Consider the following 68,884-nt stretch of genomic DNA (forward strand, 5'->3'; position numbering starts at 1 on the left):
CTGAGTACCACCAGGAGTAACCCCTGTGCATTCCCCGTTGTGACCCAAAAAGGAAAAAAAAAAGAAACAGATGTTTCTCATGGTTTAGAAACAGTTGCATAAATGAAAGGTGAGAAGTAATGCCAACCGCTCCAACCCCCTCCCACACACACACACTTAATTTTTTCAGGATGCAATGGACTGGAAATCTTCTTATTTTGCATGTTTTTAAGCTATTAAACACTGATTTACAAAGTTGTTCATAGTATAATTGTTGGGGCATTCAGTGTGGAACTGGGAGTTGGGAAGCTAGGGTGAAGCTTGGCGGGGCGTTCCGAGGAGTGGGATGGGAAGTGCTCGGGGGTCGCAGCGGTCAACGTTTAAATACGTGTTTTTATTTAATTATTTTGGGTGTGGGGCCACGCTTGACAGTGCTCGGGCTTGTTCCTTAGTCTGTGCTGCCTGGTGGCGCCCCACGTGGAAGGCTGAGGGTAGGACCAGCCTGGCCCTGCTTGCTCACGCGCTGCTGAATGAAATGTGTCACCCAGGGGCTCCTGGCCGGCCACTGGCCAGACCACCCCCGTCCACTGTCCTGGCACTCCAGCCCTGGGCGTAGCTTCAGCCAGTGCCAGTGTTGAAACGGTCTCTTCGCCTCTCCAATGTGTTTCTCTACTTTCCCACATTTCAAGGCCTCGTGAATGATAAGGATTCCAAAGACTCGATGCCAGAAGGGGAGAACCTTGATGACGACGAGGAGGAAGAGGAGGGAGGCGCGGAAACGGAGGAGCAGTCTGGGAACGAGAGTGAAGTGAACGACCCGGAGGAAGAGGTGCTGCTCCCGTGCTCAGCGTAGTCCAGGCTGTGGCCCAGGCTGCGAGTCCGTGTGTCCTGTCTCCCTGGTCTGTGCGCGTGCAGTACTTGGCAGCCTTGGGGGCGGGCGAGCCCACCGCCACACTGGCTCTCTGCCCCTCGGATGCTTGCACCCCGACTCCTGTGGCTGAGAAGTGTCCAGGTTTGGGGGCTAGAGAGAGGATCGTGGGCAAGTGCTTGGCCCCAATGTGCCCGGCCTGGGCTCAGTCCCCTGTACCCCATGGTCCCCCTGAGTCTCCCGGGAGCAGACCCCTGCGCGCAGGGCCAGGAGTCAGCCCCCTCAGCACCACCAGATGTGGCTCAAACCCAGCCCCTCCCCCCAAAGAAGAAAAGAAATGTTAATGTATTTGTAGCTTAGCTCTTACCCTGTTTTTGAATCAGAAAAACCTTTTTAATGGTAAATGATTACATTTTCCAAAGACATAATTAGGTGTTTCTCTTTTGCAAATTTAATTTTGAATTACAGAACTAAGTTCCTACATTTTGGGGGAAGAATGCATTCATTTTTGTACTTTGCTAAAAATGTCTCTAATAAGTAAATTTTTGGGGTGGGGGTCACACCCAGAGGTGCTCCGGACTTCTGGCTCTGTGTTTAGGGCTCCCTCCTGGTGGGGCCTGGGGAACCGTATAGGATGCTGGGGATCGAACCCAGGTCAGCCACATGCAAAGCAAGCACCTTACCCTCTACTATCACTCGGGCCCCCAGTAATTAATTCTTAGTTCTAATTTTATGTGATCTGTAAATGTTCGATGATTAGCATTTGCTTCCTGGCGGAAATGATCTTCTGTTGGCTCAGGAGGAGAAGCTGGACTCTAGATATTTTGTGGATGCTGTGAAAGGGGGTGGCGCTGGGGGTAGCCGGGCAGACACTGAGCCTTCCCTGTGTGCTGCTGCCTTTCTTGCACCTTTTGGGACAGCACGAGGAGGCGTGTCCAGTCCTGTCTTACAGGACTCTCCTGGGGGCGGGCAGGGGCGCTGAGGGGTTTCTCCCCGTCACTGATAGCAGTGAGTCTTCACGTGCGTCGCCGCACTCTTCTGGGCCTTCCTTTGTCCTACTAAAGGGGGACGGGCCCAGGGATGGCGCCCGATTGAAGACTGTGTCCGTGAGGCTCTGGTTCATACCCTGCGCCACCAGGGGTGTGGGAACAGAGATGCCTCCTGGCAGACGGGGGCAGAGCCAAGCACAGCCAGGTGCCTGCGAGCTCCCTCTCTGGGTCCTCCAGGATGCAGGGCCACTGCTGTCACTCCAGGACGCAGGGCCACTGCTGTCACTCCAGGATGCAGGGCCACTGCTGTCACTCCAGGACGCAGGGCCACTGCTGTCACTCCAGGACGCAGGGCCACTGCTGTCACTCCAGGACGCAGGGCCACTGCTGACACTCCAGGACGCAGGGCCACTGCTGTCACTCCAGGACGCAGGGCCACTGCTGTCACTCCAGGACGCAGGGCCACTGCTGTCACTCCAGGACGCAGGGCCACTGCTGACACTCCAGGACGCAGGGCCACTGCTGTCACTCCAGGACGCAGGGCCACTGCTGTCACTCCAGGACGCAGGGCCACTGCTGTCACTCCAGGACGCAGGGCCACTGCTGTCACTCCAGGACGCAGGGCCACTGCTGTCACTCCAGGACGCAGGGCCACTGCTGTCGGCTGGTGCTGCCGTGAGCTTGGCGCCCGTCTCCGGGAAGTAAAGCAGGGCTGTGAGACACCCAGTCTCAAGTTAGTGTCAGGGGAGACGTCACAGAAGGCTCCGGAACCTCGGCTGTTCAGAGGAGCTTGTAGCAGGGTCTGGTGGGCCCCTCCCCTTGTAGGCAGATGGCATACAAGGCTGAAACATGAGCGCAGTAAACAGGCGCACACAAGTTCTAGAATCTTCCGGGGATCTCGCGCAGGTCTCCACCTGAGTTGGAGAGATGCAGGTGGACAGGAGCGGTGCCCGCCCTCGGGTCCCCAGCACACACTCCCCCGAGCAGCTCGCCCGGCCAGGACAAGCCAAAATGCCGTGACCTTCTCGGGGTGCCCTGTTAACCTGAGACTGTTTCAGGAGGGTTCCGATAACGACGATGATGAAGGTGAGGAGGAAGAGGAGGAGAACACAGATTACCTCACAGACTCCAATAAGGAGAATGAGACCGACGAAGAGAATACTGTGAGTATGGCGCCCTTAGCCACTGGCGTGTTGCTTTGGATGATGGGAAATAAATCTTTGGAAATTCATTTTCGACGAACTTTTTAATTTCGTGACTAATAGTGTTACAGTTTTTACTTACTCCGTGTTTTGTCTGAGTTATCATGAAACAAAGCCTTCTACAAAACAACTCTGGCATAATTTGTTTTTCAAAGGAGGTCATGATTAAAGGAGGTGGACTTAAACATGTGCCGTGCGTGGAAGATGAAGACTTCATTCAGGCCCTGGATAAGATGATGCTAGAGAATCTCCAGGTAGTAAATATCGCTCCTAAAAGACCCGCGTGCGACCCTGCAGCCCTCTCGGCCTTGCCTGCAGGAGCCCGTTGCCCTCTTTGCCCATCCTGCCTGCCTTCCGCGTGTGGGTTTGAGTGTCTCTGAGAGAGGGTAGCGTATGTGACCAGGAGACATAGAACTAAGCAAGTCCGCTGGCTGTGCCTTCGCCCAGCCTCTGTCCCTCCCCTGCCCTGGGCGGGTGGGCGCTCTGCATGGCCAGGAGAGGGGGGTGTAGGGGCTGGGGGTCCTTAGTTCCATCTGCACTCAGAAAGGTTGCTTTCGCTCCAGTGGCGGCAGTTCTTAGAAATAAAGAACTGTGAGTGAATTGTTTTGTGCTTTGTATGTACATAGAAGTTGTGTGTTTTGAAGTATTTATTGGTGTCTTTTTTTTTCCATTTCTATTTGTAAGCAACGGAGTGGTGAATCTGTTAAAGTGCACCAGCTTGATGTCGCTATTCCCCTGCACCTCAAAAGCCAGCTGAGGAAAGGGCCCCCCCTTGGCGGGGGGGAGGGAGAGGCGGAGTCTGCAGATACGATGCCGTTTGTCATGCTAACAAGAAAAGGCAATAAGCAGCAGGTGAGGAACTGTCTGCGTTCACCGCTGGGTTGCCGGTTGGCTGAGCGCTGGCTGTTTCCCGGGGCTCATTGTCGTCCCCTGCGGAGGGAGAGGGTTGGCCGTGAACCACCCGGTGGCAGAAGTCCTCGCCTGCCAGGCGCTGGGAGAAGCAGCAGGCGTCCCTGGGTCTCGGCCCAGGGTCAGTCCCTGGCACCGGGTGTCCCTCCAGGCACCACCAGGACCAGCTTCCAGCTGAGCACCACCGAGGCCCCGAGGCCGTCTCTGAAGTGTACGTGTTCTGGTAGCAGATACAGAACCCCCCAGGGGGAGGCATCCCCACGTTCAGGTTTGAAAGGAAAGCTGGATCCTGACAGACCTCAGACCAGGTGACCCTCGCCTCCCTTTCCTGGCCTTTTAGTTTCTGACTCAGGGATTCTTGCATTTGTCTTTCAAGTGGTCACTGAGTGTCTGCCAGGTGCCGGCCATGGTTCTGATGCTGAGGCTTTGGACAGCGGCTTTGCCCCGGGTCCGACACGCTGCAGAGGCAAGGTGGCAGCCGCACTGCCACTTCCTCATCAGATTCGGGGTAGATTGTTCATTGCCAGGTCCTTTTTTTTAAGTTCCTTTTGCTTTCTCATTTCTAAAATTAAGCTCCTCGTAAGAGTTGATGGAGGGGCCGGAGCCATAGCACAGCGGGGAGGGTGTTTGCCTTGTATGCGGCCAACCCGGGTTCAATCCCCAGCATCCCATATGGTTCCCCGAGCACTGCCAGGAGTAATTCCTGAGTGCAGAGCCAGGAGGAACCCCCTGAGTATCGCTGCGTGTGACCCAAAAAGGGAAAAAAAAGAGTCAATGGAATCTGTGGCAATTGGTATCCTTTAAAAAGATTATGTGGCATAAAAAATCACGGTCACTGTACCACTGTCACTGTCATCCCGTTGATCATTGATTTGCTCGAGCGGGCCCAGTAACGTCTCCATTCGTCCTAGTCCTGAGATTTTAGCAGCCTCTCTTTACTCGTCCTTCCCAACAGTGCCACATTGGAGGCTCTTCAGGGTCAGGGAATGAGACCCATCATTGTTATTGTATTTGGCATATGAATACGCCACGGGGAGCTTGCCATGCTCTCCCCCTTCTGGGCAATAAACTCTCGGCACCTTGCCAGGTTCTCCAAGAGGGAGAAGGCTGTCGGATATTAGATGTTAGGCTGCGATGTGGCCGCGCGTTTCTGGGAGCTTGGTTTTATAGTCTCTGGATGTTGGCCTTTGGTGGGATTACATGGTGCCAGGGGCAGTCCCTGGGTGTGACTGCTTAGCTACTGGAAAATGGGGGATCTGGGTGAAAGAGGCCCAGTCCCAATCCGAGCAGCCTTGGAGATCTCAGCCTCAGGTTCCGCTCACCTGGGTTCCTCTGCCGGTTCCTTCATGCATGAGGCTCGTCCGAACGTGTGGAGAGGGGCCTTGAGCATGGCTGTGGCTGGGCTCCGGGGGTCTTCATGGTACATCTGATAATTAATGTTTGGTTCTGTGAAATGTGGTGTCTGTCATGGCTCCGGTGGCCATTAACAGATGGTCACTGCTTGGGACGTGTTGGCACAGAAGCGCAGGCTCCTGAGCACCAGAGTGCTTGAGCAGCGAGGAAGGGTCCGAGCCAGAACCCGGAGTGGGAGGTTTGCCGGCCCCCTCCCACCCGCGTCGGAGTCACTCGCTCTGTCCCGCTCATAGTCTCCGGGCCTGTCTGCTGTGGCCCCCAGGACAGTGGCCGGGCCTGTCTGCTGTGGCCCCTGGGGACAGTGGCCGGGCTTGTATGCTGCGGCCCCGGGGACAGTGGCCGGGCCTGTCTGCTGTGGCCCCCGGGGACAGTGGCCGGGCCTGTCTGCTGTGGCCCCCGGGGACAGTGGCCCGACCCCGCCCTGCGCTGCCCTCTGTCCAGTGTGGTCTGCACTCCTGGCTAGCTGTGCGTGAGAGCCCCGTCTCCCCACGGGGCCTCTCGGCTGTCCCCAGCTGGCCCTGGCCCTCGGGTCTCCCGTCCTGGCCCCCAGGTGTGGTGTCCCCCTGCTGTCCTGCGTTTACTCGGGCACAGGGGAGGGAGTGAAGAGGAGTGAAGTCCCTGGCCTCTGCCCTGCTCAGCAGCCACCCCGGGACTCCACTGCAGTGGAGAGGGCGGCAGGGACGGAGGGAGCGAGAGCGGACGCCGAGGAGGTGGTGAGGCGGGAGGTCGGGATGCAGGGGGGGCCGCTGGCGAGCGTCCGTCTCTCCCTCCTCTCGGCCAGCACCATGCGGCGTCTCGCTGCCTTCCCCGCAGAGGAGCGTGTCTGAGAGCAGGATGGGGGCCCGGCAAGTGGCCCGGGGGGCCGCGCCCCTCATCCCACATCGGCTTCTGGCCTCCAGCCTCGAGGGCCCTCCGCAGCCCGGGCGGGGGTTGTCCCAGCTTCAGACGCGCTCTGCCCCCTCCCGCCCTCAGGGCGGGCGAGGGGCTGGCATTTCCCTACCCGTGCCGTTCAGCCCCTAGAAAAATCGAGAATAAGACTTTTGTTTGGTTGATTCTCCGGCGGTGGCCCGGGGCCCTCTGGCCTGTGCCCAGTCAGCCCAGTCTGTGGCCCCGACGGTTTGGTGTTCAGACCCAGCCGTGCCAGGGCTGGAAGCCTGGGCACTTCTTTTTTTCTTTCTGGGTCACACCTGGCTCTGCACTCAGGAATCACCCCTGGCGGTGCTCGGGGACCATATGGGATGCTGGGAATGGAACCCGGGTCGACCGCGTGCAAGGCAAACGCCCTCCCCGCTGTGCTGTTGCTCCAGCCCCAGCGTGGGCACTTTCTTTGCCCGTCTCCTGACCCGGGGGCGCCTCTGGACCACTGCCGGGGGCGGGGGGGGTCGCACTGCAACCCCTCGGCCCTGGGGCGCGGAGCTCTCTTAGCCCGACTTTGCCCTTTCAGGCATCACATTGGAGATCAGTTTCTTAGGGAAATAAATCGGCCCAGCCCTCCGCCAGCCTGCCTCGGCACGGAGAGGGGGGCGTGGGGCGGCCTGCGGAGCCGCCGTGCCCTTCCGAGCTGGGCTGGCCCTGTCTGCAGGGGCGTAGAATGACACCCTTGCCGTGGCGATGGAGCAGCCGAGTCGTGGGGCTGCTGTCCGCGCCCCAGCTCCCGGGGTGGCGCGGTGGGCTCTGCCTGCTGTCCCCAGCCCTTACGTGGGGCCTGGGAACCGGCGTGAACTGGTTCCACCAACAGTGGGGCTTTGAGCAGCTCTCGGCAGACTGACTTCTAAGTGTTCGTGCCAGCTGGGGCTGCGTGTCAGGAGTGTGTTTGTTTCTAGTGAACAGATCATGGACTGTGTGACCCGTGTCACCCTGTGCCCCACGATGGCAGAGAGTCTGTTTTTCTTAAAATATAGAATTCGGTCCTTAAATTTTCTAGAAATTACTGTTTTTTTTAAATATCATCAATTAGGAAGTGAAAGATGAGTGCTTAGTTCCAAGTCAGTTTTTAATTCCTGTGCTTTATTTGGAATTCTGGGACGCGTTGGGTTTTAGGAACATTGAAGAAATATCACCAGCGTTCTGTGGTCTGGAAAAGAAAGTGTATTTTGTTTTGATTTTTATTACTTTATTTGCCTTTCGGGTGTTGGCCCTTCTGGCGTGGCCGTCCTGCCAGAGCCGTGACCCGCGTCTCCTCCCGGGCCCTGCGGGGAAGGGCGGCTCGCGGGCGCCAGCGTGGTGCTCGGGCGGGCGGGCTTCGGCAGCAGTTCAGGAAACAACTGTACCTGTGGAATGAGTCGAAAAGAAAGGATAAAGCCGTCGTTTCTGTTTCTTCTTCTCTATTAGGGAATCACCATGAGGGCGCAGTTGCAGACTTGCATGTTTTCGTGTTTGTGTCTCAGTCAAACAGTGCTTGAGTGCCCATCCCTCCACCAGTGCCCATTCTCCACCGATGACCCCAGAACCCTCCCACCCCGCCTCTGGCAGGGCTCTTTCTCCCTCTTGTTCCCTCTCTCCTGTTGGGTGTTGTGGTTTGAGTAGAGGTACTGAGTGGGCATTGTGTTCCGTCTGGAGCCTACCTTCAGCATAAATACTGTTCCTTCTTTTCCAAGTTAAAAGATTGCTAATAACTAGAATAACAAGATGTTTTGGTCATTTAAAACAAAATTTATAAAACCACTCTAGTATTTTCAAGAGTTTCAGTAGCTAATACCTATAAATTGCAGTTATATAATATGAAATTCAAACCATTTGTTGGTTTATGAAATACAGTAAGTTGGTTCCAAACCCACACTTAAAGCTTTTCATCTCAGTGTGTCTGGCCTGGTGTCCGGGGTTTTGGGTTTAGGGCCACACCCGTTGGTGCTCGGTGTAACTGGCCCTGACCTCAGAGGTCACTCCTGGCGGGCTTGATTAACTTTCTAGGGTTTCGCAGTCCTCAGCAGGGGCGTCCTGCTAAAGGCATCACGTAGATCAACTCGCCGGTAGCAGAAGCAGGACTGAGAGGCGGCAGCTGCTGGCCTCTTCCTCTCCCCAGCCCGCCGCTGCCTCACGGCAGGAGGGTCTCGTGCCAGAGGGGGGAGCAGGACGTCAGCCCGCCAGGATGCACGAAGGCTGATGCCGCTCTCACGCCCGTGAGCTCGGAGGCTTTGCCCTCCACGCCCAGTCCCCGTGTGTCTCTCGGCCAGGGCTGCCCCAGCCCGTCTCACAGGGGAGGAAAGACGCCCTTTTCCTAATCATCTCGCTCTCTTTGGAATCTCCTCGTTTGCTCGGGCCATTCGTGACTCTTGTTTTCTCCCAGTTCAAGATCCTCAACGTCCCCATGTCTTCCCAACTTGCTGCGAATCACTGGAGCCAGCAGCAAGCGGAGCAAGAGGAGAGGATGAGAATGAAGAAGCTCACCCTCGACATCAACGAGCGGCAGGAGCAGGAAGATTACCAGGGTGAGGCTCGTGGCGGGCGAGGGGGCCCCAGGCCCACTCTGCCGTCACAACGGAAATGGGTTTCCCTCGTCCATTCAGTTTGCTCCCGCGTTAGCGCTGCACTTGGCAGTGAAATCATCGAATCTTTAATCGTCTCATGCTGCTGGTCCCGTTTGTTCTGGCTCTTTGGGAATCTGGGCTCTGGCGTCTGGTGCTCCCCGTGTGAGGGTGCTCACATCCCTTCAAGGGCTGACCTGGGTCCGTGACCCAGAGACCTCAGGGCTGCCCTTGGGGACCGAGGTGGTTGTAGGAACAGATGTCCCGGTGTCTGTCTGTCAGTCTCTCTTCCAGAAGCTGCTCTCCCAGCTGACCGCCAGCTTTCTTGCACTGTTGTTTGTTTGGGTTGCAGTGGGGCTCGTCCCTGTGCTCAGGGGTCACTCCTGGTGCTGCTCTGAGGGCCGGGCGCCTCCCCCGGTGCTCTGCGTAGTGAGCTGTGCTCAGTGCGCATGCGTCTCCCTGGGCCGCGCCCTCCGCTCTCTGTGGACGTCTCGGCATTTAGTCCTTGCGGTGGCTTTAGGAAGCGCGTTCATGATCGTCCCCATTTTATATGTCGGGATAGGCTGCACCCAAAGTCCTGTATTTAGGAGCTGGCAGAGCTGGACTCCAGCCTTGTCTGTGCTCACGACCAGCGTGCCAGCCTGCTCTCCGCACCGTCAGTGCTGCCTCAGATCACCCAGGGGACAGTCGGTGCTGAGAGGAGCATCGGGTGCTCACTGCTGGCGCCCCGACTCCGTCACCTCTGGACCCTCTCAGTGCCCCACCAGTCTGTGTCTAAAAAACTGAGTTCCCTGAGGGCTGCAGAGATAGCACCGGGGGTGGGCTTGTCTCGCGCGTGGTGGAGGCTGGTCCACTCCCGGGCACGCACCGGCCCCCGAGCCCCCGAGCAGAGCCGGAGCAAGCTCAGGGCACCGCCTGGCGGGCCCAGAGAGCTCGATCCCGAGGGCCGGGTGCGTGGCCGGCGGGGGGCTCCCCGCAGTCTGACCTCTCCTGCTCTCTCCCCACCACAGAGATGTTGCAGTCTCTCGCCCAGCGCCCGGCTCCAGCCAACACCAACCGGGAGCGGCGGCCTCGCTACCAGCACCCCAAGGGAGCGCCTAATGCGGATCTAATCTTTAAGACTGGTGGGAGGTAGGTGGCCGCTCGCGGAGAAGGAGGCGGGGAGGGGGCGCCCGGAGCCGGCCGGATCCAAGGCCTGTGGGGCCAGAACCCGGCAAGGTGGTGTCTGGAAGTCTCGGCCCAGCCGCACTGCTGGCTTCAGTCTCGGAGCGGACTCTGTGTTTCCTCTCTCCTGACCTTGATGGAGGACTGGTTCTTACAGATGCGCTGGAGAGAAACCGCCCAGTTAGTGCTAAGTCTTCGTAATGGTCCCAGCACCTAACAACCTGTTTGCCAGCCTTCCAGGCTAGAAGGTTGAGTCTGTTTCCAGGTGCTGTGCTTTCTAAATGCTTCCTGGGATCTCTGCCAATTCTCTTTCTTGTTTGGTTTGGTTTGGGTCACACCCAGCGATGCACGGGGGCTACTCCTGGCTCTGCACTCAGGAATCACTCCTGGTGGTGCTCAGGGCCCACATGGGATGCCGGGGATCGAATTGGGGTTGGCCACGTGCAAGGCAAACGCCCTACCCGCTGTGCTATCCCTCTGGCTCCCATGCCAATATTCTTTAACTGTAAATTATTTAATGATCAAAACTCTAGAAGGATTTCCACATGTTCCCTGATTGCACCTTATTTGTCTGTTTTTCAGGAATAAAATTATTTAAATTCTTTTCTGACCATTGATAACTCAGGTTTTAGCCAATAGTGAGTTTTTTGGTTTGGTTTTTTTTTGGGGGGTGTCAGGGGGGTCACACCCAGCAGTGCTCAGGGGTTTTTTCCTGGCTCTGTGCTCAAGGAGCACTCGGTGCATTCAGGGGACCCCAGGGTGTGCTGGGGATTGAACCCGGGTCAGCCTTGTGCAAGGTCAGTGCCCTTGAGTGAGGGCTTCCTGCTGCCCTCTCTGATCTCGTTCGGCATCAGACTGCAAGGCCAGCAGCCCCTGGTGTCTGCCACCCGGTCAGTCTCAGCTTCTCCGGCTGCTCCTCAGCTGCTGTGTGACCCCTGACCCCACGGGTCCCGCTGGAGGCGCCCTCTCCGCCTCCGGTCACATGCGTGTCATCAGACCTTGCCCTCTGGCCACCTGGTGCCCACACCTGGGCCTTGTCCCCTCGCTCAGTCACTGTTTCATCTCCGTAGCCGTCGCTAGGCGCTGGGGAGACTGACCAGTGCGTGGTGAGCAAGGCCCCGTCGGCAGGGCCCTTCCGGCACCCGCCCTCCCCCACGCCCGCGCCCGCCTCCTGCTCGTGCACTGCCTTTCCTGTCGGAAGCTCTGGACATGGCCTCTCCGTGTCCGCCCCACTTCAGTCGGCTCTGGCAGGGCGGGGGAGCACTGTGGGGGAGCACATGCTCTGCATGAGCGAGATCCTGGATGGCTAATGCACGCTTGCACGCGCTCACGCGCTCTCCCCCTTTGCCCTGCCCCTCCCCCTCTCTTCCCCTCTTTCCCTGTCCTTGTCTCCCTCTCTGTCTCGCGCACGCGCACACACACACACACACACACACACACACACACACACACACGCACACGCACACGTGTCGGGGGCGGCGAGGGTGTGGCTGTATGAGCCGAGGACCAGGAGCGTCTCTGGCCCGCGTGTTCGGTGACGTGGAGTCGTGCAAGGACAGGTGTGGCGGGAGGGGAGTCGGCCACTGTTGGGACCCCGTACAGGAGGTGGGGTCGCTCTGGGGTGCCCAGGACGGTGTGGCAGCACCATGCAGGCGCCTGCTCGCCCTTCCCCGGAAACCAGCTCCTGTGATTCACATCTGGCGTGCGGCTGATTTGACTCCGACTAGTGTTTTGTTTTTTAAATGAGTCAAATGCTGTCACGCGGCAGATAAGGAAATTGTCGTTTAAGGGGTGTTGAGGCCGTCACCCTGACCCGCCTGCAGTAGCCTGGGATCCCCGAGCTCCTTCCCCAGACAGACACGGGCTGGTCGCAGGTCACACTCGGCTTGGCTTTGGGCCGGGGTGTGGCCCGCCAGCCCTCCTGGGGGGAGGAGACCCACGTCTGCCCGCCACGGAGAGGACGGAGCCTTGCGCCTGGGCCAGGGCCCGAGGCCGCCCTGCCTGGCTCCCGGCTCGGCCCCGTCCTGGGCTCTGCGGCCTAAGCCGGGAACGCCAGCGCGGCTGGTCCTCGCTCTGTTCTTGGCGCGCTCCTCACCAGGGTCACTCGCCTTGGGAGAAACGGGCTGTGCCAGGCTGTCGTAGCCAGGCACCAAAGGTTGGGTGGCTGGAGCACAGCACTGGGCACCTTGCTCGGGGCTGGAATCAAGGTCAGCAGCCATGGCCTGTCTGAGCACTGGAATCCCCAGGCCTGCCTCACTCGACACCCTGGGTTCACCCTTATCTCCGGGTGGCTCTGTAAGAGTGCGAGTGTGTGTGTGTGTGTGTGTGTGTGTGTGTGTGTGTGTGTGTGTGTGTGTGTGTGTGTTCCCGTCCATGTGTGTGCCCAGGTGGCTCTGTGTGAGAGGGTGAGTGTGCGCATGTGAGAGAGTATCTGTGTGTTTGTGTGTGAACATGTATATGTGTGTATCCCCGGTGGCTCTGTGTGTGTGTGCTTGTGTATTTGGGTGGCTCTGTGAGAGTGTGTGTGTGTGTGTGTGTGTATGCGTGCATGTGTGTGAGAGTGTGTGTGTGCGTGTGCGCGTGTGTGCTGGACGTCCCCGTTTATGAAGCTGTTCCGTATGGTCTGTGCGGTGTGTCCTGCTCAGTGTGGTCGTAGCTGCCGACACCTCCAGTGATCCTGTTCCAAGTGAGGGCTCGTCCTGGATGGACAGAGAGACTCCAGCATCCCAGTTTAGGGGACACTGCCCAGGCCTGGTGTCTGCCCCGGACCCGCAGCCCTTCGAAAGGCCCCAAGCAGAGGGCCCGGCCCGGCCCCTTGGCCCTGCTGGGGCCCTGGGCTTGTGTGTCCGGGTCATCAAAGGTGCTCTTGTTTTTTACTTCTTTTTTATATATAAAAGGAGAAAGATCTGTGTATCCAGATCTCTCCCAGAGTCACCCTAAAGCTCCTGTGTAGTTGTGGTTCCCACATCTTTCCGTGGGAGCGTTTTGGTCACGTGTGTACAGTGGCCTCGGTGCCCTGGTGAGAGCTTCTGTGCTTCACGCCGACACGGGGAGGGGCTGGGGCGCGCCGCCAGCGGCTGTGTTAACGGTGCCGTTTGTGCCTGCAGGAGACGCTGACCCGGCAGCACGTGTCGTTCCATTGGGTCCTGTATCTGATGTTGTGGATGGTGGATGAGAGCAGTGGACACATCTCAGCATGGCGGTCTAGAGAGTCGCGAATCTAAACCTGGGACAGGCTGGGGCCACGAGGCGGAAACAGCAGCCTCTGCCAACACCGGAACAAGCCAAGGCTTCCAGACGAGGCACAACGGCCTTCTGAAATGGAAATCATGTGAGGGTTAATCTCTCAGAGTGGCCGTCGGGAATGGGATGGTTCACTCCACACCTGCGCAGTTCCACCACGCGTCAGTGAGATGACTTGAGTCGGAGAAGAAGCGGTTGTGATGGGAATGGCATGGGGGAAGTGACCCTGAGTTTACCCTTGACCTGAGTTACAGCGTCTCTGAATCAAACATCCCGTGTTGGAAGAAGAAACATTGGGGGGCTCCAGGACTGCGGTAGAGAAACACAGAGCAAGCGTCAAACCTTCTAGTAACACTTACGTGCAGGACAACCAAGTGACAGAGGTCTCCAAACACTAGACAACCGGCAGGAAGGCTTCGGTTTAGGAATTGGTTTCAAGAGGAACAAGGGATGAGGGAGGAAAAAAAAAATGAGTTTCATCTCTCAGAGTCAGTAATACACAGTTGCCTGTTAGGGTAGAGGGAAGGTGTGAGGACTATTGGCATCCGGGAGCGTGGGGTGAGATGCTTAGGGAGGTGCGGGCCGGCCTCAGCACAGGGAGTGGAGCCCCGCGTAAGTATCGTTGAGACCAGCCGCCCGCCAGGCCGAGCAGAGCAGGGCGCCGGGCAGCGAGGCGCGGGCCGAAGACTGTGCTGACCTTCTGGGTTTACAGCTCTGTCTCGAAACTAAGTATGGAAATAGTAGCGCTTTTATTTTGCTTTTGTTTTTTTTGTTGTTTTGTTTTGGTTTTTGTTTTGTTTCCCCCCACGCCCTACATCCCGCCCCGCCCCCGCCCCACCCCCACTGGTAGAAACGGGGGTCCTTAGTCTGTCTCTGGAGACTGTTCATTTCTTAGGATAGCGCCTTCCGTTGGCTTTCCCGTAGGCACAGCACCTTTAGTTCAAGAGCACCTCTGGAGGCCACAACTTGATTACATCTATTTTTCTTTCTAGCAATTTTACATTTTTTCTTTTACCATGTTTCCGTTTCTGCATGTAGAATTAAATAAGAAACAAAACCTGTAAAGTTGTAACATTTCACATGGAAATGCTGCCCGATCTTCACCAGCTTCAGAAATCTGACTTTGCCGATGCTGCAGTAAAGTGTTGTAATTTATCTGGCGTGTCTGTTTCACTGGGTTCGGGGCTTCGCAGTCCCAGCAGATGAGTGACCAGGTGTCTGCCAGGGTCCCTCGGCCCGTGATAGTCTGACAGACGCTCCCTGGCCCGGGAGCGCCCCTCCAGCTCAGCGCGGGCCGGGGCCTAGAAATAACCGCCTCCCTCGTGCGGCTTTCCCGGCGTCACAAAGCCTGACTCAGGCCACCCGAGGAGAGCCGTGGCCGGTGGGTGGCAGAGGGGTGGTCACTGCCGCGAGTGGAAACAGCAGACACGCCCTCTGACTTCGCCGTGTGTACGGGGGACGCACCAGTTTTTGTTCTCTGCCGGTCCTGGGCCCGGGCATGGCGTGTGTGCGGGGCAGAGGGCTTGCGGTTCAGTGCACTGCATCCGCCCTTCCCTTTCCCTAGACCAAGGTCACTGCTGGGCCGGTGGCCTGTCCGCCAGCCGTGAAGAGAGCAGAGCCGATAAGTCGTCGGGACAGCTGTGGCCAGAGGTGCCCGCGCCCACGCCCCCTCCCGCCCACCTTATACCGTGTAGCAGGAACCTCAGCCCCCCTCTGGCGGCAGCTGTCTTCTACCTGTGGAGAGGCGGAAGGCGCGATGTGTGGGGGACAGAAGACCCTCGCACCAGCCTCCCCCGTCACAGGCCCCTGTCTCAGCCCTGCCATCCCAGCCTGACACTGGGCACGGAGGCCCAGGCACGGGTCTGCTGTACCTGGGGTTTCAGAAAAGCTTAGCCTCGGTACCCAAGTCCCACATCCCCTTCTACACTTTGAAAACTTTCTTTGTTGTCCTTTCTTGGGTCACACCCGGCGATACTCGGTGCTGATTCCTGGCTCTGCACTCAGGAATTACTCCTGGCGGTGCTCAGGGTTCCTCAAGGGATGCCTGGGATCGAACCCAGGTCAGCCACGTGCAAGGCAAACGCCCTCCCTGCTGTGCCATCACTCTGGTCCCAACTTTGAAAACTCTAAGTTTGGGTCTCGGGGACAGGCCTGACGGGTGCTCTCGCCCATCTGTGCTCAGGCCACCAGGGCCACACGAGCACTGTGCCAGGGCGTGTCCTGGCCCGCTCCGCATCGTGCTGGGGCTGTCTGCTGCTCCGACTTTGAGAAGTTCTCGTCTGCGAGGCGAGATGAAGCTCGCGGTAGAGCTGCTCTCGCGGTGTGTGAGGCCGAGTCTAGAACAATCCGCCTCCCCAGAGAGCAAAGGGGCTTCCTCAGATGGTAGCACAGCATCCAGCTAGCACTTCCATGTGAGTTTGGTGCCTGTAACTCGGACCGTACACCCGTTACACACACACACACCCACCACACACACACACACGTCCATGTTCCCTATTACTGATAAGTCGCTTGGAACTGTGTCTGGGTCCATGATGCCTCTGAAGCACACATACACTCTCCCCCCCTCCCCCACACACACACGCGTGCGCGTGCACATTGGTCACATTTCCTATTACTGATGTCACGTCCCTTTGCGTTTAGGTGGTCTCCACTAGGGGGCACTGCTGAGCAAAGTGACAGTATTTATGGATTGTTTTTCTCCCCCCAATTTATGAAACTTTACTCTTCTAACCCGTTTAGGGATGTGCACCCAGGGACTGTGGAACGTCCGTTCTGCCGTTGTGCAGGAACAGTGGCACCTTCCCAGCAGGCCACCCCAGGCACTGTGTCCTGCGACATCTCAGGACTGCCAGTTCCTCCTCCTTGGTGAACTGCCTGCTGTGTTCGCCATCCTGGTTTGACTGACAGTGCAGCCGCACTGTTTCCATCCGCTGAAAGTTTTGAGATTTTATGCCCCCCCAGTGGAATCCCTAACGTGGAATGGAGTAAATGTAGTAAATAAGCAGTAGCTACACTAAGCATAGCACATTTCAGTTATGAGTGGGGTCTTGGGGGTCTCAGCAGTGCTCAGCGGTCCTGGGTGGAGGTTTTTTCTTTATATACTCTAGATAGGAGTCAGATAAGTGGTTTTCAAGTATTTTTCCTCAATCTGTAGCTAGTCTATTTTCAAAGAAAGAGGATTTTTTTTAACTTTTTTATTGAATCACTGGGAGATAAACCCTTACAAAGCTGTTCGTGATTGAGTTCCAGTCATACCATGTTCCAACACAATGCCATCCCTCCACCAGTGCACATTTCCCAGCACCAGTGTCCCCGGGTTTCCCCCCACCCCATCCCTGCCTGCCTCCCATAGGTGCTTTCCTTCTCTGTCTCTGTCTCTCTCCCCCCCACCCCTCTTGGGCATTGTGGTTTGCAATATTGATACTGAAAAAGTAAAAGCAGTTAAGGGATATGAAGAATGTCCCTTATTACTCAACCCTCAGACCGTGTCCAGCATGGTCATTCCCTGTAGCTGGACTTCTCAACAGGGCCTTTTGCTAGAAAAATGTGGTTTGGGGGCTGGAGTGATAGCACAGCGGGGAGGGCATTTGCCTTGCATGCGGCCAACCCGGGTTCGATTCCCAGCATCCCATAGGGTCCCCCAAGCACCACCAGGAGTAATTCCTGAGTGTTGAGCCAGGAGTGACCCCTGTGCATTGTCGGGCGTGACCCAACAAGAAAAATGGTTTTGACTGAAACCCAAATTATTGCTTCCCGCCCCCCCCCCATACAGTAATCTTTTGACATCACGTCTAAGAATATTCTTTGCCTAGCTCCAGAGTTAAAAGATTTCTTCCATTCCTCCTCTGAAGGTTCTCTGAAGCACTGATGGTGACGAGGCATTAGGCTTGGTTTTCGTGGGAGCGAGGTTTCAGGCACGGGCTGGGTGGGGTGGGGGGGGGCACCAGCGCTGGCCATGTCACACTTCGAGGTGTCTCCCAGCCCTCTGGGGGTTTTCTTTTCTTTTCTTTTTTTTTTTTTGTTTTGCTTTTTGGGTCACACCTGGCAATGCACAGGGGTTACTCCTGGCTCTGAACTCAGTCTGAACTCAGGAATCACCCCTGGCAGTGCTCAGGGGACCATATGGGATGCTGGGAATGGAACCCGGGTCAGCCACGTGCAAGGCAAATGCCTCCCCGCTGCGCTAGTGCTCCAGCCCCACCTCTGGGGTTTTCTGTCACCCGCACACAAGTCAGGTTGCTCTGTGACCACGTGTTGGAGAAGCTGCCAGTTCTCCACTGGGTTGCGTCCCGCACCTTCTGTCCGAAGCGTGAACTTCCCTCCCGGGCCCTTCGTTCTGCCTCCGGGTGCATCCGCCCGCCCTCCAGCACCCTGCAGGCGGGGGGGGGGGGTTTCTCCGTCCTCCGGCAGGACTGTTTCAGGAGAGCAGCCTTTGTCCCTCTAGAAGAAACCTGCCCGTGTTTACAGTGTCTCTGGGGTGTGGGGAGGTACGTGTGCACTGTTGCCCATGGGTGTGATTCTCTCTCGTGACTCGGGACCAAGCCCAGCTGCCCAGAGTCACGCTCCCTGCCCCGTGGGGAAATGACTGTTTTCAGGTTGTTTATTGCGAACATCTCAAGAGTTTAGTTGATTTTTTTGATCACTCCTGGTGGGCTCGGGGGCCGTGCCTTACCCCCTGCACTGCCACCCCGCCCACTCCCGGCCTCTTCCCCCTCGGGCCTGTCTGTGTTCCCGTGACACCAACTCCTTGGCCGTTAATTCTCTCCGTTGTTTTGCGGGGTCCCTGGGGTTTCCCTTGTGCCGGATCGTGTCCCCTGGGTTACACGCTTTGCGACCCGGACGGCCTGTTTTTCCTTTTCCCAACTGCACTGACTGGGTCGCCACTGCCCAGTCGAGAGACGAGAGAGACGCCGGCTCCTGTCACAGCCCCGCGAGCACCGGCCACTGACGGTTCCAGGGTTGAGAAAGGGGGAGCAGGACATCTGGAAGGCACCCCAGGAGCGGGGAGGGAAGCAGAGGCTCTCCCGGGGCCAGGAAGTCTATTGTTCCGTCTGTCCTCACCCCGGCCTGGGCCTGACAGTGCTCTAGAGGCTGCCATGAGTCTGTCCCCTCCCTTTGGAGAGATTCGTTTTATTTATTTGTTCCTTTATTTAGGTGTTCATTTAAATCACCGTCAGATACAGAGTTACAAAACTGTTCATGTTTGGGTTTCAGTCATACAGTGTTCCAAACCGGCCCATCACCTGTACATTTCCTGCCACCCACCACAGGCCGGCTCTGTGGCAGGCTCTCGCTCTCTCGCTCTCTCGCTCTCTGGCATGAGCCTCTTACCCGGGCGCGCCCCCCCTTCCTCTCTACATACCCACATCTATCTGGGACAGCCTTCCAGGGGTGCTGTGCTCATGCACAGTGCACAACGCACATGCACACATGCGTACACACGTGCGCACACGTGCATGTGTGTACATATGCGTGCACACATGTACATGTGTGTACATATGCGTGCACACATGTACATGTGTGCACATGCATGCACATACACATGCACACACGCACACCGGTGTGCACAATATGCATGCATATATGCGTAGGCATGCACATACACATGCACACATGCACAAACACACATACGCACGCACACACATGCACATACACATGCGTGCGCACATTGCTCCAGGGAAGGAGCCAGTGCGAGTCTTGTCCCGGGCGGTCGGGGCACTTCCCCCTTCCTGCTCCGTGTTGGTCTCGCTGGCATCTTACCTGGCACCAGCCTGGTACACAGCGTCACTTGAGACACGGCCTGGATGGAATGAACCAGAAGGTCCCCCAGCCCTGAGCCGCTCACAGCCGAGGGCGGCGTCTCAGATCTCGTTCCCAGCTGCGGCCCGAGCACTGGCTGAAGGGGGCCGGGCCGGACTGGCTGTCCTGCGGGGAAGCGGCCCAGCCTACGTCGGGGCTGCCGGGCTCTCGGCTGGCGGGAGCCTGGGAGCAGCGACTCGCCCTCAGCTGCAGGCAGACCTAGCGGGGCTGGGAGACAGCGTCGGCCAGACGCCGGCCCGCGGCTGCAGCTCGGGCGGACAGCTGAGTCGTGGGGACGGGGCCCGCGGGGAGAACCGAGTCTCGGGGACTGTTTCGGGGCCCGGCAGCCGCACAATCCCTGGGGGTATCTGGGTCGCGAAGGGGCCAGTGGGCTGTGCGGGCGGCCCGGAAACCACTCGGGCAGCTGGAGGCAGCTTCCCACCCTCCGCCCGCCCTCCCACACACTCACGCACTCGCCCACCCCCACCCAATCACCCCCACCCGCCCATACACTCACCCTTCTGCCTCCTCATCCACCCTCCCACCCACCCAGCACCCAGCTCCCAGCTGACGGCTCCTCTGCTCACTCTCCACCCACCCACTTGCTTACACACCCACCCACCTCCGCCTATCCCCCCACCTACACTCTCCGCCCCATCCCCCACCCTGGCCCGCCCATTCGCCTTCTGCCCTTCCATTTTCCATCTGCCCCCACTCCTGCCCACCCCCACCACCCACCTGCCCGCCCTCCTCGCTCACCCTCCCGACATGGCCGGGAGGCGCCGTTCTGGAGTCTGGAGGGTCACGGCCAACGGCGGCACAGAGGGACCTTTAGACTGGAGGGGGCGGGTGCAGAGCCCCCAAGGAGGGGAGACTTTGCCGGAGGTGCTGCACTGTGAGCCACCCCCTAAGCCCCCGCCACCGCTGCTGAGACCACACTCGCCTCTCCAGTGCCCGCCCTGACGCCCTCCCGGGCTCCTGGGACCCAGGAGAGCCTGTGGCCAAGTGTGTGCGGCAGAGACTCGGACCCCACTGGGAGGCGCCCCCGAGGGAAGGGCTGTGGCCGCTCGCCTGTGGCCGTTCCTCCTTTTGTATTTTGGGTTTCAGGCCACACCCGGGGGTGCTCAGGGATCCTGGCGGCACTCAGGGCGCGTCTGGGGTGCTGGGGTCGACCCCAGTCTGCCGTGTGCCAGGCAGACGCCCGCCCGGCTGCAGGGTCCCTCTGCCCGTTTCTTCGTTTCTGGGCCGGCAGGCCGGGCCCTCCCTGCTGTCCCCGAGGACCGCCCGGCTCCCTGAGCTGGTGAAGCATCTCGCTGGGGGGCATCAGAGCGAGCACTTGGGGACACGCCCGGCCAGAGGCCTTGGTCCCCACGAGGAAGCAGTGCTCAGCCGGGCACGCAGCCCCGGCAGCCCCGCCCCGCACGGGCACGCAGGGCGCCGGGTGGCAGCTGGTGGCGGTGCCCGCAGGGGCGTGCGTCACTGCCTGCAGCTCGGGAGCGCGCGGGCCAGGCGCACCCCGAAACCCGGCTCTCGGCTCGCATGAGGGAGGACTTCCTGCCTGAGCGGGCGTGCTCGGCCCGTGCCCGGGGCGGCCGTCAGCCCGTCACCCTCCGGAAGTGTCCAGGGGACGCGCAGCTGTGGGCCAAAGTCCCGGCCCCGCCCGCGCCTACCTTTGGCCCAGCTCCTGACCCGGGCCAAGGACAGGTGTGGGGCTGTTTACCTGTGCTCGGGCCGCACAGATAAGGCCTGGTCCCGGCCGCGGTGGGCACTGTCGGGCCGCGGGCCCTGCTGGACTGGGCACAACCCCCACGGACCCCCAGCCGCGGGCCCTCCTCCCTCTCTCCACGCGGAGCTCTTCCTTCTCCTCTCTCCTCCCTCTGCCTCTCTCCTCCCCTCTCTCTTCTCTTTCCCCCTCTCTCTTCTCTGTCTACTCTCCCCATGTCTGTCTGTCTGTCTCTCCTCTCTCTTGCTCCCTCTCTCTCTGTCTCTGTTTCTCTCTGTCTCTGTCTCTCTGTCTCTGTCTCTCTGTGTCTCTGTCTCTGTCTCTCTCTCTTTCCCCCTCTCTCTTCTCTGTCTACTCTCCCCATGTCTGTCTGTCTGTCTCTCCTCTCTCTTACTCCCTCTCTCTCTGTCTCTGTCTCTCTGTCTCTGTCTCTGTCTCTCTCTCCCTCTCTCTCATCCCAGAGACTTTCTGCAACACGCGTCTGGTCTCCCAGCCGCCCTGGCCTTTGCCGCCTGCTCCGGCCGTGGAGGGCCATCGTTCCGTGCCCTGTGTTTGGGCCGCGGCAGGAGGAGAGGGACACTGTGTCCAGTGGTCCCGGCCCCACTGTGGGCCACGTCTCCGTCTGCACTGCCGGCTGGGGCACGGGTCAGGGAGCACCGGGAGACACGCGTGGGGTCTGGCCCTGGCGCCCGCCCTCCCGGCAGCGTGGCCGTGAGAACCTTGAGCCCAGGTTATGGGGAACCCACACCCCACCCTGGGCCCTGGCGCAGGCCCCACGAGGGGGGCAGCTGAGCACGGGCTGCCTGCGCCGTGGCAGTGACCCGCCTTGGGCGCGTGGACGCCTGCGGCCCCCGGCAGAGACTGAGGCTGCACAGGGGGCGGCCGCCCCAGCGCCCCGGCTGGTGGGCCCTTTCCCGAGACACGACGTGTCTAAAACAGACGTGCCGGAAATTCAGGCTCCCTGACCCCGTGGGTGTGAGCCTGGGTTGTCGTGGGCCCCGGGGCACGAGGTCACTTCCGGCCGGCCTCGAGGTCACCTTCTGGGTGGTGACTGCCCTGTCCTGCAGCCGCCCAGGAGCCCAGGCCAGCAGGAGCTGTGGGAGGGTTTCCAGGGACTCCGCGCCCCTCCCCCCTGCAAATTCCAGTGGGCAGAGCTGGGGGTGGGGGCTCAGGGGCGGCCGGGGCCTGTGTGGCCCCTGCCCGGGAATGCCTGGGGCGGCCGGGGCGGATACTCGCGGGGTGACGTCAGCCGGCCAGGCAGTGGGATGGTGGCAGGGTGTGGGCTTCTGGACCCGCAGCCCCCTGCCCCTCCCCCAGCCAGCCCACAGCCAGTCTGGGATTCTGAACTTGGGTCTGAGCAGCCCAGGGCCCGGTGCTGTGCCCAGGAGCCTCCTGTTGGGGCCAGCCTGGGGGTCTGCGAAGAGCCCCTCCACACAGACCTCAGCCTGCTTCCCAGAGTCTCAGGAGCCAGAAGCCCGCCACACACACACACACACACACACACAATCACTCATGCACACACATACAGACACACTCACACATACAGACACGTACAGACATATACACACATACACACTCACACACATATACACACACTAACATACACACACATACACACATGTACACACACGCACACACATACACATACACTCATACATACACACATGCACTGTAGCACTGTTGACCCATTCATCGATTTGCTCGAGGGGGCACCAGTAACGTCTCCATTGTGAGACTTATTGTTACTGTTCTTGGCATATCCAATACACACGGGTAGCTTGCCAGGCTCTGCTGTGCGGGTGGGATACTCTTGGTAGCTTGCCAGGCTCGGCTCTCTGAGAGGGGCACACATGTACATACACATACAAATACACAAATACATACACACATATACATAAACACACACGTGCACACACATACCTATACACACACATAGACACTCATACACACATGTACACATGTACACACATACACACATGCACATGTATACATACATACATATGCACAAACATACATATACACGTGTACGTGTATACACATTCATTCTTATTCATGTACACACATACATTCTTGCATATAGTCACACATATACACACACAAACACACACATGCACACATGTACACACAGACACATACATGCACACATACACACATATACACTCACATACACACATGTGCATACACATACACACACTTATACACACATATACATATATATACACACTCATACACACATGCACACACGTGCACACACATACACTTATACATACTCACATACACGTACAAACATACACACATACACATATACACATACACATATACACTTACATGTACACACACATACACATACATATACATACACACACATATACATACACACATATACATACACACACTTACACACATTCATACACACACATACACATTTATACACACACACACACACACGGTTGTGGGGAAGCGTCCCCGAGGCTGTGCCCATCGTGTGTGTTGTCACTAATGCTGAGACAGGGCTGGAGGTGACCGCCAGCTGGGCCTGCTTTTCAGACGTGTGCGCACGGGTGTCGAGACGGGAGAGGGAGCTTCCACAGGGGCCGCCCCAGGATGCCCAGGCCAGGGCGCTGCAGCCTTTGTTTACCTGAAGACCAAAAGGTTTTCACACCCAGCGATGCTCAGGGCTGACTCCTGGCTCTGCACTCAGGAATTACTCCTGGCAGTGCTCCGGGGACCATATGGGATGCGGGGGATCGAACCCAGGTCGGCCGTGTGCAAGGCGAATGCCCTCCCCGCTGGGCTATGGCTCCGGCCCAAGACCAACAGTTTGAGCTCGCACAGCGGGGGAGGGGAGCGATTGCAGTGCGTGTGGCTGACCCAGGTCCGAGGCCCAGCGCCCACTATGGTCCCAGGAGCCCCACCCAGTGTGAGTCCTGAGCACCGAGTCAGGAGTTAGGCCCCAAGTACCGCCAGGCTGCCCTCCACAACAGAGACCCCAGCGTCAGGCTCTGCGGGGCACAGAGGCGCCTTTGACGGGACAAAGTGCCTCGGATCCCGGCCGCCCCGGCAGGGCCTTTGCACGGTCACTTCCTCTGTTCCCAGCTCGCCCCTGCCCCTTGCTCTCTGCCCCGAGCTTATCTCTTGCTCCCGAGGTCTCTGGCCGTGTGGAGCTGACCCTTGGCCAGCGCCGGCCGAGAGGCCCGTCCCCGCCCCACTGGCTGGACCCTGGACGGCCGTGGAGTCCCCAGAGCTTCTGCTAGGACTCCGAGCACCGGGCCGACCAACATATGGCAAACCCCGCCTGGGGGCCACGCACCACTTCAACACCTGTTTTCAGATGGGCCCTTTCTCCTCAGTGGTCACGGCCAGTTTGGACGGTGACCCTCTTTCCCTACCCCTCACGGAAGCCCGGGATCACGTATCTCAGGTGTCAAGGGGTCTTTCTTTCAGGTTGGCTTTTCTGGTTCAGGGGCCACGCTGAGCTTGGGTCTCGTCCCCAGGGGTGCCGGGAATCGAACCCAGGTCTCCTGCGTGCACGGCCTGTGCTCAGAGGCAGGGCTCCCCTGCAGTGTCTGCTGCTTCCACACGGTCGTGCGGGGAGGAAAAACACCGCTAAAGAGTCACGGGGAAGACGGCCAGGCGGGAGGGCGGGGCGCGGGCCGTTTCCCAGGAAGCCCACTTTCGGTTTATTTGTCCTGGGGGTCACACCCCGCAGCGCCGGGCACGGAGCTGGGGCGGCCGTGTGCTTGGCCTTGCCCTGGGGCTGGGCAGTGTTTGGTGGCTGAGGGTCACAGCGGGCCCTGGCCCTGCCTTCCCCTTCTGGCGGCCCTGCCCGCGGTGTGGGGGTTTCCCGGCCAGGGGCGGGCCCAGGGCCTCCCGGGGGTCGGGTGAAGGGAGCCTGGGGCGCGACTCCCTCACCCCGAAATCAGCTCCCTGGACTTCTGGGAAGAGCCCAGCTTTCACCTGCGACACCCCGGGCACACTGGGTCCGGGTGCGGGTGTGGGGGCACCATGCAGAGTCTCTCGTGACGGACCCTCGCCCCGGCCCCGGGTCTTACTGCTGGGTCCTCACCTCGCGGCCTGCCCCGCCCCGGGCCACCCCACCTTGCGGTTTTCTCGGGACCCTGCGGGGCGGGGCGCTATGAGAGCCTTTGGAGACAGAATATTCCAGCCGAGCCCCCCCCCCCCCCCGTCCCTCGGGTCCCAGCCGAGCTCCACCCCCCGCCCGTCCCTCGGGTCTGTGACTCGCTGGCTCGTGTCCGCATTCCCTGCCTGAGCCGTGCGTGCCAGCGCGACCTTGGCTGGCTTACACGTTAACAGCCCGGGAAACTCCCCGCGAGCAGCCAGGGCAGGGCCCGGGGGCCGAGAGGGACCCCCGCTCCCTGCCAGGAGGAGACCTGCCCAGTGGCCGGCGAGGCTCCGGGGAGGACGCCCACTCACCGTGTGGGGCCGCCCATCCAGGCCGGGGACCGGCCCCTGCTCTGCGGAGTCCCCGTGGCAGCTGCCAGCACGGGGCCTCAGTGTCCTCCACACGCCCCCGTCCCTGGTCACCTCCCCGACGCCCGCAGCACAGCCCACACAGCCCCCCATGGGCTCTGCCTCCACCCCGGGTGGCCTGGGCAGCTCTTGGTGGGCGTCCCGGGACCCCGCGGTCCTGCCTGATTTAGAGAGGTTTGAGGGGCCTCCCTCTCCCCTGACTCCCCCCGGCCCAGGTGTTTCGGGGTGCTAGCCGGGAAGGAGGCGGAACCCAAGTGATCGTGGAAAATCTCAGCGGCCAGCTCAGAGGCGGCAGCTCTGCGGGTGACCTGGCTGTGCAAGGGTACTGGGGTCCCCAGGGGCCGGCAGCCGCTAGAGCTCAGACTCCCCCATCCAGACTGCTGCCTTCCTCTTCAGCGAGGCAGAGCCAGCCAGAGACGCGACTCGGGGGTACGCTCGGCTCGGGTGCTGGCCAGGCCCTGGGGAGGCCTCTGCTGCCTGATGCCCCCTCCCACCTCCCACAGGCTCCTGCCCCGGGCCAGCCGTGCTGTCCTCCTCCCACGGGGCTGCCAAGGGAAGGGTCAGCGTGTCCCCACATGGCCGGGCCTCCTGCTGCATGTCCAGCCTTTTGCCTGGGCTGCTGGGCGCTCCTGGACACCCCTTGGCCCAGGCCTGACACGGTCATGAGGCCTGGCTTGTCCCGGAGGCCAGGGGTGGGTCTGTGCGTGTCGGGTCCATGCGTGATGGCTCCATGCGTGATGGATTTATACATGCCAGGGATCATGTGTGATGGGTCCATGTGTAGTGGGTCTATGTGTAATGGGTCCATACATTATGGGTCCATGCGTGATGGGCCCATGTGTGATGGGTCCATGCATGATGGGTCCATGTGTGATGGGTCCATGCGTGATGGCTCCATGCATGATGGCTCCATGCGTGATGGATTTATACATGCCAGGGATCATGTGTGATGGGTCCATGTGTAGTGGGTCTATGTGTAATGGGTCCATACATTATGGGTCCATGCGTGATGGGCCCATGTGTGATGGGTCCATGCATGATGGGTCCATGTGTGATGGGTCCATGCGTGATGGCTCCATGCATGATGGCTCCATGCGTGATGGATTTATACATGCCAGGGATCATGTGTGATGGGTCCATGTGTAGTGGGTCTATGTGTAATGGGTCCATACATTATGGGTCCATGCGTGATGGGCCCATGTGTGATGGGTCCATGCATGATGGGTCCATGTGTGATGGGTCCATGCATGATAGGTTCATGTGAGGTGGGTCTATGTGTGATGATGGGTCCGTACGATATGGGTTCATGCATGCTGGGACCATGTGTGATGGGTTCATGCGTGATGGGTCCATGTGTGATGGGTACATGTGTGATGGGTCCATGTGTGATGGGTTCATGCATGCTAGGACCATGTATGATGGGTCTATGTGTATGGGTCCATGCGTGATGGGTCCATGTGTGATGGGTCCATATGTGATGGGCCCATGTGTGATGGGTCCATGTGTGATGGGTCCATACATGATGGGTTCATGCATGCTGGGACCATGTATGATGGGTCTATGTGTGATGGGTCCATGCGTGATGGGTCCATATGTGATGGGCCCATGTGTGATGGGTCCATGTGTGATGGGTCCATACATGATGGGTTCATGCATGCTGGGACCATGTATAATGGGTCTATGTGTGATGGGCCCATGCGTGCTGGGTCCTTGTGTGCTGGGTGCATGCATGACAGGTCCATGTGGCCTCCCGCCCTGCCCCAGCAGTTCCCCTTCACAGCCTCTTTCCAGCCCTGGGGGCTTCATGGAGCCCGGGGAGAGGCCGCCCCCTGCCCGGTGCGGGGCTGGAATGCTGCTGCCGTGTTGGACCCAGCCTCCAGGTGTGGAGGTGACAGGTGACAGGGACAGCCCCCACCCACCCCCGCCCTGCCCACCCTCACTCCTGCCCCGCCCACTGCCCACTGCACCTCCCCCTCCTCTCCCGGATGGTGTGGGGCAGGGAAGTGAGGCGTGGCCCCAGGACAACCACAAGACCAGCTCTGGGGGCAGATCCATGACGTCACGTGACCCACTCGTGAGCCCCAGGTCCTCTCAAGGCTTCCCTCCTGTCAAGGGCGGGTGCTGGCGCTCAGGGCCCTTGTCCAGGGGGCCGCTCAGGGCCAGTGCACCTGGGGCGGGCAGCGGGAGAGCCCCGTCCCTCTCGCCCTCACCCCCTGGCACCCCCGGGCCCACCGGGACCCCCACTTCCTTTCTGCTTTTGAGGGGTGGCTTTTTGATTCTGGGTCACACTTGGCAGTGCTCAGGGGTCCCCCTGGCTCTGCACTCAGGAATCATTTCTGGCGGGCCTGGGGCCGGTTGGCCGGTGCAAGGAAACGCCGAGGCACGTGCCCTGTAAGTCGCTCTGGCCCCCAGGCCCCCACTTGCCAAGTCACACGTTTGCTGAGGGCTCTGCGGCCCCTGCCTGGGCCTGTTGGCGTGGGCACCATGCCGGGCGCGGGGACAGGCTCCGGGGGTGACCGTCTGCCCCGTGCAGGCTCACAGCCCGGCTCACTCCCGTCCCAGGTCCCCCAGGCTGTGCCCGTGGCCGTGGGCCTGTGCTGACTGCCCCAGGGGCCCCGTCACACGAGGCAGGGCTGGTGCTTAGTGCACCCACGGGGGTGCTCGCCCGCCTCGCCCCGTGTTCCAGAAGATTCTGCTGTTGGGTGCCCCCCTCCAGCTCACAGGAGCCCCTGCTGGGACACTCTCAGGCCTGCCCCCGCCGTGCCAGGCTTCCGGGAAGCTGCCCTGTGGGGTGGCCGGAGGTGCTGGACGTGCCCCCTGCCAGGCGCTGCCCAGAGGGGAGCGTCTGCACAGGCTTGCCAAAGGCGGGCAAGGGGGTCGGGGCGCAGTTGGGGGCACAACCCCCAGCCCCACCTGCCACTGGCGCTCACTCTGGGGCAGTCGGGAAGGGCCCCCTGGGAAGCCCGAGCCCTCCCAGAGTAGGCGCTTCCTCCTGGCAGGGGGGAGGCGGGCGGGCACTCCCTCCCCTGGCAGGCAGCCCGGCTCCCCAGGGCGGGCCCCGGATGCTGGGGCGGGAGACTGAGACGCTGTGCCCACCGGGTGGTGCTCCGAGCAGGAAGCCGGCCCCGCCCAGCCCGGGAGGAGCATCCAGTCTGGCGGTATTTTTAGAAAGCGGCCGTGGGCGTCCAGCCCCGCCCGGGGCCCTGGCAGCGGGTCCGGGTCTGGGCTGTGGACAGCGCGGGGGAAACGTCCCATCTCGAGCCCCTCCCCACCCCACCGCCCCTCGGAGACTCGCGTCCTCCCTGGCAGGCTGCCCCCAGCAAGGACGGGGGCCGGGGCCAGTGTCAGAGGCTGCTCAGAGGATGCCTCAGCAGGGCATTCTCACTGCAGGCTCTGCCGGGGGGGCCCCCCCAGCCACCTCGGGCGTCAGAGGGCAGCTGCCCCGGGGCCCTCCCTGAGTGCTCGAGGGCCAGGACTTCCCAGTAGGAGCCCACGCCAGGGGCTGCCAAGGGCGCACGGAGTGTGTGTGTGTGTACCTGTGCGTGCATAAGTGTGTATGTGTGAGTGTGCACATGTGTGAGATTGTGTGGATATGTGTGCATATGTGTGTGAATGTGTGCATTTATTCATGTGACCGAGAGTGTGTGTATGAGTGCTGAATGTGCATATTATGTATGTAAATGTGTGTAAGTAATTGTACTGTGCGTGAACGTGTCAGCATATTATGTGAGTTATATGTGTGATGGTGGTGGTGAATTGTGTGTGAATGAGTGTGAGTGTATTGTGTGCATATGTGTGAATATATATAATGTGTGTATTGTGTGTATGTGTGTAATGTGTGCATTTGTGTATGATACATGTCCATGAATATGTGTATTATATGTGTGTGAATGTATGTATGTGATGTAGATATGTGAGTGTATTATGTGTGTTGAGTGTGTATAAGTGTACTGTGTATGTGTGCAAGGTGTGAGTGTATTGTGTGTATGCGTGTAGTGTGTGCGTGTATAGTGTGTGTGCAGTGAGTCTGTGTGTGTGAGGGAGAGAGAGAGAGAGGGAGAGAGAGGGAGAGGGAGAAAGAGAGGGAGAGGGAGGGAGAGAGAGAGAAGAGAGAGGGAGAGGGAGACAGAGGAAAGAGGGAGAGAGAGGGAGAGAGGGAGAGAGAGAGGGAGAGAGGGAGGGAGAGAGGGAGGGAGAGGGAGGGAGGGAGGGAGGGAGGGAGGGAGGGAGGGAGGGAGGGAGGGAGAGGGAAATAGAGGAGAGAGAGGGAGACAGAGGGAGAGAGAGGGAGAGGGAGAGGAGAGAGGGAGAGGGAGAGAGAGAGGGAGAGAGAGAGAGGGAGAGAGGGAGAGAGGGAGAGAGGGGGAGAGAGAGGGAGACAGAGGGAGAGAGAGGGAGACAGAGGGAGAGAGAGGGAGAGGGGGAGAGGGAGAGGAGAGAGGGAGAGGGAGAGGGAGGGAGAGAGAGAGGAGAGAGGGAGAGGGAGACAGAAGAAAGAGAGGGAAAGAGGGAGAGAGAGGGAGAGAGAGGGGAGGAGAGAGAGGGAGAGAGGGAGAGAGGGAGAGAGAGAGAGGGAGAGGGAGAGGAGAGAGGGAGAGAGAGAGAGAGGGAGAGAGGGAGAGGGAGAGAGGGAGAGAGAGAGGGAGAGAGAGAGGGAGAGGGAGAGGAGAGAGGGAGAGGGAGAGAGAGGGAGAGAGAGGGAGAGAGGGAGAGGAGAGAGGGAGAGGGAGAGGGGGAGGGAGTCCTGCTTCCAGGCCATCAGAAGTGGGTGCTGGGGGGCAGGTGGGTGCCCTGCCCCCATCCAGCGCCCGCGGCCAGAGCCCTCCTCAGGTGCAGGGACGTGCGGCCCCTCCGGCCCCTCCGTCCACAGCCCCTGCCGCTGACCTGGAGTCACCCCCAGCCCTGGGTCAGGCGGGGCCGAGCCCGTGAGTGTGGGGGCGTGAGGGAGCCGGGGGCGGGCCCTGCCCCGGGCGACTCCAGGTGGCAGCCCGGGGAGGCCGCACCTGCGGCTGCACACGTACAGCACGGCCACGTGCAGCACATGCAGTCACATACATGTGCACACCCACATGTGCAGACACATGATCATGGATACACATGCAGAGACACTCATGATACATGTGTGCGCACACGGACCCAGCGGGGCGGGCACACGCTCGCCGGCCCTGGCGCTCCTGCTCCTGCTCCTTTCCTCATGGACTCCGGCTGCCCCACCCCGGAAAGGCATGTGCAGAATCTGCTCCACACATGCTGGGAGTGAGGCTGGCGCCGTGTGACCTGTTTATCCGTGACTAAGTCCCATTCACCCGCGCGGTGACCTTCCCTCCCGCTGGGCGCGGCGTCCTGCAGAGGAGCTGGGGCCGAAAGGGGATCCTGGGCAGAGCTGGAACGTGTGAGACCGAGAGGGTCTGGCCCCGTTCCCGCGACCCCCGGCACCCACAGGGGAATCCCCCAAGCTCAGCCCCGGGGCTGGGCAGAGCCTGGAGAGCCCAGAGCAGAGGGGCCGCGGGGCTGCCGCCCACCCGTCCTCTGGCCGCACTCGCAGGCCCCGCACCCCTTCGGCCCTCTGGAAGCCCCCGGCCCCCTCGAGCGCCCGAGCTGGGTGGTCCTGAGGTCAGGCCAGTGTCCCAGTCAGCTGGGCCCCGGCGGGTGGGCGCTGCCTGGAAGCACGGCAGCCCCGGCCTCAGGGCAGAAACAGGAGGGAGAGCGAGCGTGTGGCACGCGGGGCCCCGGGAGCGAGCGGGAAGGTCGGGAATGTGCTCCTGGGCTTAGTCGGCCGCAGGCCCGCAGGAGGAGGGGCAGCCTCCCGGTGGGCAGTCTCCTTGCGTGGTCAGTCTCTGAGTGCGGTCAGTCTCCTTGCGTGGGCAGTCTCCTTGTGTGGTCAGTCTCCTTGCGTGGGCAGTCTCCTTGTGTGGGCAGTCTCCTTGCGTGGTCAGTCTTCTCGTGGTCAGTCTCTGAGTGCGGTCAGTCTCCTTGCGTGGGCAGTCTCCTTGTGCGGTCAGTCTCCTTGTGTGGTCAGTCTCCTTGCGTGGGCAGTCTCCTTGTGTGGGCAGTCTCCTTGCGTGGTCAGTCTTCTCGTGGTCAGTCTCTGAGTGCGGTCAGTCTCCTTGCGTGGGCAGTCTCCTTGTGCGGTCAGTCTCCTTGTGTGGTCAGTCTCCTTGCGTGGTCAGTCTCCTTGCGTGGTCAGTCTTCTCGTGGTCAGTCTCCTTGCGTGGTCAGTCTCCTTGCGTGGTCAGTCTCCTTGTGTGGTCAGTCTCCTTGCGTGGTCAGTCTCCTAGTGCGGTCAGTCTCTGAGTGCGGTCAGTCTCCTTGCGTGGTCAGTCTCCTAGTGCGGTCAGTCTCTGAGTGCGGTCAGTCTCCTTGCGTGGTCAGTCTCGCCCATGTCCCTCCCGTCCTGCAGACGGGGCCTTCCCGGCCGCGTTGTCGCTGCAGATAAGCAGGTGCCAGGAGGGAGGGAACCGCTGTGGGGGTGGCTGGGGTTCCCCCTCGGCTCCTGCCTCTTTCCTGCCCGTCCTGGGCCTTTCCCAGGATGCACTGCCCAGCCGGTGCCCAGGTCAGGTGCCAGCCCTCGGGAGGGAGCTGGCCCGCTCCCCTTGTTGTGAAGGAGAAACAAACCTGTTTGGTGACTCGTCTGAACGCCAGCAAGCCCTTCCCAGGCAGTGCCCGACCTCCCGTCCCGGCAGGCGCCCGCTGGGGGAGGGGCGCAGACACGGTGCAGAAACCCCTCCCGGGGGCTGCGCACCTGGTGGGGCAGAGCTCCTGTCTGCTAGGAAGCTCCTGAACAGACACGCAGTGCTGGGCTGGGTCAGCGGGCGGTGGCGTCCACAGGGCCTGCGCGGGGCTCAGCAGGACACGGCCGGGGACCAACCAGGGCCCTCCCCCACCCCAGGCTGGGCGGGACTCGGGTCCCACGAGGACTGAGCGTCCTCCAGGCCCCACTTCTGAAGTTTTCAAGATAAAAGTGGCCAAACCCAGAGTCCGGCCCGAGGCCTCCACCCGCTCTCATGGCAGCGGCTTCAGGCGGGCAGTGGCGGCAGGAAACGCAGGGACATCTGACGGCTGCCAGGCCCACGGCCCAGAGGGTGGGACCCCGCCGCCCCCAACTCAGGGCGGCTCCCTGCTGGGTCTCCAAAGGAGCACTGAGCAGAGAGACACAGAGGAGGCCGGCGGACTGCGGGCGCTGTGGCTTCTCTGTGCATGCCGGGGAGCGGATCTGGGGCTGGGGGACACCGCGCCCCACCTCTGGGCAGCACGACCTGGCCTGGCCACTGGCCGCTCCCCCTCCCCCTCCCCTGGCTGCCAGTAGTGAGGGAAATTCGTCTGCAGGACAAGGGCGAGGGGGCGCGTGTCCAGGCACCTGGTGTGCAGGGACCCCGCGGGGGTGCTCAGCAGCCGCAGTGTGGACGGAGCAGAGAGCTCCGTCGGAGTTTGGGGTACAGGAAGTGGCCTGGATATACGGGAGCACACGGGAATAACAGGTGGGAGCAACTGGAACCGGGTAGGAGCAAGGGTCGAATCATTTTCAGGAAAATACGTGAGCACGAGTGCACGATGCAAACAGCCAGTTTTCCTGGAGATAAACCGAATTTATTCTTCTGGGCGGCGGGTACAGAATAAATACACAGGCAGGTTCCTCTGAATCATCCGGAAGCCCGGGCTGGGATGGAAGGAGGAAACCCCAGGACAGCGAGCAGGGCCGCCAGACCCCCTGCTGCAGGGACGAGCCCCCAGAACCCTGTGAGCACAGACAGGGGAGGCCAGATGGTCTGCAAAGCCGGCAGAAACCAAAGTACCTATGTACATGAAGACCACGGAGCAGGAAGGACAGGGCTGGGCGCACACACGCATGCACACACACACACAGTCACACTCACACAGACACACATAGACACAGACACACACGGAAACACACACACAGTTACAGACACAGGCACACAGTCACACAGAAGCACACACATACAGACATACATCACATTCACATAGACACACACTTACACTCATAGGCACAGACACACACATACAGTCACACGGAAACACACTCAGACACAGACAGTCATAGACAGACACACACACACAGTCACATACACGGAAACACACACATACACCCAGACACAGACATACACATATACACACACAGACACTCACATAGACAGACACACAGTCACACACACAGTCACACACAGAAACACATACACTCAGACACAGACACACAGGCTCACACTCACACAGACACACATAGGGTCACACTCACATAGACACAGCACACATACATTCACACAGACACTGATACACACAGAAACAGTCACACTTACACAGAGACACACACATATACTCACACAGACATATAGCCACACACACACACACACACACACACACACACACACGAGTTAAGGCAGACAGGCTGTGAGCGGCAGGAGGCCCCTTTGCGGCAGTCCCAGAGCTGGCCTCCCCGTGTGCCAGCCTGGCGGGGAGAGCGTGGCCCGACAGCCACGGAAGGGCAGTGTCGCCCCGCCCCCCAGGGGTCCCCTGAGGAAGGGACGGGAACGGCGATCTGGAAGGCCTCGGGCAGGAGTGCTTCGGGTCATGGAACCGTGACAGGCTGCGTCCTTCGGCGTCCCCAGGAGGGTCCTGGTCTGGGCCTGCGGCAGGCGCTGAAACCAACGCTGTCCTGCACCATGTGACCAGGTGTCCAGAAGCCCGTGACGCTGCGTCCCGCACGCGTGGAGCACAGCTGCGGATCCTGGTGCTGCACACAGTCGCCAGCATCTGCCGACGGCCTCTCCAAAGACCCTCCCAGCTCCGCCTTCCGACCCCGCAGCCCGGAGCACGCGGGGTGACGGTTTCCCTCACAGAAAAAACAAAAACAAAAACCCGGGCGGCCCAAATCCTGCGCGGAGACACCTGGCCAGGCCTCCCGGGGCCACACTCGTGCCGTGGCGCGTGCCGTGGCCCTTCAGACGGGCCGGGCCGGCCGCAGCGACATCTCCGCGCAGCCGCGGTGCGTTTCCTTCGGGAAAGTGCTTTCTCGCGGACGCGGATGGGAACCGGGGTCGGGTCCGAGAGGGAGGGCAGGCGGCAGACCCTCCCCTCCTGAGCAGTGAGGACGAGCCGCAGAGGCCCGGGCCGGCCCCCTACAGGTGCTCCTTCAGCAGCCCCAGCTTCCGCAGCGCCTCCCTCCGGGCCTCCTCCGAGGAGCCGCGGCCCGAGAACTGCACGGTGACGCCCTGGGGCCGGAAGCCCACGGCCCGCGGCAGCGAGCCCGAGCGTGGCCGGGCCTCGTCCTGGCCCGGCTCGGGCAGCCGTGGCTCGCACACGCTCCTGCTGGCCTGGTGCCGGGCCAGCCTGCTGCTGGCGGCCGGCTCAGGCCGGAAGGTGACCGTCTTGCCCGTGGGCACGAAGGGCGCGGGCTGGCTCGTGAGGGCCTCGTGCAGGCTCTGGAAGCCGTTGGCCCAGGCGGGGGGCCGGTCCGTCTGCACCCCCCGCGACTGCTGCCGGCCGGCGGCTTCCTGGCCGGGCTCCCCCGCGGCGGGGAGGGCCACCCCGTTGATGTTGGCCAGGACGCGCGCCTTGCGCTCCTGCACGCTGACCGCCGCCCTGGAGATGGTCTGGCTGAAGTCGCGGCCAGCGCTGTTGGTGAGGCTGATGTTGCTGGGGAAGCGGTGCAGCCTGGGCCGGGGCCCCCCGGGGGGCTCGCCCGGGCACGGCAGGGTCCTCCTGCCCTCCTTCCAGGGGGACGGGGGCGAAAGGGCTTCGTCTCCGGCCAGCTGCTCGGAAATCTTCTGGGCGATGACCAGCGGGGTGGGCACGGAGCGGGGCAGTTTGGGGTGCTCTGCGGGCGGAGACGGGGGCAGCGGCTCCCTCCGGGGCCTGCCAGGGGCCGCAGCGATGGGCGAGGCCGGAGGCGGGGCCTCGGGGCCAGGGGCATCTATCGGGGTCACCTCAGGGGGGCCTTGTCCCCCGGAGGTGGGGAGAGCCGCATCTTCCTTTCTGGCAGGCAGGGTCCCTGGGGGGAGGGGAAGCCAGAGAAGCTGCTGAAAGGTGTCGCCCCCCAGGCCCCCGGTGTGACCCCCACCTCCTGCAGGAAGAAAACACTTCCTGGTTCCCTTCCCCGGGGTTTAGGAGGGTTCGAGGAGCCATGAGACCTCCCTTGCTGGGCCAGAGAACATTCCAGGGCACGGTGTCTGGGTGGGAACTCTGCGAGGCCCTCGGGAGGGGTCCCCGGAGTGTGCGCTGGGCAGGAAGGCAGATTCTGCCGAGCGGGGAAACCAAGGCAGGCAGTGAGTGTGCACAGACTCTCGGGCAGACCCCACACTGAACCCGTCTCCAGCCGCTGGTCCCAGGCTACCCGGGGCCTCCCGCCAGGCCTGGGGAGGAGCGTGTGAGGGGCCTGCGAGGGGCCGTGTTGGAGGCGTTTCCCGGCCCCCGTGACCTGAGCTGACGCTCTCACGGGCTCAGCTGCTCCAGAGGGGAGCTGGGTTCTCTACTGCAAGGAAGAAGTCTGATAAAAAAATAATAATAATAAACAAGAAACAGGTGGAGGGGGATTCAGATGGGCCGAGAGACAGCACCGGGGCTGGAGCGCCTGCCTAGCACAGGGCAGGCCCCAGGGCGTCCCCAGAACCCGTGCGGATCCCTGAGCACTGCCTGGAGTCGGCCCTTGGGGCCCCAGGTTTCACGCTCACTCCCCCCAAAAAGCCATCAGAGGAAAACGAGAACCAACAAAGGGACAGAGCCAACCAAACCAACTGTAAAGGAAAATGCATGTAAGAGGGGAAACCCCAGGAGAGTCACTGCAGCTGCGTCTTCGCAAACTAACGCCCGTGTCCGGAACCTTCCCCAGCCCAGTGAGTCGCTGTGCGGGGAACAGCCTTGCGAGCGAGGCCAGGGAGAAGTCGGTTTGTCACGGCAAACGGCAGTATTCTGCAGCCGGCGGGCAGTCAGGACCTCCCTCCTGTCCTTTCTCGTGGGCTCCAGTCCTCACCTGCGTGCTCGCACCCATTTCTGATTCTCGGCCCCGTGACCGCCCCACCTGGCCCGCCTCCCTCACGCGCGCTCACGCGGACAAGGCTTCCGCAGCTCTGAGCTCTCTTCTGGTCTTTCTGGGGGGTCGGTATGGAGGGGTCACTCCTGGCCCTGCACTCGGGAACCACTCCGGGTGGTGCTCGGGGGACCCTACGGGGTGCCGGGGATCGAACCCGGCTCAGCCGCATGCAAGGCCAGCACCCCCCGCCGTGCCCTGGCTCCAGCCCCCTACTCTGTCCTTCTCAAGTTCTCGAGCCACTGGTACCAGCTTGCACCCCCCCCCCCCGGGCAGCAGCCTCGCTCTCCTGCTTTCACCCCACGGGCCGGGCCAGGGAAAGGACCGAGGACAAGCCCGCCCGCTGGACATGGGACGCGGCACCATCCCCCCTGGCTCGGCCCACCTTACCTGTCGCCGGCATCGCTGCGCCTGGCCGGGGCCCGGCCTCCCCCACTGGGGGCCCCGGGGGCACCAGGTCGATGACGTCCTCTGGCTCCGGGGGGTGTGGGGAGTGGCGGGGCGCCCCCCCATCGCAGACCCCCTGCTCCTCCAGCGCCGCCTCCAGGGAGTCGATCGTCTCTTCAAAGAACTGCAGGACATCAAGGACGTCCTTCTCCTCGTGCGTGAGGCCCTGGGGGCCCTCGTCCTCCTGGGCCTCGGGGCAGAGGGACAGAGCGGGGTCAGCACGGAGGGAGGCCCCGAGCCACGCGGGGTCATGGGGATCACGAGTCAAGGTGGGGCTCACAGGCTGAACCCCCCACCAGTCCAGGCCGGGCTGGGGGCGCCTGGGGCTCGGGCCCGTGAGGGCTGGGCTCCCCCACCCGCCCCTCCGCCAGTCGGGGTGAGCTGCGGGCGGGTTATCAACCCTTGGGAAGCAGCGACCCCCGTCAGGGAAGGCGGAAAGTCACAGGCGATTCGCCCCTGACCAGAGCCCAGCCTGGGCTCAGTGACGCTTGACTGACGCGAGCAGGCCCGGGGGCGACTGGCCCCAGGCTGCAGCTTCAGCTCTGGACCGCCACCTGCCTCCCGGTGATGCCACACCCCCAGCGTCTACTGCATCATGCATTCAAATATTTGCGCCCGTGCGCCTCGGCCGTGCAAACAGGGCAGCTGGGCGAGCACGCCCGGTGACTCAGCTCTGCGGAGATGCCCGCGAGCCCGCGAGTCGTGAGGCGGACGGGGCGCTGGGGCGGTCTGGACGGGACCCTGAGGAATGCGGCTGTGAGACGGCAGGGCGAGGGGACGCGAGAGACGGGCTCGGGCGTGGAGGAAGCGGGCGCCTCCTCAGGGTCCATCCCTGTCTGGATTGCTCGGCCTGGCTCGCCACACCACAGACTCCCCTCGCGACTCCTGACCCCCCGCCAGCTTTGCCCCCAGCCCGGGCATCACGCCTCTCCACAGCCAAGTGCATGCCCCTCCCGGGCCTCTCTCCCGGCTCTCCCGGGCAGTGCTCGGTCCTGCTTCTCCAGCCCCGCCAGCCCCCACAGGCCCCGGTGCTGACAAATGGCCTCCTCTGCCGACCCCCAGCCTCCACCCCGGCCCCCACAACCAACCACAGCAGAACTCTCTAGAAAACCCCGGCTCCCCCTCCCGCCCGCCCCGGGGTAACGGGAACCTCGGGGACGCGGGGTCCGCACGCGCCCCTGACCTCCCGCTCTGACGCCCCGTCCCGTGCGCCAAGCCAGACAGCCCCACGCCGGCTCGCTGGGGCGGGTCAGGCCCCACGCGGGCTGCCGTGGGCTCCTGAGGCGCAGGACAGAGCCACCGAGCACCGCTGGGTGAGGCGGGGACAGGCGCGTGCCCAGGCCAGGGGCACGGGGCTGGAGCGGAGTGACGCCGGCAGAAACGATGGGGAAGAAAGACCCTCTGGCCGGAGAGAGCGGCGCAGGCTGTGGGTCACGCTCGCGGGCCGTCTGCTCTCTCGAGTGGACTCTAGACACGCTCGGGCCCCGCCTTCGAGGAGACAGTGGCCCAGGGGCCTCCCCTCGACCCACCGGCCCTGAGGAAAAACCGTGTGTGGGGAGTGCCCGAGCCAGCCACCTCCGCTCCACACTGGCTTGTGGGTGTGTATGAGTGTGCACACGTGTGTGTGCATGTGTGGGGTGCATGTGTGTGCACACGAGTGTGGGGTGTGAGGGTGCATGCATGTACGAGTAGGCTGTGTGGGTGTGGGTGCATGTGTGCATGCATGTGGGGGGTGTGCATGTGTGTGTGGTGTGTGAATGTGAGGGGAGGCAGCTTCGAGTGTGAGTGTGTGTGTGTGAGTGTGTGAGTGTGTGAGTATGTGTGTGTGAGTGTGTGAGTGTGTTGAGTGTGTGTGTGAGTGTGAGTGTGTGTGTGAGTGTGTGTGTGTGAGTGTGTGTGAGTGTGTGTGTGTGTGTATACCTTTCCTTCCTACAGACGCTTTTCTGGTCCATCTCCTCAGCTGTTCCGGAACCACCCTCCAGCCCCAGGCCCGCCCGTGAGCCCCATTCTAGTTCCTCAGCAAATTCTCCCGGAGGCTGTGCGGGCGTCCTGGCCCGCTCCTGAAGGGGCCACGTGCGGCCCCTCCGGGCCTCCAGGACAGCTGGGCTGGGGGGGGGGGCTCAGGGCCCACCTCCAGTGACCCTGCCCAGGCCAACAGGTTGGAAATCTTTTTGCATGTAATTGCTTTATTTTAGGGCCACACCCGGCAGTGCTCAGGGCTGACTCCTGGCTCAGTGCTCAGGGCCACCCCCAGAGGCAGCGGTCCGCCCTCGGAGCCCCCCGCCCACCTCCCCAGCCACCAGCTCTCCCACTGCAGCCAATGCTGAGGTAACAGACGGCAGTCCGGCCCCACCCCACTCCACCGTGTCCCCTGGAAGCCGAGCCCAGAGGCCCCCCCGGGGCCAGGGGTGGTGCCGTCCCCGCTCAGAACCGGGGGAAGCAGCCGTTCCCTCGTCCCCCCTCGGGAATGGGCGGCGAGAGCAGGGGCTTCCCTGGGCACGGTGGCAGGAGGGCAGGGCCGTCCCTGAGTTCACTCTGACCCGCTGAGGACACCAGGGCTCGGGCTGGACGCAGTTCAACAAGAAAGCGAAGCAAAGGGCAAGCACAGCAGTGAGACCTCGGCTCCCCGGGGACCCGCCGGTGCTGTGCGGCCTTGATGTCCCCTCCCGCGGCCTCTCGGCCATTGTTCCCGGGACGGCCACTTCACGCTTTGGCAGGACCTTCTGTATCGGGCCGCTTCCTGAACCCACCCCAGGGCTCCGGGTGCCGCAGACTCTTCTTGCTTGTTCGGGGCCCCGCCCAGTGGGTTCAATCCCAGTGCAGCGCGCAGGGGGGACTCCCAGCAGTGCTCAGCCCGGGCGGGACAGGTCTCGTGGCGGGAATGATGGAAACGCCGGAGCTGTCACGCGGCCCGGGCCTGGCGAGGGGCCGTCCCTCTCGGGTCAGTGCTGCCCTCGCGCTCCCTGACTGTCGCTTCTTTGGCCCCTGGGCCATGAGCGGCGGCAGCCCCTGCCGTGCTGGGCCCTGCCACGGGCCAGGAGGGTCCCTCTGGCAGCCCCAGGCCTGGCCGCAGAGGGAACGTCCCTTCCCGGCCCCAGAGAACAACGCTCGGTCCAGGGCGATGGTTGCTGCCCGGCACCCCCAGTGCGGCTCCCGGAACTCAGGCTCCGGGTAACGGTGTTTCTTACAGGGACAGTGCAGGGGCAAAGCCAGCCAGGCCCGGCCCCCCGGCGGCCCCCCGGAAACCCAATGGCCCCTCACCAGAGTGAAGCTTCTGGAACGGGAGCTGCTGCTGCGGCTCTCCAGGCTGCCCCCTCTGCTCTGGTCGCCGGGACACGGGTCCGGCTCCATCTCCGGCTTCTGCTGGTGGATGGGCATCCCCACGGACCCTCGGCGCTGGCGGGACCTCAGGACGGGGCTTAGCGCCCGGACCCCATTCCTCAGCCCAGGTCGGCCCTGAAGAAACCGAGACAGAGTGGCAGGCGTTAGTGAGTGCGGGGACACGCCAGCATCCCCACGGGGGCTGCTCTGGATGGCGCCGTCCTTCCTGGTGGCCCCGTCACGAGGAGGTGGGAGCTATTTGTTTGTTTGTTTGTTCAATTGGATCACTGTGAGATACAGTTACAAGCTTCCATGTTTGAGCTTCAGCCCGTCCCTCCACCAGAGCACACTCCCCAGCACCAATGTCCCCAGTGTCCCCATCCCAGCCCTCCCCCGCCTCTATGGCAGACAGTTTCCCCCACACTCTCTCTCCACTTTTGGGCACCATGGTTTGCAATACAGATAGAGTGTGGTCCTTTATCTACTTTCAGCACACATCCCCCATCCCGAGAAATTCCTCCAGTCATCATTGACCCCGTGACTCCGTCTCTGTTCCAGCTTCTCCCCCAGCTCTCGAGGCAGGCTGCCAACGATGGGGCAATATTCCTGGCCCTGGTGTCTACTGTTCTTGGGTGTCAGTCTCATTGTATGTTATTTCATACTCCACAAATGAGTCCTTCTATGTACATCCCTCTCTTTCTCATTTCACATAGCATGATGCGTCCATGACCGGCCACTTATAAACAAATTCCATGACTTCATCTCTCCTAACAGTTGCATAGTATTCCACTGTGTAGATGTACCACAGTTTCTCTAACCAGTCATCTGTTCCCGGGCACTCGGGTTGTTTCCATATTTTGGCTGTTGTGAACAGTGCTGCAATGGACATATAGGTACAGATGTCGTTTCTGCGGTGCTCTTTCGCACCCTCGGCATATATTCCAGAAGTGGTATTGCGGGGTCATGTGGAAGCTCAATTTCTAGTTTTTGAAGGACTGTCCATGCTGTTTTCAGAAAGGCTGGACCAGTCGGCGTCCCCCCCAGTGACAGGGCGCCCCTTTTGACAGGAGCTATTTCCAAGGGGGAGGGATAAAATGCAGAGAGCCTCTGAGATGCCGCGGCTCTTGGAACAGTGCACACCTTGCGAATACCAGGGCCCACCTGGGTTCCAGCCCCCCAACTCCCTGAACCCCCAAGTGAGGCTGGTGCTGGACATTTCATGGAAGAACGTTCTGGCAGCTTCTCCACAGGCCGCAGGAGCACCGCTCAGCGCACTCACACACAGACACAGACGCCGCACATCTGGGTGGCTGTCTGCCTCGTGTGGGGCCACGCCCGGCAGTGCTCAGGGGCTGCTCCTGGCTCAGCACTCAGGAATCAGTCCCGGCGGTGCTCGGGGTACCGGAGACCGAGCCTGGCAAACACCCTACCCACCCCGGCTTCTTCCCAGCGCCCTCGCCGTCCAGAGCTGTGGGGACGGTGGCAGCAGGGCGCGGGCTCTGGGACCCTGGGCTGGCGAAGCACGGATGCTGACGGCATTTCTGTGTGACACTAAGGTGTCTTCCAGGAATTGCTTTTTTCATTCATTCGCTCGTCCCCGGAGCAAAGACCGCAGGCCTGCCCGGCTCCGCCTGCAGCTGGAGGAGACTCGGCCCAGGCACAATACACAGCTGAGTCTGACAGAAGCTTCCAGAAGACCAGAGATAGGGAGTAGGGACGGAGGGCTTGGCCTGCGGGTGATGACAGCGTGACCGGCTGTGGCTGAGCCGCAGGGCAGAGGGCCACTGACCTGGCAGACACGGACGCTTCTCACACAGAAGCGCGGCCATTGCGATGGTTCTAACGGAGGGGAGACCTCGTCACCTCAGGTGTCAGATCACTCAGAAAAGCTTCTCAGAGGAGCCCTGACGTCAGACAGGAACCGCCTCTCCCTGCATCTGCCGTCCTCTCTCCGGAGAATCATCTGGTGTCAGTCATTTAACAGCAAGCAAGACGGGGAACCAGAATATTCAGCACTTACATATATATTTGGTAACATGATTTGGTAACACAAATATTTTGTGTGTGTGTGTATGAGGGGGTCACACCCAGCGATCTCAGGGTCCCTCTTGGCTCTGCACTCAAGAATTACTCCTGCCGGTGCTCGGGGGACCCTACAGGATGCTGGGGATTGAACCCCAGTGGGCTGCATGCAAGGCAAACGCCCTCCCGGCTGTGCTATCGCTCCAGCCCCTCCTACAAATAGTTTTTTTTTAATTAAAAAAAAAAAGTTAAATGTTGAAGGTCTAACAGTGGGAAGCCGGGACGGAGAGCTGGGCAGTGACGAGGGCACTGTGAGCTGCCCGACTCGACCCCCGGCACCGTGTCTGCTCACTCCAGAGTGACCCGAGCACCGCCGGGAACGGCCCCGCCGCCCCCCACCAAAGTACAGAGGTTTTACATCAACTACAGAACCGACAGTAAAAACTACCTGCAACAACTGCGCAGCTCGGGTGAGCACAGACTCCGCGGCATCGTCTAAGGAACCGGCGCGGCTATGACAGCAGCCCACACAACACGTAAGCACGGAGACGCACACACCTGCACCTCTCACACATGTGCAGAGATACCGCACACGCGGCCACTCAGCACACAGACGGGACAGACACGCGCACGCCTGGAGGCCACACCCAGCACTGCTGACCAGCCGGACGCAGGCGTCCACTGCTGTCCCGGGCCCTGAGTGACGGTGGTGTTTGGGCAGGATGACTGAGTGGCCAGGCTGACCCCTGACCCTCCCCGCTCCCTGCTCCCTCCGAGCACTCTGCGTGAGTCCTGTCTCCAGGAGAGGAGGGACAAATGGCCTCACCCCCCGCAGGGCAGGGACCCAGGGGAGGGCCGGGCTGGGGGAAAGGACGGTGGGGGGGGGGGGACAGCGCTCCTGGCTGCGGCCCTCGCTGCAGTGGACACTGGGCAGAGGAGCTTCCTGTGCTGCTGCCCCCAAGCCCTTCTCCATCAGACCTGCAGACGGTGCTGCTGGGGGTCGGGGGTGGGGGGGCTCGTGCCGTCCTGCAGAAGGGCCCAGTGGGGTCCCCCTGTGCGGGCTCAGGGCGGCAGGTTCTCTCCTCTCTTACGGAATCGGGGTCTACTCGGAGTGGCCCCACAGCACCCGGGGAGGTGCCCTGGGGAGAGATCCCAGTCTTGGGGAGAAGGCCAGGAAGCGGGGCCCGGGGGGCACGGGGGAGGGACCCTGAGGTCGCTGGGTGTGGGGGGCGCGGGGAGGACAGTCGGTCTCACTGCCGCAGTGGAAATAAGGACATGGGCTGCAGATTTCTCTTGCTTAATTTGTAACTTGACCTAAAAAGTTCTTTCTTATATTGAATGTATCCACGTTTGTGTTTATGCCTTGAGGGTTTTGCAAACTCAGGCCTTTCCGGCTTCGAGAAGACACAACAGTTGCTGCCACATTTTCTTCTGGGCTTTTCTCTGGCTTCGCGGTTCTTCATGAAGTCGCTGACCCAACTGGAACTTTCGCCAGTGTCCAGCAGTGACCCACTCACCCACCGGCCAGCAGGGAACCCCAGCTGCGCCAAGGCCAAGGTGCAAAAAATCCGCCTTTCCACTGTCTTAACCCCTGAGTGAATTTCCTGCTATCTGTGTCTGTGTCTCAGGTTCTCAGCATCCTGTTCCGCCCCATTAAGCTTTCCGACACACTTGTCCGGGCTGAAAACATTTCAACCACGCGGTGAAAGTTCCAGTGATTACGCTGTGCAGAAATGACAGCCACCAGGGCCAGCATTCATGGACCAGTGACGGGCAGAGAGAAGACATCCCCCAAGCGTGAGAGGCGAGAAAACGCTTCTCTTTCTTCGGAGCTCAGCGCCGGGTACGGGTGACGCCCTGGGGTGGGTTCCTGACGCCTCACTCCAAGTAAAACACAAACTCTCGTAAACCACCAAGGACAGGAGTAAGGAAGGAAACTTATCAGAAAGCGAGAAAGGAATATGAGCAGGCGGTTCGCGAGTGAGGAAACCCACGTGACTCAGGAGTGTGCGAGAGAGGGTCGGCCTCGCCGGGGGCAACGCAGGACAAAGCCTGGGCCGGAGCTGTAGGACAGCGGGGAGGATGCTGACCGCACGCTCGGCAAACCCGGGCCCAATCCCGGGACCCCGGACAGACCCTGCGCCCCGCCTGTGAGCCCTGAGTTAGAGAGCCAGGAGCACCACCGCGTGGGGCACGAAAGGAACCAGAAAGAAAAGGGCAAGTTAAAGCCGCGGCAGGGCTGAGAGGCCACGGAGGGGCACAGCACTTGCTTTGTGTGCGTGAGGCCCCGGGGCCCCCAGCACCCCACACATGCGCGCGCGTGCACACACACACACACACACACGCACACACACGCACAGATACTACTAACCTAAATGCTAGATTAACCAAGGTTAGATCATGGCGAGCAAACAGCCCCCTGAGAGGCTCTGACCCGCGCGTCCACTCCGGGACACCCGCTGGAGGGCCTTCAGAAAGCCACGTCTGGGCTACGATCCCGGTCTCTCTGCCCAGTCTCCACCAGGGCAATTCCCTCGGGGGCACTTCTGAGGACGGGGATCAAAGCAAGGCCCCCGAGGGTCGCCGCCCACATGGAAGCCGCTAGAACCAGAGCATGTGGCCGACGCTGGCCGGCACACAGCCGGAACACACACGCTCACGGCCTTTCCCATCCCTGTCCAGGAACAGGCCGGCAGCGGGCAGAGGGCCACCAGCCAGCTGTCCCTCGTGCCCCCCTGCGCCCCGGGCGGGAGAGCAGCCACGGTGCCCGCAGAGGCTCAGAGACCAGGACTGACCTGAGCCACTTCCCTCCCGGGAACGTGCAGCCGCCGGTAGCGTCGGGCCTCCCCAGGACAGAAGGACAGCCTAGAACAGCCCCGCTCTGGAGATGGGCTTGTCTTGGTCTCAGCTCAGCTCAGCATCCGCCAGGCGACCAGATCCCACCGAGGGCGGAATCCGAGCTGGAACAAATACAACAGATTAAGTTCCCTCAAGTTCTGCTCGTGCGTAGACTTTGTACCCAGGGGTGGGGGCGGGCAGGGAATCGGACCTCCTCGGGCTCGGATCCCGAGAGGCTGGCCACATAAATCACATTTGTTTAATCACATTATTGTCTCGGGGAGTTCTGAACTTGAATGGAAAAATGATCCACCTGTCCCACGTGACACGGAACTAATGCTGTTGGGCACGACTGCCTTGGCCTGAGACAGGAAGAGAGCTGCACATGGCCGGGAGGGGCTTCGGCAGGTGGGCCCAGGCTGGGCCAGGGGGCCTGACCTGCATGGAACCACGGGGCAGCTTACGGACCTCACCCCCCCGCCCGCCAGTCTGATACCCAGCAACAGACGGAGAAAAGGATGGAGGGGAGGGAGGTGATGGGTGATGGGGGAGGGATACAGGGACAGGTGCACACGTGGGTGATGGGCGGGTGAGAGGTGAGGAGACAGGACAGGGTGGCTGGGTAGAGGGCTATTAACCAGGCGCTGAGGGTCAGTAGCGGCACAGTTTAAGTGGGAAGGTGCAGAAATCAGCCTCTTTTTGTTTTGTTTTGGGGCTTGGGGGACAAACCTGGGGGTGCTCAGTGATCACTCCTGGGGGTGCTCAGAGGACGAGCTGAGGTGCCAGGGTCAAGCCTGGGCCTCCCGCGTGCAAATCAAGCACCTAAACCCTGTCCTGTCTCCCAGGTCCACTAACTGGGCCTCTCGAGATGGCCCCGCTCCCGGACCTCGCCGAGCCCCGGGGAGCACCCGTGAGCACCCCAGCACGCAGGGCAGAGATGGACCAGTGTCTGCCCACGTGCCACGCTGACCGCCCTGCCCCGCTTCTATCCCAGGCATCGGGTGGGGATCTGTCGCCAAGCCCAGGAAAGCGACTCTAGGAAACAAACGCCCTTTAAAGCCTGTGCACAGAAACCCACCCAGGGAGGTCGGAAGGGCCACGCCCCTTTCAGAAAAACACGTTTTTGTGGACTTTCAAGAAGAGTAAAGATGAAGGAGCCCCATGGGAACCGCGGCCCTTTCTGATGAATGGACTTTTTCATCTGGCTCAGCTGTGGGTGAGAATAAAGGGGCCGGCCCTCTCGGTGGAATGTCCACGCTTGGGGTGAAATCATCGGGAAACACAAGCTAGGCCTTGTTGCCCCCCGGCCAGCGGCTCCCGTCTGCGTGGCGGCCACTCTGCTGGGCTCCGGCTCGAGCCAAGGAGAGAGGAAGGGCCCTGCCCGCCCCGCTCCCGCCTGCTCCTGACTTCTGCTTCATCACATCATGTGAAGGAAAAGGGGCGTGTGGGCCAGAAAGGGGTCTCAGCGGGCTGGGCTGCGCCCACCTGCCGGGGCTGGGGCCAAGCACTGCGGGCTCCTTGCTCTGCTGCGAGCGGGCCCCACCCCCAAGCTGGGAGTAGCCCCTCCGCCCAGCACCACCATGGCCACCCCACACCTCCAAAAGCGCATTTTGTACGATGAAAGTAACTAGGAAGGACGCATTTCCTCACGGGCCAATGCAGGGACCAGCAGGGCCCCAGCACCGACACTTTCTCCTTTCCCTGTCTTGGGGCCACACTCAGCTGTCGTTAGGGCTCGCTCCTGGCTCTGTGCTCAGGAGTCACTGCTGGCCGTGCTGGACATTGAACCTGGGTGGGACGTGTGCCAGGCAAGCCCCTAACTGCTGTGCTATCGCTCCAGCCCTAGAAGCTCAGGTGTCGAGCTGAGTTTCTCGCCGTCCCCACAGCAGAACCAAGCGGACCGCTATCTGCGACCCATGAGGTGGGAACACGCCTGGTTTCCAAACCCGGCCTCAAGCCTGACCGACCAAGCGGCAAATGTGTGTGCTGGGGCGGGGATGGGAGGCGAAACTGTGACGACCTCGGCTGGGTCAGCCGTGACATCCCTCGCCCCCCCTCCCCCAGCATCTCCTTGCTGGGGGCGGGGCTCTAAGTCCCACCTTGGGGGTCTCCACACAGTCTCTCCATCCCCACTAGGCCCAGAGCAACCCCTCCTCCGCCAGGGACCGAACCCCCCCTCCACCTTCAGACTGGGCACCACCCGCTGCCCCATATTCCTGGAGGGAGAAATACAGGAGTTTTTCCACTTTTTCCCCCCAAGAAACCAAAGCCAATGCAAGTAGAAAGGACGGGCTGACCCCGGCCGCCCCGGAAGGGGACGGTGGCTGCGACTCCCGAGGGGCCGGCGGAGGGCCACACGCAGGCCAGCTGCCCTTCAGGGCGGCAGAGCAGGGCTCGGGAGGCTCCACCGTGGAAAAGGGAGCAGAAGGCGCTGCTGCCGGGCGCGCACGTGCTGGGAACACGACACCGGGCCCGCGGCCCTTATCTGCGCACTCTCACAGTGGCCGGGGGCAGAGGGGGCAGCCGTCCCCGAGCCCGGCACTGAGTCACGGGTGCAGGTCAGGGCCGGGGAGCAGCTGCCGGGGCCTGGCACGCATGGGGAGTTGGGATAGAATGAGTGGCTGAGGGCCAGCGCGGGCGGCACGGGGTCCCCGCGGGGAGGCGCTGGGGGCGTCTGGCCCCACAGGTGGGCGTGGATGCACTCCCCCCTCACCAACACCCCGAACCACGGCGAGACCCAACAGCGGAAGCGGGGCCCCGCCAAGGACACTTTCCGAGCGGGCAGACGGGAGTGCAGCTCTGTCTGCGGGAGCCAGGCTGCAGCCCGCACCGGCCGCGACACCCTGAGCACCTTGGGGTGACCCCAAAGACAAACCAACAAAAGTTTCACTACACATCAAGGAAGCCGGAAGCCCAGCTCAGTGGGCACGAGCCTCACGAGCGGAAGCTGGGTTTGACCCTCGTACGGACACAAGTGCCCAAACAGCGGGGGGCAGCCTCCAGGCACGGCGGGTGTGGTACCCCCCAAACACTTACAATAGGCAGCGGGGCCAGGCGGCGTACAGCGGGCAGGGCGCTTGCCTGGCACAGGCCAACTGGGGCTTGATCCCCCGCACCTGCATGGTCCCTTGAGTCCGGCCAGGAGTCGGCCCTGGCACTTCTGGGGGTGGCCCCAAACACCAAACAAACAAACACGCCATAGTCAGCAGAAAGCAAGAAAAGACACGGGTTTGAGTCCTCAGAACTGACGCCGCCTGCCTGCAGCCGCTCCTCATGTCTCTACCCCACTCGGCCAGGCTTTGGGGTCCCCTCCCCACCCTCTCCCTGCCACCGCTGTGCCTGCCTGCAGGAGCACGACCTCTAGAGGGCTGGGAGGGCTCCCTGGAGGAGGTCCTGAGTTGGACCCCGCCCTGCCCCACATGCCGCGGGAGGTCAGGTGGCTCTGCCATGGGGGGGGGGGGGTCTCCCAGAACCACGCGTGGGGCCTATTCTGTCCCACCTCCGCCCCCAGGCTGTCCCCTCAGTACACACGTTTCCCCCAACCTGCCAGGACAGCGCTCCTCAGGAACCTTCCGGAAAGCCCAGGCTCCAGGCCCCAGCTGGCACCCAGCCCACCCCCTCCCGCGCGGGCGGCTCGAGCATGGTCACACAGACTCTGTCTGCTGCCCCCAGAGCCGCGCCCTGGGCCCTCCCCACGTCCCCCCGTGCTGGGCACCCAGGGATGGCTGGTTCAGAAATGTTCCAGAAAGTTCTGCAAGCCCTGGTGGCAGCAGGTGCTCACTGCAAAGGAATGGCCCAGAAAACAAAACTAAATAACTTTTTTTTTTTAATTCCACTCCAGGGGCCAGCGAGGTGTCCAGCAGGTCGGGTGCTGGCCTCGCACCCGGCAGCCCCTGTGGCCCACTGGGCACCGCCAAGAGTAGAGCCAGGAGGAGCCCTGAGCACCGCCGGGTGTGGCCCCGAAACAAAGCCCTTTCAGTCCCCCAGAAAACAACAAGAGGGGTCGAAGACTCAGGACTCCAGGCGCTACTTTGGGGACACCAAACAGGGCGGCCCTGAGACTGGGGTGGACAAGCCCCACCGTGGGCGAGACACCCCCATGGCTAGTCCTGCTGAGGCACCGAGCACAGAGGACAGTGGCGCCGCCCTGTAGGAGCTCCTGGGCGCCGGCCAGAGCAGCGAAGGAGAGACCCACAGTCCCCAGGCACAGCCGGGAGCCAGCCCCCAGCCCCGGGCAAGCCCAGAACCTGCGTTTCCTGCAGCCCGTGCAGAGAAGGTCAGGAGCACACGCGGTGCTGCCGGCATCACTGCAGCCCCCACGGCGCAGGGCCGCACTCGGGCCTTCGTCTCCGCAGGCCACAGACCAAGCCCCTCTTCAGAGAAGTTTCGGATGAATGCTGCGAGCATGGAGGTCCAGGAGATGGGGGCGGGGGGGGTGGCACTTGACAGGCGTGGGGGAGCCCGAGGTTAGCCCATGGGGCGGCAGGGGCTGGCGTGGGCGTGGACAGAGCTTTTCACGGTGGCCAGCAGCCCATTCATGCATAAGGTCAGGGAGGGTGCGTGGGGACAGGCATGTTGGACACGCCGCGTCCAGCTGGAGCCAGTGGTGCCTTTGCTGTGCCCCAGCGGCCAGGCCCGGCCTCCTGCGGGCAGGAGCGGGAGCCGGCCCCGCGGGAAGGCGTCCGACACCCTGCAGATCCGTGTTCCCGAGCGTCTCGGCACCGCGCCAGCCAAATCCCTCATCTCTCTGCCTCCAGGTCTCAGGCTCTGCTCCCGGAGTCACTTGAGACCATCTTTAGCCTCGACACGGGTGCCAGCAACAAGCTCCCGGGTGTCGGGGAGCTCGGGGGGCCCGGGGCCAGGTGTCTCCTCAGCTGCCGTGCAGGATTACTTGATCCGGTTTGAATTCGTTTAGGTCGCAAGGCTGTGCACGGGATATGTCTGCGTCCCTGGAGACGTTTGCACGGGGACGGTCACTTGCGACCACTGATGCGCTCCAGAGGGTGTTGGGGAGAAGAGGGCGATGCTCCTCAATGATCCTGGGCTGCTCGCAGCGGGCATGCTGACAACACCCCTCCAACACACACACACACGGCTCACACACACACACATACACACACGCACGCGCACACACACACATGGCTCACACACATGCACACACACGGCTCATACATGCACACACGGCTCACACACGCGCACACACACACACACGCACACACACACATACACACACGCACGCACACACACACATGGCTCACACACACGCACACACACGGCTCATACATGCACACAGGGCTCACACACGCACACACACGTGCACACACATGCGCACGCACACACACGTGCACGCACACACACGCGCGCACACACGGGGATAGCTGGGGACAGACAAACCCAGAAGCACCCCTCCCCCCTCCCATCCTTGGCCATCTGCTCTCTCACAATGAACTCGGCACGGTATTTTCTCCCTGTCACTGTCGTCTATTTACCCAGTGTTTGAGTTTGGGGTCACCCCAGTCATGCTCGGAATTCATTCTTGGCTCTAGTGATGCTCAGGAAACCATCTGTGGTGTCGGGGACCAAAGCAGTCTCCCTGGAATGTGAGGCCAGTGCCTGAGTCCTGTCCTCTCTCGGGTCCTCCTCTCCTATTCCTGTCACCTCTCTGGAAGGGGCCACACCCAGACCAACCCAGGCTCAATGCCTGGAGGTGGCTCCCAGGGGTGCTCGGGGGACTATGCAGTGCCCAGGATGGGACCTGGGGAGCCCGCGGGCACAACCTCCCTCGCCCCAAAGTGTGTTAACTTCTAAGTCGGCCGCAGTCAGCCCTTTCCCAGAGGATGGCAGGCAGGACACGCAGCTCTTGAGGGACAGGTCTGGGTCATAAAAAAGAACTTGGGGGCCGGGGGGCTCGGGGTGATTAGGCAGCGGGCAGGACACTTGTCCCTAGACATGGCAGACGCAGGCTGATCCCCGGCACCATGCGTCCCCTGAGCCCTGCTGGAGTCAGGCCGAAGCGCAGAACCAGGAGTACATTCTGAGCATCATCAGATGTGCCCAACACCCTGTCCCCAGGAAAAAAAAAAAATCACAACTCTGGAGTGGTGGGAGGCAGTGCTGGAACAGGTCCAATCAGGGACGGGGCCCCCAAGCACCCGCCACAGTAGCCCGAGTATTGACAGGAGTTGTCCCCGCCCAAAAAGGGTGTTCTGACTAGGCTGGGCCAGAAAATACACAAGATTCCATACATACGCCGTCAGGCTGGCAAGAAGGATTTCAACTTCCATCCCTTCTCCCCGTCCCGAGTAAATAGCGCACTTGTTTGTATTTCCACAAGGGCCTCGTGGACGAAAACACCTTCCCCACCTAGAAAAACAGCCTGTAACAGCCAGGCCTGTACTCTGCAGGCTCCTAGTGGCGCTAGAACAGGGAACACGTAGTCCTTTAGAGACAGCCACAGATAAGCAGCACCAGTTAATGAAGTGTTTTGGGGGTCACTCTCCTCCGGGCTGGTGTTTCCGTACCTTTCACAGTCATTAGGGAATCTAAAATGTTTTCTTTCAAAGAAACGCCTGCATTACACGGGAGCTAGAACGGGCTTCTTCCTGCCAGACCGCACCTGGACCCTGTGCTCTGTTCAGGGGCCCAAGAACCCACAAGTTTTCTGCTCTGCACCCGCTGGGGCCTGACGGAGTTAAAAGTTTTCTGAGGCTAGTTTGCGGTTAGAAAGAAAAGAAAAGGGAAAGCTGGAAGCTTAAATTTAGAGTCTGTAAGACAATACTGGGAAACTTCCGACGCCAAGGAGGAGCGGCTCTCGGTCGCCTTCGCCCGAGCGCGGCACATTCTCGCCTGCCTCTGACCCGTCCCGCGGGCTCACCGCGTGATGCGGTTACCTGGCGGGGCCGGCGCGGGTGGGGACGCCAGTGGCGCGGTCACTGCGCAGGACGCAACTTCCATCAGGGGTCTGGGTCACCTCCAGCCCTCCATGGGATCCCCGGGGGAAGGGCGGCGGGGACGGGGAGCGGGCGCGGGTCAGCGGGGTCCCCAGAGCCGGGCACTTGCTAGGGACCACCGCGCGCCCCCCAGCAGGTCTAGCTCCGAGTCTGAAAACACGCGCTTCCCACGGCCCCTGCCCAGAGACGCACGCAGACTCCGGCAACTCCCCCGGGGGCCCCCGGTTTTCCGGGACGGGCCACCCTGGTGCCCGCCCTCGGCGAGCGCGGCCCTTCGGGGCTCTGCTCGCCTTGACTAACTTCAGGTGCCCAGGCAGCCCGCGACGTGGAGGGTGTGGGGGGGGGGTGCGCAGGCAGGCAGCGGGGACAACCGGAAGGGGGTGCCCCCGCATTTACCCGGAACCCACGGGAGCCCAAACACCGCCTCGCTCCCCAACACGCCACGCCGAACCCGGCTGCCAGCGCGCCCCGCCGCGCCCAGCCCGGGCTGAGGATCGGAAGTGGTGGGCACTCACCTGGCACCGACTGGGGTCCCGCCGCGCTCGCTCCTGCGCGCTCCCCGCCGCGCGTTCTCCTCTCGGTGCGCTCCCGCCGCGCGCGCTCCGCCTCCTCCCCGCGCCCCCGCCGCGCGCGCTCCGCCTCCTCCCCGCGCCCCTGCCGCGCGCGCTCCGCCTCCTCCGTGCGCTCCCGCCGCGCGCTCTCCGCGCTCCAGTGCGCTCCCCGTCCGTGCGCTCCCGCCGCGCGCGCTCCGCCTCCTCCGTGCGCTCCCGCCGCGCGCGCTCCGCCTCCTCCGTGCGCTCCCGCCGCGCGCTCTCGCGCTCCTGCGCGCTCCTCGTCCGTGCGCTCCCGCCGCGCGCCTTCCTGGTCCGTGCGCTCCCCGCCGCGCGCTCCCTCCTCCTGCGCGCACCCCGCCTGGCCCGCGCCTGGACGTCAAAAGCCACAGGTCTCTGCCCTGCGGCCGCCCGGAGCCTCAGGTCTCGGTCTCACCGTGAGGGCGGGGCCGGGCGCCGTCCGTGTGCTCCCCACCTCTCCCCCGAGTTACAACCCGCCGAGATAAGCCGAAGGGGTTTGCGTTTGAAGCTCGAGTGAGAGTCCTCCTAAGCCCCAGCTTCGAGAGGCTGTTTTGTGTTTAATGACAATAATGATGATAATAATAATAACTGCTGTGTGTTTGCATACCTATTACCTTTGGACAAGGCGATTCACTCACAGTTTCATTAAGTCCTGGAACGAGAGACTCTTGATTTCTTCTCCCCCTTGCACCGAGGAGGAGAGGGGGTGCTCAGAAAAGGGAGGAAACTCAAGGACCTGCCTCCACGGTGAGGAGCCGCCGGGCCTCAGATGCTGCAGGGGACAAGCGCTTGGCAGCTGGTGGAAATTCACGGTCCTGGTGTTTCCTGGGGTGGAAAACTCCAGGGAAGGAGCGTTGGCATTGCCGGGTTTTGCCCTCTCCAAGGGCAGGCCTCCGGGACACCCGGGTTGTCTGCATTGTCCCGTTTCACAAACGATTGGGAAGGAGGCCCTGAGTCACAGGCAGGACTCGGCTGAGGCCCAATTCCTCAGGCCTTACATCATTCCCCTGCCCTCCGCCCGGGAAGGGAGACCTGATTACAGGGGAGAAAACTTTTTTTCGCTAATAACACACTGGGCTCATCTAACACCTTGCATCTTTAATTAATGTTTACAAAGCACTTTAATCTACCAACATGCTGGTTAATTAGGCAAGTATTACTACCCTCTTTCTGAACCAAATCCAGAAGAGAATCAATTCTGTCCAGGCCTAATCCTCGAGGGGGGCTCGACCTGGCGCTCTGCTTGCCGGCTTTGCTTTCCGTCCTTCTGCCCTCTTTCATGCTGGGTTCCGTACCGACGCGACGCGTGGAGCGGGAATGGCCTCAGTAAAAGTGAAATGACCTGTGGGAAGGCAACCCGTCTCAAAGGAATTCAGACAGATACAAAAGGACATTTGAGATGTGTTCCTCAGAATTTGTCCTTCTTTGCTGAGTAATGTGTCTATGATGCGTAAACTATTTCTCTGTCTTTTTGTGTAGAAATTTAATTGTGCACTTTCTTGCTCCACAGATGAAGATGCAGGAAGAAGCTGAAGGATGATGGGATTAGACAGGATGGTGGGGGAAGGAAAAGGAGAAATAAAGGCAGGAAGGGGGGAGGGAAGAAAACGAGACTGAGGTTCCAAGAGGCTGGGCGAGGAGAGGCCAGCGTGGGCCACCACTGCCCGTCCCTCGTGGGAAGAGGGAGCCCTGGACACTGCCTCCAGGCTGGCAGGCCCTCCCAGCAATGCAGAGGAGTAGCGGGGCCCAGTCCACTGCACCCGTGTGCAGGTCCCCCATCCCGCACGGGTGGGCCTGGAGGGTCTGGAAGGCGAGGCAGACAGACATTCATGAAAGTACTGCACGAAGTCAAGGAACAGAGGGAAGCACCCAAAGCATCTTTGTGGCCAGGTCTCTAGCTCATGGAATGGACAGGATTTTCCTTCATAGTTATTGGAGTGTGTGTGTGTGTGTGTGTGTGTGTGTGTGTGTGTGTGTTTAGTTTTGTTTGGATTTGGGGGCCACACCGAGTAGTGCTCAGGGCTTACTCCTGGCTTTGTGCTCAGGGGTCACTCCTGTGGGTGATCCCTGAGGTGGTGGGTGCCTGGATCCAACATGGACTGGCCACATGCACGGCAAGCCCCATCCTCCTCAACCACCATTGCACTCGCCACTGGATTTTAACCATCTCTGACACTGGCATTTGCGAAGGAAAATACCAGAAGTGCATAAACCCCCTAAATATCACACAATTATTCTGGCTAAGTTCATGTGATTGGCAATTTTCTTTTAGTAAACATAATAAAAATGAAGTGAAACGTGTTTTTATTTTTGCAGTATAAAACTGATTTAAGGGGCTGGAGCGATAGCACAGCCAGGAGGGCATTTGCCTTGCATGCAGCCAATCCAGGTTCAATTCCCAGCATCCCATATGGTCCCCTGAGCACCGCCAGGAGTGATTCCTAAGTGTATAAGCCAGGAGTAACCTCTGTGCATCGCCAGGTGTGACCCAAGAAGAAAAAAAAAGAAGAAAGAAACTGCGGTACCTAGGCTGACCGCCAGAAGGAGGCAGAGAGGCGGGGGTAAAGGTAAAGTGTAAATCTCATGACTATTAAAGTAATTGAGCATTGGGGCTGGAGCGACAGCACAGCGGGTAGGGCGTTTGCCTTGCACTCGGCAGACCTGGGTTCAATCCCCAGCATCCCATAAGGTCCCCCAAGCACTGCCATGAGTAATTCCTGAGTGCAAAGCCAGGAGTAACCCCTGTGCATCGCCGGGTGTGAACCAAAAAGCAAAAAAATAAATAAATAAATAAAAAATAAAGTAATTGAGCATCTTAGAGTTGAAAAGGGCGTAGTCAAAAGAAATTATCTTGACTTATGTTTCTATCACTTAAGAGACGTGTTAACGTCAACAATTCATGCAATTTATGCTTTGGGATATTCAGTTCCACATCTTTAAATTTTTTATTTTCTTTCTTTCTTGTTTGGCACACACAGAGTTTTGTCTGTTTGGCTCTATTTTTGAGGTCCTTGAGGGCTGGATTTTTTTCTCCAGAAATGACATCCTCGGAAGATGACAGAGGGGCTGTGAGCATAACAGGTCCTTGAAAAGTTATTATTATTATTATTATTATTATTATTATTATTATTATTATAGGGCTGGAGCGATAGCACAGCAGTTGGGCTTTCGCCTTTCACGCAGCCGACCCGAGTTCGATTCCTCCGCCCCTCTCGGAGAGCCCAGCAAGCTACCGAGAGTATCGAGCCTGCACGGCAGAGCCTGGCAAGCTACTCGGGCGTATTGGATATCCAAAAACAGTAACAATAAGTCTCTCAATGAGAGACATTACTGGTGCCTGCTCGAACAAATGGATGAGCAACGGGATGACAGTGATGTGTATGTATGATTTCTTTTTTGTTTATCTTTGGGCCACACTCAGCAATGCACAGGCCTTTCTCCTGCCTCTGTACTCAGGAATCATTACTGGGGTCGGCTGTGTGCAAAGCAAATGTCCTACCTGCTGTATTATTGCTCCGGCCTCAATTCCTCATCTTCTGTTTTTTCTTTTTTGGGTCACCTTTGGTGTTGCTCGGGGGTTACTCCTGGCTCTGCACTCAGGAATTACTCCTGGTGGTGCTCAGGGGACCATATGGGATGCCGAGGATTGAACCCTGGCTGACTGCATGCAAGGTAAACGCCTGCCCCACTGTACTATTGCCACCTCCCCATCCTCATCTTTATAATAAGGCTATTAACACCTTTCCTGTGGGCTATAAGCAAAATTATTTTACAATTTACCTAAACAAACAGTAGATGAGAAGATTAAGACAATTATGAAAATTAAGGAAAATATGGTAAATTTTATTGTTGAAACTGGGTGGGGTTATGACAATGTGTCTAAATGCATGGTGTTTAACATACCATAACAAAGTTATAAAAATAATAAATACTGGATGATAGAGATAATAGAATAGAATAAATGACCCAGAAAAAGATGGCATTTATGTCATGTAGACTGTGATAGTAGCAATTCTTGCCAGTGATGGAGCCCAGGCATCAGACATTCAAGGCAAGTTCCTTACCACTGGCCCACATTTCCTGCTCCCTGTGCCTTTCAGTGTGTGAGAGATTAAACTCAGATACGCTGGTTCCCAGGAAGCAGGGCGGGGCCAGGATAAAGAGAATTGGAGAATCAGGAAACCTTTTTTGATCTAATAGGTGCACTTTTAATTTTTTTTTTCTCCCTGACCACTGTGTTATCTCTCTGGCCCTCGGCCTTCTTTCCTGAGCTCTGATTCTCCCAAGAGATTGCTCTTCTCTTGCACAGACAGGGAAAGAGGACCCAAGGCACCTGGGAAGCTGGGCCCCCGGGTGTGAGACCAACAGGCTGTTTTCCCCTGCTCTCCCTGGCCTCCCTTCCCTTGCTGCGGGGGCCGTGTGGGCTGGTGTTGTGGGGCCTCTTGACTTGTGTGGCGCTAGCACAGCTCGCCAGCTAACACTGGCTGTGCCCTGGAGGCTGAACAGGGCACGTGCCACATCCTCTCCGGGCTGCCAGACAGCAGAGGTGCCATCTCTGCAGTCAGCCAGCGTGGGTAGCACCCACCCAGGGATTGGAGCTCTGGGCCTCCCGCTCGGGAAACTGGCGCTTGCAGCCACGGAACCCTGTCCAGGCTTGACCCGCTGCCCTTCCCGGACACGGAAGACACGGTGACCTGGGAAGAGCTTGGCCTGGTGGGCAGCTGGGGGGGCCGCGGTCAGCATCAGGAGTGTGGGAGACCCGTTCAGAAGTGGACATGCATCTTGATGGTCTATTAACCCGCAGGGCAGACAGAGAGTGGAGTAGGGATGTGGCCCTGCAGACACAAAGGATGGTGTGACCCCACGAGCACTGGACCCCGTGGCCTGCAGGTCTCTGGGGATGCCTGACCACTGGCCACTGCTCTGTGCCCAGGAAACACGGAGAGAGAAGCTGCAGGAATAGGGCTGACGGGATGGAGCGCCGTCTCCTCCCAGCTCCAGAGCAAGCCGGGACTCTCCTGGGGGCCCCCAAAGCCGGGACCATGGCTGGGATGTCGCCTGCCGCCAAACTGCCGTGCTCCAGAAACTCCCAAGCTGTCTGCAGACCCCGGGGGTCTGAGGCGCCACCATAGGCCAGAGATTTGCCTTCCGTCAGAGACTGGCCCCGGATACTGAAATAGGAACATTCTACTCCACTAATCTCCACGGCCTTAATCTTCCTCTTCCTCTCCTGGGAACAGCAGCTGGTGGACTGGGGAGAGGGAAAGCCTGGTTGGAATCCCGGCCGACAGCCACTGTCCGTCAGCTCTGACTCCTGAGCTGTGGCAGGTGGGCCCGTTGGTTCACGAGTGCCCGGCCATTCCCGAGTCACACTCCGGGCTGAGACGTCCAGCGCCCACAGTGTTGCCAGGCAACTGAGTCCCTTTTCTCTTTTCTTTTTTTTTTTCTTTTTGGGTCACACCCAGCGATGCTCAGGGGTTACTCCTGGCTCTGCACTCAGGAATTACTCCTGGCGGTGTTTGGGGACCATATGGGAGGCTGGGGGTTGAACCCAGTTTGGTCGCGTGCAGGGTAAATGCCCTCCCCGCTGTGCTATCACTCCAGTCCCCCCCCCCAGTCCCTCTTCAAAGACTACAGTCCCTGAAAGGTGCCTCCGATGCAGTGACCATCGGGCCACTTCGAACATGCGAACATGCAGGTCAGATGCAGGAAGACTGCTGAGGGCAGAAACACCAGTAGCTTTCCCCCGATCGTGCCTGGGTGTGAAATATTTTCCGCATGCCAATCCCTTGGCCTGACCACCTTCTCCATCCCGCTCTCCGAAGCCTCCAGGCAAAGGGCAGCGTCCAGTCTGTGACTTTGCCAATACACCTCTGCAGGGTCAGGACAAGTTGCTATTAAAACCGGATTCTGGAGAGGCCAGGACGCCACTTGCAGGGCACGGTGGGGGGGGGGGCGCACCGGCTTCAAGCCCCTAAATCAGGTTCCCTGAGCAACTCCAGATGTGCACCCCCAAACAAAAACCAGTCCCCCCAAAAGGCGCACTGTGGAGGCAGGGCAATTGCAACACAACTCTGCAATTTGGGGCAAAATTGTTGTCAGGCAGTTGAAAACAGCCACGAACTCTGGCTCGGTGGCAGGGAGAGGGAAAGGAAATGGAGTTTGCTGGTGTCTCAGCATCGTGCCCCAACGCGGGGCACAGATGCCTGCGGGTGGCACTCACTGGACATGTTTAAATAAGTGAAGAAGTATCTCGTAACCGACACGGAGGCCGGGCGTACGCCCAGGCAGTGTGACATTTCAGGCCGGCCTGGGGCTGACCACCCTCGGGTGCTGATCGCTATCCGGCCGGGCAGCCAGGGACGGCCTCTTGGCAGGTGCCCCAAGATCGAAACATGATGGCCCAGTTCTCTGCAGGTGCCTGGTGTCGGGGTGCTTCTGGGGCAGCACCCCGGCTCCCAGAGGGGGGGAGACGGGCCACGTCGCTTCCTGGGGCAGCTTTCCCCTTCGCCCGGGGCCAGCACCAGCCCTGCCCTGTTCGCGCAGAGCCAAAGCCGTCTCACTGCGAGCAGCTCCGTCCCATCCAGCACGCGTGTCAGTAGCACGCGTGTCAGTACCGGACGGAACGAGTGGCGCTGCCTGGCGGCTTCCCCACTCGCGCCTCTGCTGGAGCGTCAGGTGACAACTTGGGGCTGCGTTCCGGCCCTGCCTTAGTGAGGCAGCCGTGAGGACAAATGGAAAGAAGGAAAAATGGATCCTCTTTTTATTCTATTTATTTTTATTTTATTTATTATATATGTAGTATATAGGGTTTTTTTTTGGGTGGGTCACACCTAGCAATGCTCAGGGGTTACTCCTGGCTCTGCACTCAGGAATTGCTCCTGGTGGTGCCTGGGGGACCATATGGAGTGCTGGGGATCGAACCGGGTGCCGGGGATCGAACCCGAGTCGTCCGTGTGCAAGGCAAACACCCTACCCGCTGTGCTCCGCACCCCACCCCCCGCGCCTGGCTGTCTTTACTAGGGCCCCTCAGAGGGGGGTGGTTTGAATTTCCCTCCCCGCCCTGAGCAGAGCCCTGGCAGCCAAACACCTCTGGAACCCAGCCACAGTCATGCTCAAGGTCACTCTCCACACTTTTGGACAAGCCTCACACATGAAGTAACTGGCAGAGGAACCCAGGTATGCGGGACCCGTGACTGAGATCTCCAAGTCTGCTTGGATCGGGACTGGGCCTCCTCCACCCAGATTCCCCATTTTCCAGTAGCTAGGCGGTCACACCCAGAAACTACCCCAGGTGCCATGTAATCCCATCAGTGGCCAACATCCAGAGACTATAAAACCAAGCTCCTGGACATCTTATAGCCTAGTTCTCCCTCTTGGAGAACCTGTCAAGCTACCAAGAGTTTTCTGCCCTTATGGGATAGTCTGGCAAGCTCCCATGACATATTCATATGCCAAAACCAGTAACAATGATGGGTCTCATTCCCCTGACTCTGAAAGAGCCTCCAATGCGTCACCATTGGAAAGGACGAGTAAAGAGAGACTTCTAAAATGTCAGGGCTAGGACGAATGGAGACGTTACTGAGACTGCTTGAGAAAATCGACAATCAATGGGATGATAATGATGACGATGACGATGATGATGATGATGAAGATATAATAAATCTTATTGTATCACTTTTATCCTGCTGTTCATTGATTTTCTCAGGCAGGTGCCAGTAAAGTCTTAATTTGTCCCTGTTGCGTGCTAGTGCAGCCTGATGGCATCTGTTTGCTCCAGGAACACAAAGAGCATGTTGTTGTTACTGTTTTTGACATATCAAATACATCACGGTTAGCTTGCCAGGCTCTGCGGTGCAGCGAAAAATAAAAAATAAATAAATAAAAATAAAGAGGTTGAGTGACTGCATTTGTAGGCATCTGTCCCCCACGCTGGAGGATGATGCTCAGACACCAGCAAAATCTATTTCCTTTCCCTCTTTCTGCCGCCAATCCAACGTTCATTCCTATTTTCAACTGCCTGACAATAATTTTGCCCCAGATTGCAGGGTTGTGTTGTGATTGCCCTGCTCCAGGAAAAATTGCATTGCTTTTTTCCAGGATCTTTGTTTTATAGTCTCTGGATCTTGACCATTGATGAGATTACATGGCATGGGGGTGGGGGGTGGAGGAGCTTGTGAGTGTGGCTGCCAAGCTACTGGAAAACTGGGGATCTGGGTGGAGGAGGCCCAGTCTTGATACAAGCAGGCTTGGAGATCTCAGTCACGAGTTCTGCACACCTGAGTTCCTCTGTCAGTTCCTTCATGGGTGAGCCTTGTCCAAGCATGTGGAGAGTGGCCTTGAGCATAGCTGTGGCTGGGTTCTGGAAGTTTTCAGCTGTCGGGGCTCTGCTTTTGCTTTTTGGTTCACACCTTGGGGCATGGAGGAAACTCAACCTGCCTCCTCCAAGGAGGCCCCGGTGAAGACAGCCAGGCATGGAGGCAGGAGATTCTGCATCACTCTCTTTTTTGTAAAATTTATATTTTATAAATATTTTGTATTTATAAAATATAAAGAAAATATAATATAATTAACCGCTGGGTGGTTCACCACCTCATCGTGGTGAGGGGGTGGCAACGGTGCCAACTGGTGAAGTGCTGCCTAGAGATGCAGGCAGGCAGGGCTGGACTCCTTGCATCAACTGTGTCCATCTGGCTAATACTTTCTTTACGTGAGCAGCCGTCCATGCGGTGTATTTGTCAGTGTGCAGATTGTTACAACATGCCACCCACATGGCAGAGCCTGGCAAGCTACCTGTGGCGTATTCGATACGCCAAAAACAGTAGCAAAAATGGGCCTCATTCCCCTGACCCTGGAAGAGCCCCCAATATGGCAGCGTTGAGAAGGATGAGCAAGGAGAGGCTGCTAAAATCTTAGGGCCGAACTAGGCTGCTAAAACGAAGAAGGGCTAAAATTATTATCTACACTTTTAACGCATGTATGCTGGCATCGGAAGCATCCTTCAATGGTGCAAGTGCAGAAGATTGAGTATGATGTCATTGGATTGACCAAGATGAGAAGACATCCATCACATCATGCCATTGTTGACACGGAAGAAGAACTGTTCCTTGGAACATGCAACAGTAGAGGTGTCAGTGGTGTTGGTGTCCTTGTCAACACAAACTTGGCCATGAGCATTGATTCTTTTGAATGCCTAACAACCCGAATCAGATGCTTACATTTGAATAGATGTGGCTCATTGCCGGCAGTTTCTATCCTCACCTTTTATGCATCAACACCTAACCATGCTGAAGAAGAGGTGAGGGGAGAGCTTCCAGTGGTCCTCAGGCACCCTGCATGTGGAGACCACGGCTGCAGCTTCTCTCCAGGCTGCTTGATTGAAGAAGAAATGGGTTTAGAGGGAAAGGGTGGGCCAGAGAGATAGAACAGCCAGCAAAGCACTTGCCTTGCATGCGGCTGACTCAGGTTCGATCCCCAATACGCCATATGGTTCCCCGAGTCCTGCCAGGAATGATCCCTGAGTGCAGAGCCAGGAGTAAGCCCTGAGCATCGCCGGGTGTGGCCACAAAACAGAGAAGGAGGGGGGAGGGAGAACAGGCCATGGGTGCTCAGTTGAGTCCCAGACTGGAGCTTCCCCTGGGAACAGGGCTCCATCACAGCCCTCTGCGGTTCCCAGAGGCCCCCTCTCTCAGTCTCAGGCTAGGGTTCCAATCTTTTCTCACTCTTGTTGCCTTGAAATGAGTCCAGCGTCATTTCAAACGGACTCATCCTGGAATTCCAGGTGCGAGGGATACCTGTGCCCAGGATCAGCTGCTTTGCTGCCCTGGGGTGGATTTCCTGGGGTGCAGCCCTCGATCCTCGCTCTTAATGCCACAGAGATGTTCCGGCTGTGTGCTGTGTGCTGGGGACAGCCGGGCAGGGACGGCTCCAAGCAGAGGGTTCAGTCCCGCTCCAAGGTAGCTTTTTATGTAAAAAGGCATTCACTGTGCTCACCCAATTGTTATAATTTTCTTTGTAATGCTAGGTCAGCCATAGATGGCCCTTTTGCCGGAGGATGGCCCTGCTCGCCCTGTAATTTTGGTAATTGCAGCCAGCTCGCTGCAGCATATACCCTTGGCTGCATCTGGGAGAGCGGAAACTTATCTCTTCCCGGGCCTTGATGGAATGGTTCTGGCTTTGATAGAATCTCTAGAGTCAGGGATGGCTCCCAGGGCTGGGCACCGGCTTTGTGTAGGAGGGTCGGTCCTGGGATCTGGGACCTGTGACCCCACCAACGACCGCCGGGGAAAGAGAAGAGCTGGGAGCAGCAAACAATACACACACACACACACGCGCACATGCACACACGCGCACATGCACACACGCACACGCACCAACTAAAACCCCAAACACAACCACCCATCAAACATTCTTTACTTTGCCTAAACACTGTCTACTGGATATATAATATGAAATGTTTCATTTCTGGTGGTTTTCATGAAATTGCTCAGTTCCCTGCTCTGAGAACTGAGGTGTAATTCTGTGGCAATGAGACACGGAGCTGGTCTTTTTTTTTTTTTTTTTTTTTTTTGGTTTTTGGGTCACACCCGGCGATGCACAGGGGTCACTCCTGGCTTATGCACTCAGGAATTACTCCTGGCGGCGCTCGGGGGACCGTATGGGATGCTGGGATTCGAACCCGGGTTGGCCGCGTGCAAGGCAAACGCCCTCCCCGCTGTGCTATTGCTCCAGTCCCGGAGCTGGTCTTTTTTTGCACAACGTTGTTTGGGGGACCTTGTCTCCACCCGCCTGTGCATCCTCCCCAGGATTCAGCCCAGGAACACGCACCGAGCGCGGGGCTCTGCCCCTGAAGAGGGGAGTCGGGGGACGGGGGGCTTGGGGAAGGGCTTGCCGCTGACCACTGCCTTTTGGACAGTCCCTGGTGTCCAGAAACCTGCGCGAGCCGCTGCGCCTGCAGCCCGCTAATCAGCCAATCAGCACGCTGCATCCTCCCGAGCTCGTGATTGGCCCAGAGACCCGGCGCCGGGGTCCAATCAGAATGTTGGAGCATCTCCTGCCCTGCCCGGGCGCGGGCTCCTGCAGACTCCAGCACCTTCGTCCTGCGCCCCGCCCCGGGACCGGGCGGGCTCCCGGTGGCATCAGGGGCCCACCGCCTCGGAGCTTCCCTAGCTCTGTTTGTTTTCTTAAATGTATTTCAGCGCGACCTGATACAGCTGGAGCCCTTTGAACTCGCCTTTCCCGCTGCGTCCGACTGACACGTTGGGTGGAGAGTTGGTTCCCGCCGGCTGTGAGATCTACTTTGGTACCTGGGAAGGTACCTGGGGCTTCCCGGGACTGCCTGCACCTGGGGCGCTGGGCTCAGCGTCGTCCGCAGCACGTTGGTACTGAAGAGATTCACTCAAGGGCTGATCTTTCAGAATGTAAGACCCGGTCTTTCGGTCACATCATATATGTTAGTCCTCTCTGCTTACCTCGAGAGAGAGAGAGAGAGAGAAAAAAAAAGTATTTTCTTAGACTGGAGAGTGAAAAGTAGGTTCTAGCCTGGTTTTACTTTACGAAGCGGAGAACACAGTCTGCCTGATAATCAGGCCATAGCCTGTGAATTGTCCTTTTTTTTTTTTTTTTTTTTTTTTTGCATAGCTTGAAGTCATTGGTCAGAGAGAAGGAAGGAGTCGACTAATGAAAATGGACAGACACAAAATAAACCATCTGAGCAGGTGTACCAAATATTCTCATAGAAAATAGTTAATGGACGACATGATTGTGTGTACGGAAAACTACAGAATAAGTGATGGAGAGTGATGAGAATATGCGAGATAGTAAGTTCTCTGGGTCAAAGATCAATGAAGAGGAGAGATAGGACAGGGGTTAAGGGCCTTTGCCTTGTACATGGCTGACCCCAGTTCAGTCCCTGAAACTGAATATTATCCCTGAAGCACAGAGCCAGGAGTCAGCCCTGAGCCCCACAAGGGGTAGCCCAAAAATCAAACAAAGAAAAACAATGAATGAAGGTAACTGCATTTCCCTACACTGGCTATAAGCAGGGAAATGTAGTCTTATGAAGTTGAGATGAAAACAGTAATAAACGAAAACCCTAATAGGACATAAAGACCCTTTGGGCTGGAGAGTCCAAGAGCTGAGCCCATGCTTTGCATGAGAGAGGTCTGGGTTCTATGCCCTAATACCGTGTGGATTCCCGAGCACTGTGGGGAGCATCTCCCAAGCACAGAGCTGGATGAACTACTGGGCCTCCCAGAGGTTGGGCTGCCAACACTCCCCCACACCCCCTGAAAGATCCGTTGTGGGACTGAGGGTGTGGCTCAGTCATAGAGCACTTGCTTTGCATGTGAACGGCCCTGGGTTTCATCCCAGCACCGGATTGGAGCCCAAGCAAAGTTCGCTTAGCCCAGCTGAATCCCTCCACCTTCCGGAGGATGGCGCCATAGGCAGGTGAGACTCAAGGAAACTGGGCTTCGGGGCTCCTTCTAGCTCGGGGCCAAGGGCCTCTGCGCAGCCCCAGCAGAACTGCCCCTCCAAGTTTGCTTCTCCGTGGCCTGAGAAGCCCCAGGCTGCTTCCTGCCTTGGCTAGTAGTTGCTGCTGGGCCCTATGATCACCTCCTGCTGCCCCTACTTGGACTCCGAGAAGCAGCTGTCCTGTTTCCGGTCCTCCGTCGGGCCCGGGAGTCTGTGAAGAGTGACCTCTCTCTTCTCAAGGGCTCCCCAGCGACGAACAGTTTCACCTTCTAGAACCGACGTTGAAGTTTCTTTTTCTTCCTTGACTTTGTAGTGCCTGGGTGGGCACGACCCCACCCCCACCCGTGCCAGCAAGCTGCCTCCTGGCACCTTCCCAGGGAACCTGACCTTCCCACGAATAAGGAACGAGCTTCCTGCACTGTGGCCGCTGAGCCCGCACGGGAGCTGGTGTGGCTTTTCCAGGCGTTTCCCTCCAGACTCCCTAACCCTCCGGAGCGGTGGCCCCCTGAGATCCCGACAGAACCCCACAGACACGGGACTTCCTCACGCCTTTACTGAGACATCCAGGGAGGTGTTGGGAGGGAGAGAGCGGGCGGGCACCATCTCACCTGCATGGGGACTGGGGTTCGAGTCCCCATGCCCTGTGGCCTCCTAGGCACTGCCAAGTGCGGCCCTGGTGGTCTCCGGGATTGTAGCCCCGGGCTGCAGCACCACAGAAACTGGCCCTAGCACTGGACAGCTGCAGGGGGGAGGGGGCGGGGCGACTGTCATCAGGAGTGACCCTGAGCACCGGCCTCCCCCCATAAAAACACCAGAATCAACAGACTCGACAAACAGCACATCCAGGGCACCTGCCCGGCTGTGCCCACTGCAGCGCCCTGACCAGCTGATGGAAGAGGCTCCTTGGAGTCCACTGTCATCCATCTCCTGTGTCCCAGGGATGACCCATCATCTGGCACTGCCCTTCTGGAACCTCTCTGGCCTCCCTCTGGTGAGATGACCCAGCGTCCAGGCTGTGTGTGTTGACGGGGAGGGTCGTGCTGTGTCCACTTCTGCCGGCTTCGAGGGTGTCATGGCTATCGGGGAACTCCATCACCAGAAGAAGCCGAGAGGCATCATCTTTGTTCCTCGGCAAAGAGTTTCCACAGGCCACATTCAACAGAGAAGCCAGGCGTTCTGGTGAGCAACGCGGCCGGAGAATGCTCCGGACCCGAAACCGGGCCAGCAACACCGGGGATCCAGACGGAGGAGGTACAGCCTGCACACCTTCTCCAGATGGAGCCCTGGCGACACTGAGCAGCAACTAACACGGCTCCGGGATGCAGGATTGGGACAACTCCGAACCGCGCGGACCTTTTCTAAAAACTGAAAACATACAATCTTTTAATGGAAAACTAATTATCGAATGCTTCCTTAGTAGGGCTGTCTTTCTTGGGGGGAAACTCCAATAACAATAGTGAGTTTTGTGTTGAAATATGGAATGTAATTAAGGTAAAGAGAAAATGAAGTGAAATTCATTAGTTATATGGTTGGGGATGGGGGGCGGGGGCGGGGGGTATACTGGGGATTTTGGTGGTGGAATATGGGCACTGGTGAAGGGATGGTGTTTGAATATTGTATAACTGAGACATAAACCTGAGAACTTTGTAACTTTCCACATGGTGATAAAATAAAAATAATTAAAAAAAAGAGTTTCCGCAGAACGCCCCCTTCTTATTTTTGGTTTGTTTCTAGTGTGGGGTTGTGCCCGGCTGTGTCGGGGGACCTGTGGTGCGTGGGGGCGTGGACCTGGTCCCGGCCAGCTGAGTCCAGGGCTTTCCCATCCACCGGCTCTCCGCAGAGGGCACAGAGCGAGGGCAGCGGGACATTTCTCCGCTGTGTTCTGCCTGTAGCAGATGGAGTGGGCAGTGGGCGCTGGACTCCAGGCTGCCCGTCACCACCTCTGGGCAACTTTGAACACACCCTGATGCTCAGAGATCAAAAGCGGAGAAGTGGAAGGGTCAGGCAGGGGGGATTCTGGTGGCTGATCTTCAGGGCACTCCACAGCTGCCTCCCACGCAGCTGCGAACAGATCATGGCGAGGGGGCGCAAACACCCCCAAGCAAAACAGCTGGAGCGAGGCCACACTAACAGGGTCCAGCCTGAAGACGGGGCTTGTGTGTGAGGAGCGGGAAGCCTGGTGCTTGGCCGCCCCCTGAAGAGAAGCCCCCGTGCCCCCCAGCCCCGCAGAGGGCCGGCTTCTGCAGGCGATTCTCCTGGGGAATGTTGACCACCCCTGGTCCCTGGGGAAGGCAGGCCCTAACACAGATTTATTTATTTATTTTGTTTGCTTTTGGGGCGACATCCAGCAATGCACAGGGGTTACTCCTGGATCTGCCCTCAGGAATTACTCCCGGCGGTGCTCGAGGCACCATACGGGATGCTGGGAATCGAACCCGGGTTGGCCATGTGCAAGGCAAACGCCCTACCTGCTGTGTTTTCGCTGCTCTGGCTCCTGCTGACACAGATTTAATCTGTTCATGGAAACTCCTGACAAGGTGCTGTTCTCCGCAGTGGGCCCAGCTGCAAGATTTCATTTGTTCTCTAGTAGTCATTCTTGCTCGTGTTCTACATGTGCCGTGTCAATGGCGTGGACACTCCGTGGCTTCTCCCGTGGGGGTCTTGCCCCCGACCCCGTGTAGGAAGGGACAGGCCTTCCCGTGCTGCGTTTAGCCAATGCCTCTGCCCAGGTGGATCGGCCTTGTCCGTGTGGGTCTGTTGGGGCCCTGGCCCGGTCCTGCAGCCTGTGTGTCTGCTTTTGTGCCAGCGTGTGCTGTTTTGGTGGCCCCACCTTTGTGGTACAGTTTGGCATCCCGCCCCCAGCATTGTTCTTCCTCCTCACGATTGCTTTGGCTGTGGATTGGAGGTCCTTCTCGGTGGTTCCTTGCGCATTTCAGGATTGTTTTGTTTCTATGAAAGAAAAATGCTCTGACTTTTGGTTGCATTGAGTCTATAGGCTGCTTGGGGGAATGTGGGCAATTTTTCAAACTCTGATTTCTAAAAATCATTTATTCAGTGTCAGTGCTTGTCCAGAGTGATCACTTCCAGCCGTCATTGTCATGGTGGTCCTTCTCTGTCCCCCCGTCCCCCGAATTCGGGACCCTTTTCCTGCTAAGGTCCCTCCCCGCTGGCCCCACCCCCTTTGTTCTCTCTGGACAGCGTGTCCATGTGCAGGCGGGCTGTCTCGCGGTGTTCCCTTACCCCTGCACTTCCTCATCCAACTGCTCATGCACTAATAGCTGCTGAGTGCCCGCTGAGGGCAACCCCGGCACGTCCTTGCCACGGGGGGACAGAGCTGAACCAGGCAGCTGAGGCTGACACTGCAGCATGCAGGAAACAGAAGCTCGGGAGGGCAAGAGAGGGAAGGGGGGGCCTGGAACCACAGATTCCAAGAGAGTCAGAGAGGTGACGGCAGAGACCAGCTGGTTTCTGATGGGGCCACTGGAGAAAAGAGATGCAGGCCGGCCCCCAGGCTGCCCCCAGCACTGCATGTGGCCCTGAGCACTGCGGGGACAGCTTCTGAGCATCGCCAGGTGTGGTCCAGACCCTCCCCGCACCCCAGACAGGGGAAATGGCTGCCAGGATGCCAAGACTGCAGGAAGCAGCTCGGGTGAGAGGGAAGTGTGTTCGAGAAGGTGGGTTCTAATCATATGACACTCAGCATTCGTGGCAGTTGTGACCTCCTGTTGAATACAGTGTCAGACATCTCATTTCTCTTAAAATTCGATTCGGAGCCAGCTCAGGGGGCTGAGCGTGTGATTTTTATGCAGAAGGCCCCATGGTATAGAAACAGCCCCACCAGACAGTGAGCCCGCCCTGAGTGTCCACTGCACGGAGATCGAGTGTCCTGGTGCAGAGAGCGCCTCCCCTCCCGAGAGGCCACAGGAATGAAAGTCAGGGTGCAGTCTTCAAACACCCCACAGTCAGTTGCCCTTT

At 59.7% G+C, this 68,884-nt stretch overlaps 2 protein-coding genes across 5 annotated transcripts in view; one reads left to right on the top strand and one right to left on the bottom strand.

Annotated features, from left to right (window-relative positions):
* The window catches only part of UPF2 (UPF2 regulator of nonsense mediated mRNA decay), a 78,774-nt gene extending 64,388 nt beyond the window's left edge, over positions 1-14,386 (top strand). For 2 of the 3 annotated variants that reach the window (XM_055146861.1, XM_055146860.1), the window contains exons 17-23: positions 669-808; positions 2,895-2,999; positions 3,194-3,295; positions 3,723-3,890; positions 8,647-8,788; positions 9,835-9,955; positions 13,096-14,386. In XM_055146861.1, coding sequence (XP_055002836.1) covers positions 669-808; positions 2,895-2,999; positions 3,194-3,295; positions 3,723-3,890; positions 8,647-8,788; positions 9,835-9,955; positions 13,096-13,105 — 788 coding nt within the window. In that variant the 3' untranslated portion in view covers positions 13,106-14,386. The remainder of the gene's footprint in view (positions 1-668; positions 809-2,894; positions 3,000-3,193; positions 3,296-3,722; positions 3,891-8,646; positions 8,789-9,834; positions 9,956-13,095) is intronic. The other variant, XM_055146862.1, reaches the window with a different exon arrangement.
* An 18,449-nt stretch (positions 14,387-32,835) lies between these two features.
* PROSER2 (proline and serine rich 2) lies at positions 32,836-52,487 on the bottom strand. 2 transcript variants are annotated; one of them, XM_055147232.1, is made up of 5 exons: positions 52,379-52,487; positions 44,871-45,035; positions 39,994-40,188; positions 36,676-36,916; positions 32,836-35,250 (listed from the first exon to the last, which is right to left on the bottom strand). In XM_055147232.1, the coding sequence occupies exons 3-5, from the start codon at positions 40,108-40,110 to the stop codon at positions 34,379-34,381; spliced, it is 1,230 nt and encodes a 409-aa protein (XP_055003207.1). In that variant the 5' UTR covers positions 40,111-40,188; positions 44,871-45,035; positions 52,379-52,487; the 3' UTR covers positions 32,836-34,378. The 2 variants fall into 2 exon arrangements, with proteins under 2 accessions (XP_055003207.1, XP_055003206.1); XM_055147231.1 differs by having other exon boundaries at positions 36,676-36,922.
* Positions 52,488-68,884: the final 16,397 nt, after the last annotated feature.

This window comes from Sorex araneus, chromosome 9, assembly GCF_027595985.1.
Source record: "Sorex araneus isolate mSorAra2 chromosome 9, mSorAra2.pri, whole genome shotgun sequence".
Lineage (NCBI taxonomy): Eukaryota > Metazoa > Chordata > Mammalia > Eulipotyphla > Soricidae > Sorex > Sorex araneus.

What these genes read in the sequence shown, in the direction of transcription:
- PROSER2 (XM_055147231.1), bottom strand. Translation starts at nt 40,110, where the DNA reads ATGCCCATCCACCAGCAGAAGCCGGAGATGGAGCCGGACCCGTGTCCC. An exon ending in GTTCCAGAAGCTTCACTCTG is followed by an intron (nt 36,923 to 39,993) that starts GTGAGGGGCCAT and finishes CTCTGCCCCGAG; the next exon opens with GCCCAGGAGGACGAGGGCCC. An exon ending in CGCAGCGATGCCGGCGACAG is followed by an intron (nt 35,251 to 36,675) that starts GTAAGGTGGGCC and finishes CCCTCCCCCCAG; the next exon opens with GGACCCTGCCTGCCAGAAAG.